The following is a 72,089-nucleotide window of genomic DNA, read 5'->3' as shown; positions in this document are numbered from 1 at the left end:
AACCTACTACAACTAATATTACTTAAGTATATTCTTACCTATTTATATCCACTCCTTTGACTTCATATTTAGGCTTGGGACTGGGGTTCATTTGCAATTACTTGAATAATTTCATGGTGAGGAATAATCTTGACAGCGGTAAATTATATAGAGTAGCTAAAAAAATACTCCTCGACATTTCGCGAAATTAAATTAATTTAATCTTCACACCATGGTTCAGGCTAAGGCCCAATTCATGTATTTCACTGGCCTATATGCACCGATATTTTAGCAAAAACTGATATAAAATTAACGATTGGCACAAAAACAAATCCATAGCGAAAGTTTCCTGGTGATTACGGTGGCGCTTGATGAGGGTCAACAGTCATTCTTAAAACTCCTATTTGGCTGCCGAGCTACTGTCGGCTGCCCTTCTTGGCCTCACTTGGCTGGGTGCACGTAGCTGGGGCAGTTGGCTGGGGGAGGCGGCTGACGATCGCTTGAAATATTTCTGCCCGCAGCTGCCTAGCCGGACTTCTCAGCGCCAATTCTGTTATGGGCCGAAAGACAGGTTCTAGGCCGCCCTAAAATAATTTCCGAGCCTCGTTAGGGTTGCGTTCGAATATGGTTAATTTTGCCAGAACTCACCCCTGCAGAGCGCCTCTTCTGAATATTTTCCTTCCTTTCCTTTCGTGACCGTCTCTAACCTCTTTGGCGTGTTTGGCCAAAGGTAATATAAAATCGCACAACTTCACTGTCTGCAAGCTCGAATTGAAAAGAATGCACGAGGCGAACAGCGTTTCCTATAAGGGTAAGTCGAACACCGTAAGCGTTAATCCCATCCCCATTAACGCCAATGCAGACCTACGTATTATCGGTATTCGTAATATGCAGACCTGCATATTATCGGTAAACTAAAATGCATTTCTATGTTTATTGTTGTTTCGCAACCGAGTCATAGATGGCGCTTCATGTATTCAACACTCGTCCGTTAGATATACGATTAGATGGCGCCAATGATCTATACACTGCCCGTTACAACCTAAAATTACGCCGGAAAACTTCTTGGCCAATGGAATACGAAACCACGCGCGATCTCAGATTGTATCTTTCTTGATTTTTGACGTCCTGCTGTTTGGAAAGTTTAACTGCCTTATCATGAGCCAGCTCGCGAGAGTCCTCTCTGCTGAACGCGACTCCTCTATCTTGTAGCACTTGCAGAGATCTTAATAAGGCATAGGTTCCCCCGGAGGTCACCATATGTTGACCAAACACCATATAAAATGGTGAGGTGCCAATAGCTGAATGGGTGGCTGACCTCAACGCACAGCAGATACTGCTAAGATTTTCATCCCAATCTCTCTGGTTGACGTCTATGTAGGAACAGATTGCGGTAATGATCGACCTGTTCACTCGCTCTGACGCATTTGCCTGGGGCGAATGAATGGCGGTAAGCTTGTGGATAATCCGATGTTCTCTCGAAACAGCTTTTGGCAAACGGCTCAGAATGCCGTCAATTTGGGGAAGTGGATACGCGTCCTTGGCGGTCACCGCGTTACTTTACGGCTGTCGAGACACAACCTGACCTTCCCAGGCTTTTACACTAATACAACTGGTGAAGACCAGGCGCTGTCTGACTCCTCTATGACGCCGTGCTGTAACATCCGGTCGACCTCACTGTATAACAGCTTCTCCACGGCTGGCGAAACTGGAAAGTGGCGCTGACATCAATATGATGCGATAGAAGACTAGTTTTGCCTAAGCCGAAGATTAAAAACGACGGGAATTGATCTATTACTTTCTTTAATGCGTCTGTTATTCAGTTAGATTGTGAGCACTAAGCTCTGAGACTTGGATGTCTGGAGGTAATAATTCAAACAGATTCCAGAAATCTATACCTAAGTAGAGGTTTTGTTTTAAACAAGGAACTATAAACAACTGAATTGACTTAATTACTCCATTATATATATATATACTCTATATTTGATCTAATGCTACCTACTATGCTTTGCTTGCTGCCATCGGCAGTAGAAATATTGTTAAAAACACGTTTAATTGGAACATCACTTGCAAGGATTTCCTGTGCAAACTGCCCTCCTACGCAGCTCATTGATGCGCCTGTATCCATAAGACCTTTAATTCTCCTGTTCAGAATTACCACCGTTGTATATGGTCGACGATCCTTACAACTGTTGCGAAGAGCATTTAGGTCTCTTGTAACTTTCCAGAACCTTTTCAGCCTAGTTGTATTTCGCGATTTATCGTTAGTTCTAGATTTAGAATAACTTGCCTTCTTACTGCTATTATTTATCAGACTAACTCTCTGGCGCCAACCCTCTTCAGGAGTAACCTCAGGAAGAACGGGAGCCTTGTGATGCCTGTGCGTAACAGAATCTATTGTATCTCGGTTTCGGTGGACGTGGACTGCGTCTTTTGAACACACGAGAACGAGGAACTTGGGTGTTCTGCTGGATGTTTTTTAAACATCTTTGGCATGAAGGTTTATACGTGTTGCGTGCCCCGCACCCATAACAAAATACCTTTCGGGGAGCCGTGCAGTCTTGGTACCTATGTCCTTCCTTTCTGCAATTCCAGCAGATTAGAAACACGGCTTCAACAGTACCTTCCTCATCGACGAAAAATTCAGATTCGCTGTTCTTATTATCACCGTCGAGAAGCTCGGAGACATGGCTTTTAAACGGAGACCCTTTTTTGTAAATTTGGTCTCGCTTCACTTCCTCCAAGAAGTACTCTCGACGCCTACAAATCTCGCGAAGTCGGGAAATCGAATCCGTCTGAATATTTAAGATTTCGTGTCTTATTTCCAGGCGTAAATTTCGACGTACAATTTCTACTAATGCCTTTTCACCCAACGGACAATCCAAACTATCAGTCAGCTGAACAACTGCATCATAAAACGAGTCAAAGTTTTCGTTTTCTTATAAGCTCGCGAATGTTCACATCACAGTTTATTTTATCTAAACTGGCGACGAAGTGCAAAACATAACTCGTCCCATCGAACAGCTTGCACCGACTTGTGATATCGCCAATAGAAGTCGTCTGCTTTGCCCTCAAATAAAGCACTTGCGTTGACACACAAGATACCAAAGTTTCCACCTAAGGTTTGGTGAGTTAACGCCTGCACCCTGTAGATAAAATTATCTATGCTGATTCCCCCAGCAGATCCACTATAACAGAGTTTCCAACCATTGATAATATGCGAAACTTTGCGGTCTCTGTGAAAGTTCTGATAAATTTGATCCCGGTGACAAATTCACATGCCCAGTATCTCGCATTGAAGTTGGCTGTCCTGTCTCTAAGCCGAGAAGCTGATCCATAGAGGGGCTGGCATTGGCAGCTCTACGAAATGGTTCTTGTGAAGGTCTGCTTGCCAAATTAGCTTCGATTAAAATGGTCATCTTTTCGGACAATTGTGTCAGCAACTCATTTTGCATTCCTCTTACAGCCTCAGTCACGATACTGTGAACGTCTTCACGCCCACTCAATCGAGCTTGACTTGAATCTTCTGCACCCACATTAACCTGACTGTTGTCTTCGTATTGCAAATTCACAAGCCTGTTTTGGTGTCTTGTATTCCGTGAGACACTACTATCAGTTCTAATTAAAGGTTCCCCAGGACAAACCGCTTTGCAGGTGGGACAGCTCTTCTTACTTGTCAAGTGATTTTTCATGCAATTTTTGTGGAAACTGTGATCGCATTTAGTTTTATACAAATCGCTTTCAGAAATATGTGTCTTGCACCTGGGATGACCCAGAAGCCTCTTCACCATCTGAATGATCTAACCCCATCTTAAAGAAACCAAAATGCTAAAAATAAAAACTATAAAATCGAATAAGATAAAATCACAAGCAAATAGCTTGTATTATAAAAGATAGATATACTTTTAAATCATACACTCCATTACTGATCGAGAGCTCATCCATCAAGCTCTTGTTGAAACTTATCGCTTAAAAGATTTTTTGAAAGACAAAAGAACCGAAAGGAAAATTGTGTTCGGGCAAGCCTACTGAGTGAACCGGAAGCCAAAAGGCTGTCAATCCGAAGTATGAAAACTTTACTTCCAGATTGCTTTCCAAAACCTATTGCACTTCAACAGATCCACTTTTGTTTATTTTTATCTATTTATTTATTTTTATTTTATTTTTTTAATCCGTGGCCAGACTTACTTTTTTTATTGTGTTTTCCCATAAAGTAATCTGGATTCCTAAGCGGACGACTGACCTACGCTAGTTTACTTCGAATCTGTGGCCAGAGCTACTTCTTGAAGTAACCATCTGCATTCCAATACAGAAAACTGGTGCTTTAACTAGGTAGCAATCATTAAACTGTTAGACTTGTTACACCGTTCGTTAACCGTGGTTCATTGACATTCATTTTAGAAATTATCAATTTTGAAATTCCTACCCGCTTAACTTTCAGTGAATGAACTTTTAATAGGTTTAGGAGTCAGCTTGCTCTCACTCTTCATCCGTGGTCAGACGCCTACTATTCTAAAATATATGCATTCCTATTCGTCTGAATGTACAGAGGGCTGACTAAAGAATATCAAAAGTTAGAATTGAAAATTTTGAGAAAATAGAAAAGGATATTTATGCTTATTAGCGTTAGGAAATTTTGGTGATTTTGTTTAGAATTATTCCATGACCTAACCCTTAAGTCGGTCTCACACCTTGGAAGAATCATTAAGAATTCCCTTTCGGTTCTTCGAATAGTTACGCTATACAGTTTGGCCCCACGTTGGACGCCATATTAAAAAAGATATTATTATAATTATTCCTGTAACGAATAACGTAGAGCTGGTGGTATTCCCGACTCTTAGCCTGCACGCAAATATATCCGGCTCTGTCTCGTCAGCAAGTGTCGTGGTGTTCATATGTGCTACAGTCATTGGGGCTCTTGGGTAATCTTTAATAACTAAAAATTGCGTGCTAAATCAAGAAAATTAACTAACCGGAAAGAGGAATAAGCATAGGCGACAGACAGACTGAAGCATAGAAAGAAGAATCCTTTCAGCGTATAGCTTTCGCACCTGCAGATGTTATTGAGGTGTTTCATGCCCACCCTGCCATGGTCAATATCAACACGTAAATATTTATAATTGACCCCTTGATTCCAAGAGCTTTCACGACGACCTCCCGATCAGCATGGAGTTAAAAGTATTGCTTACTCAATCATTATAATTTGTTTATTAACATACGAAACGAAATATATTAAATTCCCTACATTCATATTCCTTTTCCTCTAATTCAGCTGTGTTCTTCCGATAATTCTTGTTTTATATTATATAATAGCATCTGAAACCAAGCTTTAAAATTTTAATTACTAAATATGTACAGTATTACTAGTAATATCATATATTAGCTAAAAACAAAATATAATGATAATTCATAACAGCTTAGTTGACAGTTTTTTTTTTCTCAATTTCATTCATCACTATTTATGCTCAATTTAACTGTCGATTTAAAACGGAGGAGAGGCGGATAGTATATGTCTTAATTATTTAAAAGATTTTCGTTCAAATGATTTTTTTAAGTGCATGCATAATTATTTCTTTTCATTCAATATTCAATCATTAAATCAAGCTTTTTTGTATTTTTATTATTTCATGCTGCCAACGGGTATATCATTCGGGTGAACAGGGATTATAGTGTGTCTTTACCAGATAAATATTTGGGAACGCTCACCATACTTTTATTTATCCATCGATGAAAGCGCTTCCATTTGATGGCAGTGTAGCTGAAAGTAAAATATAAGCCCAAAAACAACAAACACAATATTTTCCTTATCTGAGCCCGAAGATATGCAACCTTTTTCTATGCGTGCATTTTCTCTACTTATGTTTTTGCTTTTTGTTTGTTTACAAACTCATCAACACACTGCTCCTCTATTTCACTTGGTCGACATTAAAAATCAAAAAATCAAAAATCAAAAACTTCGTACTGATTTTAACTTTATCTTTTACCGTTTAAATAATAGAAGTAAGAACTCTTAATTTTTAATTGGAAAACCTACTACAACTAATATTACTTAAGTATATTCTTACCTATTTATATCCACTCCTTTGACTTCATATTTAGGCTTGGGACTGGGGTTCATTTGCAATTACTTGAATAATTTCATGGTGAGGAATAATCTTGACAGCGGTAAATTATATAGAGTAGCTAAAAAAATACTCCTCGACATTTCGCGAAATTAAATTAATTTAATCTTCACACCATGGTTCAGGCTATGGCCCAATTCATGTATTTCACTGGCCTATATGCACCGATATTTTAGCAAAAACTGATATAAAATTAACGATTGGCACAAAAACAAATCCATAGCGAAAGTTTCCTGGTGATTACGGTGGCGCTCGATCAGGTCAACAGTCATTGCTTGAAAACTCCTATTTGGCTGCCGAGCTACTGTCGGCAGCCCTTCTTGGCCGCACTTGGCTGGGTGCACTTAGCTGGGGCAGTTGACTGGGGCAGGCGGCTGACGATCGCTTGAATTATTTCTACCCGCATCTGCTTAGCCAGACTTCTCAGCGCCAATTCTGTTATGGGCCGAGAGACAGGTTCTAGGCCACCCTAAAATAATTTCCGAGCCTCGTTAGGGTTGCGTTCGAATATGGTGAATTTTGCCAGAACTCACCCCTGCAGAGCGCCTCTTCTGAATATTTTCCTTCTGTTCCGCTGACCGCCATTGAGCTCAGAAAGCGGTCTTGAATTCACTTGGCACTTAATTGCCTTCAAAAATTTCGTGACCGTCTCTAACCTCTTTGGCATGTGTTTATGGGGAAGACAACGAATTTGCCACCCTTAAGCAATAATTACAACGCACGAATCGGTTAATTAAATGCTGTGTATGTTTTCGTTTCTCTCTGGTCGGAGTTGCAACTACCGATCGAATTATTGACTTCAACATATATACATAATCTTAAAATGTAGCTTAGCATAGATAAGGCGACAGAAGAAGAAGAGAGAGAGAAATAGATAAACAAAGAGAAATGCTAAGAGCGCAGCAGGTGCAGCCATACACCCATGCGCGCATGATTAGGCGCTAGCGGTCTGCTCCGAACATACTCCCCCCGTTGGAAGAGGTACTGTTTCAACTTCATCGGCATCGTGGGGCAAAACGGCTAGCTTGGCGATTTTGTGGATCCTTGACGACGGCAGCTGAGACAGACTGAGGAGTTACGCACTGGCAGCCCTCCAGACACGATCCAACCAAGTTTGGTGTTCTGAAGGGTTGGCAACGCGCTACCCAAATAAATTTGTCCCGTAGCCATTATTTTGAAGAAGAGTCCAGCACCAATTATAAGATCAATCCGCTCTGACCGATTAAAATGAGGATCAGCAAGCGAAATATTTTGCGGAATTTTCCACGATGTGGCATTTATGTTAAAATGAGGCTGATAATCAGCGATACTGTCAGTCACAACCGCGGAGAATGAGGCACGATAGCTTGCATCCTGGGATTGCGCTACAATGTCGACTGCCGTATCGGAATTCAGAGAGGATTCCCCAATCCCAGCGACTAGGGTATGCGACTTTCTACAATTCAAATTAAGTTGATTCACTAGACGAGACGTTATGAAGTTTAGTTGAGAAGCCGAGTCTAAGAATGCTCGGCAAGGCACAAATTCTCCAGCCTTGTTTCTCAAATATATGATCGCGGTTGGAAGCAACACGTAATCAACAGGCAAAATATCTGTGGGGCTTGGTGGAGGGTTCGATGAACGGTGATTAGGTTGGGATGATGAATGCGATGATGAATGCGATGATGAATGCGATGATGAATGCGATGATGAATGTGATGATGCTGGCTGAGAGTTGGGAAATGGATCGGATGATAGAGATGAGGTGGTGGATGGTACAGATGGGTCCTGATTAAAATGCAACAATGAGTGGTGCTTCATATGACAGTATCTGCAGTGCGTTGACTTGCATTGCTGCAACCTATGCCCCTTGCGCAAACAGTTGAGGCACAGGTGCAACTTCTTTGCTTCTCTAAATCGCAGATTCGGGCTCAAATTTAGAAATCGAGAGCACTTTGGCAAATAATGATCCCTCGCATCACAAAACGTACATAGGGGAAGATTTGAGCTACCAACTGAAGCAATGAAGCTATACCCATGCAGGGCTTTTCCCACCTGCCGGCTTGGTGTTTGCGTTACCAAGGCTTGATCCGAATTTTCCATAATCCTACACCTCCTTTGCAAGAACGACTCCATAGAATCCCACGTAGCTAGGTTGTTGATGGACAAATCCTCCTCCCATTTTTCCCGCGTCCTCTGATCGAGCTTCCGTGCGACGATGTGAATCAGCAATCCGTCCAAGATTTGTTGCGTAGTGGCCAGGGTACGGATTGCTCGCAGATGCGAATTCATGCAATCGCTTAACTCGCGAAGACCCTTGGCTGATCCCTTCTCGACACCTTTTAACCCAAATATTGCCTGTACGTGTGCCTGAAAATGTAGAACTTTATTATCGAATCGATTTGTAAGTAAATCCAAAGCCTTTTTATAATTGGCATTCGAGGGCTCAAGCGAACGTATGGTCTCTAGAGCCACACCGCCAAAACTTGACCTTAGATATTGCAATATTTCAATATCACTTAGCTCTTCGTCGTTTCCGATGACCGTGCTGAACGTTGCAATAAAATCCGGCCAATCAGAGTAGGATCCATAGAACCGAGCTATCTTCAAAATTGGCAACCGAGGCTTCCTAGATCGGAAAGAAAGATCCGGATGATTAATTATGTCGATGGATGTTGAATTTGCAGCGGTTGCAGCCGGCTATTGAGATTTGCGAAGCGCCGCTCAACCTCGATTTATCTTCGCCTTCACATCCATGAACACCGTGGAGAACTCAATCCGATGGTCGCTTGCTATCTCCGAAAAGTCCAATTTTTCCAGCGAAGTCTGAGCGGAATCAAAGGCCAAATTTAATGAATTAATCCACTCCAGTCGCGCCAGTAAATCAGCTTCATCAAACTGATCTACAGTCTCCGGATTTATGAAATAATTCATCGAGCTCAATTGCCGCAAAAGGGAATGGGCCTTGGCTCGGTAAAAGTCCACGTCACTTGGCGGCTCATTTTGATGCTGAACCGAATTTTCCGTGTTAGACATCTTTATTTTCTCACGTGAAAAGAATTAACAAGAAAGGAAGCAAACTTCGGCACGCCGAAGTTTATATACCCTTGCAGATAGAACTTCGATGACTTCCTGGATTCCTTCCATACAATATAAAATATTTATATTAATGTTAAAAAAAACAATAAAGTAATACCTGCTCTCATTTCATTCACCTATACGTATTTTTATATTTTCAGTTTTACATTCACCGATTTGCATTTTTGCTCCACATCTAACGATCGTTTGTATGGCACCTATGTGATATAGTCGATTTTCATAAAATTTGCAACAAAATTCAAGACTGATATAAAACGCTATATTTCAAATTTAATGAAAATCTGCTGAAAACTGCAAACGTTATAATTTTTAATTGTATTCATTTTTTGATCGTTCGTTATATAGTAGTCCGGTTTTTTTTATAACTTTACACAAAATTTTGATTAAAATAAAATGATATTTTATGAAAATCTGGTGAAAACTGAAGAAGTTATAATCTTTAATTTTATTAACTTCTTTTATTTCTTATAAAATGGCTATGTATCAAATTTGATAAAAATCTGTTGAAAACTGAAAATGTTATACTTTTTAATTGAATTAATTTCTCGATCGTTCCTATAGGAGCTATATGATATAGTCGTCCAATTTTCGTAAAATTTTACACAAAATTGTTGAATAATATGAAATGGCTATATCTCAAATTTGATTAAATTCTGTTGAAAACTAAAAATGTTATCGCCACCGCTATTGTCAGTCTTCCGACAACAGCCACCGCCATTCTCATTCCTCTCAAATTTCTCGATCGTTCCTATGGGAGCTATATGATATAGTCGTCCGATTTTCATAAAATTGTACACAAAATTGTAGAATAATATGAAATGGCTATATCTTAAATTTGATCAAATTCTGTTGAAAACTAAAAATGTTTTTGTAATCTTTTTCCGATCATTCCTATGGCAGCTATATGATATAGTCGTCCGATCCGGCCCGTTCCGACATATCTGCCGAGTGAGAGTATATAGAAGACTAACTGCAAAGTTTCATTCAGATAGCTTCAAAACTGAGAGACTAGTTTGCGTAGAAACGGACAGACGGACAGACGGACAGACGGACATGGCTAGATCGACTCGGCTGTTGGTCCTGATCAAGAATATATATACTTTATATAGTCGGAGGTGCCTCCTTCACTGCGTTGCAAACTTCTGACTGAAATTATAATACCCTGCAAGGGTATAACAATAGGAAAATGTCTGACTGCTTCGGTATATAGGAACCCGTTTAGTTTTCACCGCGCAAATTAGAGGTTAATCAGCGTCACCGAGATGCAACGGAACCTCGACAATGTTGTTATTGTAATTGTCTGCCTTTTTTTACAATATTTGGCACAACACAGCTTTTGTTAAACAGCGCGATTAAACCGAAAATCAGAGGCCGGCTATATGCACTCAGCTTGTTATGTACAAGGTATGTGTGTATGAGAGTTTACTTGTGTGCTTATGACCGAATGAGGGTAAGCGACAGCGAAGCAAAGCGATTTGTTTAAACGATATTAAACAACGAACACCGGGTTGCAGGCTTCGAACCAAAGAATCACGTCGGGGTCACCAAAATGTTTATGGGGAAGACAACGAATTTGCCACCCTTAAGCAATAATTACAATGCACGAATCGGTTAATTAAATGCTGTGTATATTTTCGTTTCTCTCTGGTCGGAGCTGCAACTACCGATCGAATTATTGACTTCAACATATATACATAATCTTAAAATGTAGCTTAGCATAGATAAGGCAACAGAAGAAGAAGAGAGAGAGAAATAGATAAACAAAGAGAAATGCTAAGAGCGCAGCAGGTGCAGCCATACACCCATGCGCGCATGATTAGGCGCTAGCGGTCTGCTCCGAACAGCGTGGTTTGGCCAAAGGTAATATAAAATCGCACAACTTCACTGTCTGCAAGCTCGAATTGAAAAGAATGCACGAGGCGAACAGCCCTATAGGGTTAAGCCGAACACCGTAAGCGTTAATCCCATCCCCATTAACGCCAATGCAGACCTACGTATTATCGGTATTCGTAATATGCAGACCTGCATATTATCGGTAAACAAAAATGCATTTCTATGTTTATTGTTGTTTCGCAACCGAGTCATAGATGGCGCTTCATGTATTCAACACTCGTCCATTAGATATACGATCTAGATGGCGCCAATGATCTATACACTGCCCGTTACACATAGGAACTGACGAAATTACATGTAAGTCGATAGACCCCGTTGTGGAGGCAGAGGGAGCAGTTAATTAGCCTACGGAATTTCTAAACTCACTTGATCTGCCTGGAATGCCACCAAACATATTGAAATTAAAAATAGGTGTGCCGATTATCATGCTCCGGAATATAAATCAGTCGAAACTCTGCAACGGTACGCGACTCGCAGTCAAGAAATTGATGAACAACGTAGTAGAAGCAACGATCATAACAGGTCCTTTCAAAGGTGAAGATGTCCTCATTCCTAGGATTCCTCTGATCCCGACTGATACACCGGTCCAGTTCAAGAGATTGCAGTTTCCCATTCGTTTGGCGTTCGCAGTGACCATTAATAAAGCTCAAGGTCAATCTCTGGAGTTGTGTGGTCTAGATTTGGATGCAGATTGTTTTTCAGACGAACAATTATATGTTGCGTGTTCCCGTGTCGGAAAAGCAGATAGTCTTTATATTTACGCAGAGAATGGAGAAACGAAGAATATTGTATACCCACAAGTATTACAGAATTAAATGAATTTGAAAATTATTCTTTTTTGTTTGACTTATTTCTTATGCGTGCAACCACCATATGCCACATAATAGTGATATATGTGAAAATGGATATATGTAGTTTGAAAATAGCATTTCCGATTTTGGAATACAATTGTTTTTGTTTGTAAAATTAAAATTGACAGAGTAATTTATAAAAACATCTCCACGCCATGCTTAATGTATTCAAACGTTTTACGTATCCTTTAAATTTAAATAAATCTAATTAATGACTTTGTTGATAAACTGTTTCAGTGCCGCTGTAACCAAATGCAGCAGGAACTGATATCGGTAAAATGTGATGCGCAAAATATTAGATGCCTACAACTGGAGATTGACGAACTTCACAATGAATTGCTTAAGCGGGACATCGCATTGAATGCGTATGATTGCCAATATGAACAGCTCATGGTAAGGTTTTTTTTTATAATTATTGTTTGAATTTTATGTTGGTTACATATTATTAAATTGCTCTCTCCATCTGTCCGTCACGTCTGTCTTTCCGTCCGGCTGTGCGGTCTACTGCTCTACCGTCTTTTCGATTCTACGCCAATTGCATTGCGGGTTGTACTCCGGTCGGTCAATGATTTGACATAGTTGATGGTTGATGATGATAGTTGATTTGACATATGTAGTTGATTGGTTAACGGAGTCAAAGTTTTACTGAATTCAGTATAAACCTTTTTATTTATTTTTATTTATGGACGTTGATGCACTGCGGTCAGTACATTCAAGTGGCCTGTATAACACCAGGGACGTGCTTGTTGCGGTTAGGTGTTAGAATGCGCGATGGAAAATATAGGAGAGAGTACGAGGAAATTGACTACCGGCGTGCTGCCAGGTTGTTTGTTTGCATGTTAACTAAGTGTGTTGCTTCTCACAATTTAATGATTATAATTTTCGATAATAAGAATTTAAATTAAATGTGTGTTTGTGTGGAATGTGTGGTGCTACAATGCATGGAGATGTGTGATAATGACCTCTGAATGGATGGGCGTGTGCAGCTAATGCTATCCTCAATTGTTTTCGCTTTAATTTCCATGTCGTTTGTCTGCCTTTTATGGATGCCCTTTATAATAATATATGTACATATCAACACAAGCAAAAGGACGTGTTTACATTTACTTCGCATTAAATCTCTTTACACATTGAAATCATTTTTTGTTTTTCCTGCTGTGTAAAATAGCAGCAGACCGATAAAATAAGACCGATGTATGTATGTGTATACACATACATATGTACATATGTAGATAGGGCGTTTTGTGCAGATGAGTTTTGTGAAGTAATTAAGCCACGAAAGCAACGTAAAATCTAAGTTAGCTCGTATGGTAAGTAGCGAATACATATTATTATAATTCGTAATCCTCCTTCGCATTCTCTGACCCGCTCGCGCTCTTTGAGCAAAGGAAAACGGCTCACCTGTAACTGTCTCATTTCTTTAACCGCTTGAATATTGTTTTTCCTGCGTCCTGATGGAAACCGGTTCCGAGTGACGGGGCCGGCTTTTCCTTTTCAATTAGCTTCCTTCCGATTCGGGGAAGACAGATTCACGGGTGACGGAATCGGCCTTTCTGTGACCTGGAGACCGGTTCACGGCCGAAGGGGCCGGCATATTTTGGGATTTGGCAACGATGAGGGCAAGGTCGTAAGGAGAAATATTAAGAAAATAAATTAGAAAGGCGTAGGACAATAAGGGATAGCTCCACAGAAATTTTCTTATGTATTCTCACTGGTATTTAAGATGAAACTGTATAAACTTTATATTCTTATAACACGTGTAATGTACCCGTGTTCTAGTCTAGTCGTGCTCACGTTGGGTTGCCAAGTTGGTAATGCCAAATAGTGAGTGTGCCATTATATGTAAGGGTTCTTACTAGTTAGTCTTTTAATAGAGGGTGTTGAGTACTACTAGAGGAGACCTTGTACTTCTTTCGCTAGGCAAATGCTCGGGTCTAGCTGGCTACTACATTAAATTAGTGCGTCGTACACGATTATAATCTGATTGAAGAGATTCGCTAAAGAAGAGGATGGATCAAATTGATAACAGGTATTCACGCTGACTCGTGTATAGATGAACTAGGGCTTCTGATAGATTTTGGGAATTAAAATGGTAACAATTCCCTAAGTCTTTGCCCGACGTCACGGTACTAAAAATTCGGCATTGTCCCTTGGCCATTCTTCCAATCTCTACTACATATTGTAGTAGGCCAGTAGAGAGCCCATCTATGTTAAGCCTATGTTAAGAGATGTTAAGATCATGTGAAACAGGAGAAGTAGAACATTCGGTTGCGTGGAGTGAAATAAAGAAGTACGAATTAAAACGCTCGGTTATACCTGCCACAAATTCAGAAGTGGGATAAATCTACGAAATGTACGAAATTAATTTAAACAGTTTTTCGGTCATCCAGCTGAAAAGGGCAAATACCACCTGAGCAACGAGGTCAAATGCCAGAGGAGGAAGCCTGCCAGATAATTTTGGACGATCGGACCAGCACCTCCAGCACCGGACCCCAACAGGTCAACACAGAGACGGGAAATGCAACCCAATCGTTGCAGGAAAGTGATGCCGAAAGTTTTCCAGACCACCGTGAACTTCTAGAAATCATCGCACAACTACGGGCCACACTCGTTTCGCAGGAAAATGCGTTGCAACAAGCAGAAGCTCGTGGCGCCGCTCAGCAACAACAATTCGAAGAACTCAGCACCATTCAACGAATTCAAATGGAACAACGAGAGACGCGCGTCGCAATACAGGCGCGACAACAAGGCGCCGAAAGCCAGCAACAACATCAACAGCCAAGCTGCGGTACTGACGGCGCCCAGGAAGACAGACGCCATGCCGGGGCTAGATCACTCTCTTTTGCCAAGGAAGCGGACATCGATTTCGAAGGCGACATTTGCGCTCGAAACTGGGTGGATCACCTCAGGAACCTCGGTCAGATTTACAATCTTGACGGCGACAGTCTGCGGATGTTGCTCGTCAACAAACTGAGAGGCAACGCACAACGCTGGCTGCATGCCAACCCTACACAAATGCTGGATTCGTTTGAACGGTTGTGCGAGCAACTGATCGTGGCTTTTGGTAAAACGGCGTCTAAAGCAGAGCGCCGTCGGAAATTTAAGCAACGCAAATGGAACAGGGATGAGCGTTTCACCATGTATTTTGAAGAGAAATTAATGATGTCCCAAACCATCAACATGGACACAGAGGAGCTACTCGAGCATCTGATCAACGGAATCCCATCGGCGAGCTTGCGTGATCAAGCCCGCATCCAGAGATTCGCTGATCCTGAGCAAATGCTGCTGGCATTTGCCAACGTGCGCCTTCCACAAGCCGGAAACTATGCTACGAAGAAGTCGACACCGGAGACGTCGGAGGCCAACAACTTGCGCTGTAAGAACTGCAACTCCAAGGGCCATTTTGCGAAGGACTGTCGCAAGCCATCAAGGCAACCAGGATCCTACTATGCTTGCGGTGAGATGGGCCATTTCGTAGGAGAATGCCGCCAACGGAAAAGTAACAACGGCAGCAACGTTAACAACAACGTAAGAAGATTAAGAATTTTTTTTATTGATTTTACTGAACCCATTATTGCAAAATGCCAAAGTCACATAGAAAACTAGCTGTAGATAATCAAAATCGAGCACAGGCGTATAACGAAACATATTATGATAAAACAAGGAAAAAGCCAAAGGATTATGCTATAGGAGATTATGTAATGGTTAAAAATTTTGACAGTACTACGGGAGTTGCTAGGAAGTTAATCCCAAAGAATAAGGGCCCGTATGTAATAGGTAAAGTGCTTCGTAATGACAGGTTTTTGTTAAAGGATGTTGAAGGTTTTCAAGTTTCTCGGAATCCATACAGGGGTGTTTGGAGTGCTGAAAACATAAAACCTTGGATTGGAAAACGAACGAAGTCATATAGAAACCATTATTCGATAAACTTACTTTAAGAAAGGGAAGAATTAGTTACAAAAAATGTTTATCTCAAAAGAAACCTGAATCAGGGGATCCAGATGGTCAGGATGGCCGAATTGTAGTAGGCCAGCAGAGAGCCCATCTATGTTAAGCCTATGTTAAGAGATGTTAAGATCATGTGAAACAGGAGAAGTAGAACATTCGGTTGCGTGGAGTGAAATAAAGAAGTACGAATTAAAACGCTCGGTTATACCTGCCACAATATTAAAGCGAGTGTTCGACATAAGAACTCGACAAACCATTATGACTATTTATTCAAAATTCATATTCCTCAATTTAAGATTCATTTAGAAGTTCATTTATCTAAATTTAGTTCCTTCTGTTGTACGTTAACTTCCATTACTAAGCAAGAAACACATAGAGGTGTCAAACAGTACCAAAAAGTACTATCACAAAAACGGCTGAGCCTGGAACCCCAGAGCACCCGAACGATATGTCTAGAACCCCAGAGTGCCTTCGGCTTTTTCGAGTTCGAAGCAGTCGTTCGAAACCGAGCACAACAAGAATTCACTTTTCAGTGGCAGATCGACCGTGGAAGGATGAGCAGGGGTGCGTTTTTTTGCGCTGTGCTCTCGTTTCTGTGTATATGTGTATATGTGTACAAGCGCTCACACGTTTGTATGCGTGTGCAAATTTCTGTTGGCAGAGTCTTTTTCAAAGATTTGGACGACCACAGCCAGTGGGCCGAAGCGGCGGCTCACTTGCTTATGACGTCACAGCAATACTTAGCGGCTAGCGCTTGCATTGGGGGACAAATTATTTAAGTTATCTAACTATAATTACCACTTATTTTAATTTAATTTTTTTTGTCTGACAATATATTTCCCAAAAGGCATTTTTGACCGACCAGAAATTATTATTGCATTCCATATTGTATTAAAGCATTTTTATTTGTTTCAGTACATTTGCATATTTATAAAATTATAATTAGAAACTAATTGTATAGTTAATTAATTAATTGTAAACTAGAAAATAATAGATTTATGGTAAAGTTATGACATTATTTTTCAACTATAAACAGAACGTACTCACATACATACTTATGTATGTGTGCAACAATACACCCGAAATCGTCTTCTGTTGAGGTAGGCTCTCAAAGTTGACCAAATGCGTGTTAGGTGCCTGCATGTATGATATGTATGTACATATGTGTTCATATGTTGTTAATTTCGAATATATTGAATTCTTTTGATTTTGTAATGATAATTTACATACATATTTATATTTTAAACTCTTTCGCCGCTCGAATTTGCTGCCGATTATAAAATACATTGCGTACATACATATAATCGGTACCCAGGGAACACCACGAGGAGGCCATTGTAATAACAATGGGGCCATCAAAAGATGACCTCCGAGTCGACTTGAGATAATTAAACGTAGTTTAAAAACCTCCTTGTTCCCAAAAAAAATAAATAAATAAATAAGCATGGATGTACCGACCCTGATTTTGAAGTTGATGGTGAGTTATTCGTTCTTAGGACTTTAATATGTCTATTTTTCTTATGCTTTTCAGCCTCTCAGATCTCCCACATAATTCCAGAAAATTGTAATAAAAACTCAAACCCTAATCAGAATTCTAAACCACACAAATTCAATACAAATACACAAACCCAATATCGACCAAGTTACCCACAATATTCTCAACCATTCCAACCTAATTTTAATCAATACACGCAATCATTTAGACCCACCTATACACAACAGATACCTAACAACCAAACTATGTGGCCAAATCATTTCGGACCCAACCAATACATGAACACACAACCATTTACTCACAAAAATCCTTTTCCACAATATTCAAATAAAATTCAAAATCCTCAAACAGCACATTTTAAAGGAAATACATACCCTCAACAACAACAACCCTCTACATCTAAAAATACTAACTTCCCGGTTACCAAACGACTAAGACCATCGGACAGTGAACAAACCAAAATGTCTATTGACGAATTAAGATTTCAAGACGCACACGAACACGAATACGAAGAAATACAACCTAATTATAATGAACAACAGTATTATGACCACAATCAATACCATAGGTTGACTAATGAACAACAACAGGTCCAATACACCCAAAATAAAGATGAACAAAATCTAAATAGCTCAGAACCAAACGAACATTTTCGGTTAACAGCCCCGGACAACACCAATACATAGAAATAGCATACAAAGGTTGCACATACAATTGCCTTATAGACACAGGATCCACAATAAATATGATCAATAAAAATATATTTTGTCTTCCTATTCAAAATACTATATGCGAAGTTTTGACATCAAATGGCCCTATTACATTGAACAATTTAATTATTTTACCCAGCAATAGTATTTTTAAAACAACTGAACCATTTTATGTACACAATTTTTCTAATAATTATGATATACTAATTGGCAGAAAATTGTTGAAAAATGCACAATCAATTATAAATTACAAAAATAGCACAGTTACCTTTTTTGATAAAACATATAAATTAATAACTTCAAAATCAGAAAAGAACCACAATTTTTATATCCAAAACCCAATAGAACCAATTAAAAAATCACCTCAGGAATCAACAAAAAAAAATTGATTTTGGATTATTTCGATTAGATCACCTGAATCTTCAAAGTTGAAAGGTTTATTAAATAAATTCTAAACCTGATGCATCTGGAAAAATTAAGTATAGAGTAGTAATTGATTATAGAAAGCTAAATGAAATAACTATTCCCGACAGATACCCAATACCAAACATGGACGAAATCCTTGGTAAACTAGGTAAATGCCAATATTTTACAACTATCGATTTGGCAAAGGGATTTCATCAAATAGAAATGGACTCAGAATCAATACCTAAAACTGCATTCTCCACCAAAAGCGGTCATTACGAATACCTTCGAATGCCATTTGGCCTTAGAAATGCACCTGCTACTTTTCAAAGGTGTATGAATAATATCCTTCGACCGTTGCTCAATAAACACTGTTTAGTGTATTTAGATGACATCATAATTTTTTCCACATCCCTTACCGAACATTTAAATTCATTACAGCTAGTTTTTTCCAAACTTGCAGAAGCAAATTTAAAGTTACAGTTAGACAAATGTGAATTCTTAAAAAAGGAAGCTAGTTTTCTTGGTCACATCGTAACCCCCAATGGTATAAAACCAAACCCCCTTAAAGTTAAAGCCATAGTTTCATATCCAATTCCAACAAAAGTAAAAGAGATTAGAGCTTTCCTTGGATTAACCGGTTATTATCGTAAATTTATCCCAAACTACGCAGACATAGCAAAACCAATGACCAAATGTTTAAAAAAGCAGCAAAAATAGATACACAAAATATCGATTACATAGAAGCATTCAAAAAACTTAAAACATTAATAATTAGAGAACCAATTCTCCAATTACCCGCTTTCGAAAAAAAAATTCACTTTAACCACAGATGCCAGTAATCTAGCCCTTGGAGCCGTACTTTCTCAAAATGGTCAACCTATATCCTTTATTAGCAGAACACTTAATGAACATGAATTAAATTACAGTGCTATCGAAAAGGAATTACTTGCCATTGTTTGGGCCACTAAAACTTTTCGACATTATTTACTAGGACGACATTTTCTCATTGCTAGTGACCATCAACCTCTTAGATGGCTGCATACTTTAAAAGAACCAAATGCCAAGTTACAAAGATGGAAAGCCAAGTTAAACGAATACCAATTTAAAATCGACTATATTAAAGGGAAAGAAAATTCAGTTGCCGATGCATTATCAAGAATTAAAATTGAAGAAAATCACCATAGTGAAGTTACTCAACATAGTGCAGAAGAAGATAATAGTAACCTAATTCATTTAACAGAAAAACCAATAAACTATTTCAAAAAACAAATAATTTTCATTAAATCCGATAACAATATAGTAGAGCATTCAACAATATTCGGTAACTCCATTACAACAATTCAATATAATGTAATGACACTCGACAAAGCCAAACAAATTTTACTTGATCATTTTATTCATAGAAACATTACCATTCATATTGAAAGTGATGTAGATTTTGAAATCATTCAAAGAGCACACAGAGAAATTATTAATACCACTTACACTAAAGTAATTCGCAGCCTCCACTTATTAAAGAATGTTTGTTCATACGCCGAATTCAAAGAAATTATACTTCAATCACATGAAAAACTTTTACATCCAGGTATACAGAAAATGACTAAATTATTCAAAGAAAATCACTTTTTTCCAAATAGCCAACTATTAATTCAGAATATAATAAATGAATGCAACATATGCAATTTGGCTAAAACAGAACACAGAAATACCAAAATGCCTCTTAAAATCACACCCAACCCTGAACATTGTCGAGACAAATTTGTGGTAGATATTTATTCATCTGAGGGAAAACATTACATCAGTTGCATTGACATTTATTCAAAATTCGCTACACTTGAACATATTAAATAAAAGGATTGGATAGAATGCAGGAACGCACTAATGCGCATTATTAATCGAAATAGGGAAACCCAATACTACAAAACACAATTTAAGAAACAAAAGAAAACTAATGCCGTTAAACTTCCACAGGAATCTTCTGTACGATGATTTTATTTCTATTATTCACCACGGGCCACACTCAACAAATTCAAATAACCAACACAGATTCCGACCTTGGCTATTTACTCTTCTCAAGCGTTCCAATTCAAATACCGGAAGTATATGAACATCACTGTTTAAGATTAATCTAACATAAATCAATATTATCACTGAATCTTTTGGTAACAAAATTAAAGACTCGCCCAGAATGAAATATTTATACAATAAACTACTAAAAGAATTAAATGGTATAACTATTCATCAGCAAAATAGGCAGAAACGTGGACTATTTGACATAATAGGTTCATCTTTTAAATTTCTTTTTGGCACACTTGATGAAAATGATAGGGTAAACATTAACAAAAAAATTGACATAATTGCAGAAAATTCAATTCAACTTCATAAATTAAATGATGTCGTAAAGTTTGTGAATGAAGGACTGGAGAAACTTACTAACTACCAAAATAACCGCAATAGTATTGACACACTTGTTTATGAACTCATGCAATTTATTGAGTACATTGAAGACATCGAAATGGGCATGCAACTTTCACGTCTTGGACTTTTTAACCCAAAGTTACTCAATTACGACAAACTAGAACGCATTAACAGCCAAAATATACTTTTAATCAAAACATCTACGTGGATTGACTACAAAAATAACGAATTGTTACTTATTTCACATATCCCTATTAACCACAAAACCATTAACACCATTAAAATAATTCCTTATCCCGACCATAATGGATATCAGTTAGACTATTCAGATCAACAATCATATTTTGAAGATAAGAATAAAATTTATAATCAAGACAATAAAGAAGTTAATAATGAATGCATTAAAAATATAATTAAGCGTAAACATCCAATTTGTAACTTTATACCAACTCCTACAAAAGAAATGATTCAATATGTAGAACCAAATATTATACTTACATGGAATCTAACTGAAACTACAATCGAACAAAATTGTCAAGTATTAAATGGCGATATTAAAATAAATGGAAGCAAAATTATTAGAATAAAACAATGTAGAGTTAAAATTGGAAATGTTATTTTAAGCGAAAATTCGTTAAGTCCAGAATTTGATTTAACAGCATTGTATTCACCGATTAATGTTACTTAGATAAAAATAGTAGAACATAATGACGTTTTAAAACAAATTTCAGAAAATAATACCACACTTTACGTAATTATAATATTAGTAGTTATCGTTCTTATTATTTTTGTTGTCCTATCAAAATTGTATACACAAAATCCACTTACCTTTTTATATACAAAATTTAGAAAACAAGCAAAAAAATAATCAAGAACCACAACAAGAATTAGAACCGGCACAAAATCAGTTGCCTGCATTGTACCCTGAAATGCCAGCCCAATCATAGGCAACCCTTTTAAGGGGAGGGAAGTGACATATTCACAAATTCTGTTATGTTCCAAAAAATATGAATCTGCAGCGTAGGCGATCCCACGCTGAACCAATGTAAACAATCCACATCCGGAGCAAGCAATGCTCCTTCTCAATAACATAAATAATTCTTCAATCAATATCCCAAACGGGCGATCTCGCTCCCCAACTTTTGTAAACAAAGGGCAGTAGAAGTAAGATTTTTTGTCACAATAATTTAGTCTTAAGCTGAGATCATTTGAATAAAGACGTGAAGCGGAATATTCGTTTTATTAATTCAACTTAGCGTTGTCCTTAGTCAACTGACGGGACATTAGTTCGACTCACAAAACAGAAACACTTCACTATATATGTATGTAATAGCTGGGAGATCGATGCTCAGCGCAGAAAAGTGCGAAGCTTGCCCAATATATATGTATGTTCGCCCAATATATATTGGTATGTAAATATGTAGGGTTTGTATTGGCACAGTGGAGCGTCAAGAAGTGGACTGTATTGAGATGTGCGAACAGAAAAATGTGTATGGATACAGCACAAAAAATTTGCGAAAAAATATAGTGACAGCGGCAGACTGTTCGGCGATCAGGGTGAATTTCCGCAACAAGCGTACACCGACTGGCCGATATTAATTATGCCTTTCTTTTTGTAACACAATTTCACTGTTCACGGAGAATTTTTTTTGTACGGAAATATTAGAACAAGTTTAGAATGCGTGTGTGTACATATATGTGGCTGCACATAGGCCTCGACCGCAAGTGGATGAACAACGGGGAATCGAAGAGACGGCGAGGAGGATGGCGGCGCACACAAAACGGAAACGGATGGAAAATTTCGAAGTTCGGAGGCGAATAGAAAATGGAATTTTTCACTGCCGTGGTGTCAGGGAAACTCGGACGGGGAGTTGACACGAACAAAACAATAAATTTTGCAGCGATACGACCGAAATTAAATGTTCGGCCCACTGTTGAAGACCGGCAGCAAGAACAAGACGGTAGAAAGCATATACTTATCTCTAACGGAAAAATCACCGCTCGAAGGACCACTGTTTGTAGGGGGGCGATCCTGCCGCTAAAGATCCTGGAAAATGTAGCCCAAGTGAAAATTCCCACGTCGCAAGCGAAGATGAAGAGTAAGGCGGGGGCGTCGTGGGCAATTCAAAAATCGTCAGCTTTATTGCGCTGCATACATGGTACTAATTAGCTTAAACGTAAGGGCTGCGCTCCCGACCGATAAGCTAAGCTTAACAGTGCGAGAGCGGGCCCGAGAAGTGGAGCGCTAACAAGCCGTCCCTCAGCTCGCCTAGCAGCGAGCGAAGCTCGGGAACTCGGGAGCGGGCGTTCGCGAACATCGAAGAGTGGGCGCGGGAGCGCTAAGAACTAGCCCGATAAGCCGTGCGAATTTTGTTTAAGGAGTTGCGAAGTTTTAAAAAAAATAAATTATTTGTGAGTAAAACACGTCAAGCGGGTTTGGTGGACAAAAATCAACTGAATATTCTTTATTGATAATGTTTTAAAGAAAACTTATTTTAGGTTTACAGAAGTGCTTATTAGTTTTTCTTATGAATTATTCTGATTGACATGTGTAAGATCGTTGGCCTTTAGTTAGCCTGAATCTAATAACGATCGATGAACTATGCATTTCCTGTTTACTGTGTTATATTGCTTATTTGGATTTTATATTTTCTTAGAACTCATTTTGGTTGGCATGTGCCAGATCGTTAACCTGTGCATTTCCTGTTTGCTATATTACTTTAATATATTGTTTATTTAGCATTTAATGAGTTAAGCAATTCTTGTACTTTATTATTAAGAGGTGGTAAAGAAGAAATTGGGTTTTGGACATATGCGGGAAGTGAAGTGGGGTTATACTTAACTTCTCCCTCTTTTAGATAAGAATTCTCCTGAATTCTATTGTTATTGAGCTGAATTTTAATTTTCTTGTGTTTTAAAACAATGTACGCAATTAATACAATTATTGACAAAAGTATGGTTGCATTATAAAAATAATTTTTGTCTTTATGTGTTTTTAATTTTCTTATGTTCGACCAGTTAATCTTATTATTTTCCAATATTTTCTCAAAAGTGATTTGTTTAGTAAAATTTTGAGTTTGGTTTGATTTCTCATATAAAATTCTTTTCTTATCTAATTCGTATGAATTTGTAAAATAATTATTTTCTATACCTATTGTACAATTTGTAAAGTGTATTAGAATATTTTTTTTTTCATTTTAATTTCATTGCTGTTGCAATTTTGATATAATGTTTCGTTTTTTGCATTCTTAATTACTACGGTTTCTTCGTCTAGTTCTAATATTTGCATTTCCTTTCTGTGTATCAGTTTGCAATTTTTCTTAAATACACAATGTTTACTTTTCCGCATATCTTTTAATTTTTTATTTGTTTTATAGGTGTATGTTGAATTTTTATAATTAAATATCAATTCTGATTCCTGATCTATTTCAAAGTTTTCTTCATTAAGCATCGGTATTATCTGTTGTATTTTTACTGTTATAAAGTTTTTTGGTATTTCTATTGCGAATACTAAAAGATTATTTCTGAACATAGCCGTAGCTAACTTTATATGGTTTAGTTTGTTGAAATCGATATTGTATTTTTTTATTTCGTGATCTGTTAATATGCTGGGATGTAATATATTGTATCTAGCAGAAGCAACGTTATCCTGCAAATGTTCATTCTTATTTTTTATTAACTGAATTTTTATCTGTTGGTCGTAATATAAGTTCTCCTGGTATCTGTTATTTTCGAATTTGCTAATTGCATTCAATTGTCTCTCTATTGCCTCTCTATCTGATTTAACTATTTGTTCAATGTATTTTATTGTATCGTTGAAATACGTATTTATGTAAATTTGCTTGTTTAATGCTTCCTCTGTTTCCTGCATGTTTTCTTTAAGGGGGTAGACCACCCAGACATTTTTTAAAAATCTAATTTTTTTTTTTTAATCAATCTTGATGCCGATAATCTTACGGTCATTTTAAAACATTGAGCTTAAAAATATCTCATTACTTGTGGATTCTACAGCTATTAGAAGTGCTACGGTATACCGTAGAGTACTTTCTTTATCTTCTTTTGCGTTTTTCTCAAAACAACGTTTTTTTAAAACGGTGTACATGATTTCTCAAAAACCGCCGGACCGATTCTCTTCAAATTTTTTACACAGCTTCTTTATAATGCCCTCTATGGCATGACGTAGGATTTTTTCGATATGTTTTTTTGTTTTAAAGTTATCAATTTTTAAATCAAAAATTTTGTTTAAAAAAAAAAATTTTTTTTCAAAGTGCTCCCATTTGCTCAAAAAAAATTATTTCCAAAAACGGCTACGTCATGCTATAGCCATACTTATATAGCTTATAAAAAATTTTTGTTTTTGAATTTCGGATAACAAATGTGGTGTGCAGCATGTACACCATCCGACCATTCCCTAAAAAAAATTCGTTTTTCGACTGGCTATATCTCCGAGGTTCGTAAATATTTTTTTTTTCTTTCAATAAGTATTTTTTAGTTTAACATATGTACTTTGATGTACTAATAAATAAAAAGTTGTATTCCCAATAACTTAGTCAAAATGAATTTTTGAAAAACCCTCCAATTTTCATGCGTTCAGGGTGGTCTACCCCCTTAAATGTAGAGATATGATTCTCAACTTCTTTCCAGTCTTCATCGTCCACTGTTCCAAACAACCATTTTGCTGAACTACCTACTACATTAATTAATCCTCTTCTTTTGCGATTGTGGTTTCCATATAGGGTATACAATTTGTTTTTTGTTTCAGTTAGTTCCGATTGTAATATGTGTTTGTTGTCATTGTTTGTCATTTCTATGTTTTTTCCTATTTCGTTCAAAATATTGTCAATATCTTTTAAGTTTATTATATGTACTACTATATCTGTTGTGATAATTATATCTTGATTTTTCATCTCTATTTGCGCATACCCGTCCTGATCAGGTATTTCTTGAATCGTTAGTGTTCCCGCTGTTGTTGTTATTGCCATTGTCATTAGTATTGTCGTCAGCAACCTAGTCGTCGTCAGTATTTTCTGTAACGTTTCTACGCAAACTAGTCGCTCAGTTTTGAAGCTATCTGAATGAAACTTTGTAGTTAGCCTTCTATATACTCTCACTCGTATATATGTCGGAACGGGCCGGATCGGACGACTATATCATATAGCTGCCATAGGAATGATCGGAAAATTTTTACAAAAAAATTTTTAACTTTTTCAGTTTTCAATAGAATTGGATCAAATTTGAGATATAGCCATTTTACTATACTCTACAATTTTGCATAAAATTTTATGAAAATCGGACTACTATATCATATAGCTCCCATAGGAACGATCGAGAAATTAATACAATTAAATTTAAACCCTTTTCAGTTTTCAACTGATTTTCATCAAATTTTAGGTATAGGCATTTTATATTAGTCTTAAATTTTGTGTCAAATTTCATGAAAATCGGACTATTATATCATATAGGTGCCATACAAACGATCGTTTGATGTAGAGGAAAAATGCAAATCTTTGAATGTAAAACTGAAAATATAATATGTATAGGTGAATACAATGAAAGCAGGTATTACTTCATTGTTTTTTAACACAAATATATATCATTTATATTGTATGGTTTTTTATTCATAGAAGTTCTATCTGCAAGGGTATATAAACGGCGGCGTGCCGAAGTTTGCTTCCTTTCTTGTTTTTACTGACATATTCGACGCTTCCGTTTTATATGTTATTCTAAACTTTTCTGCTAATGAATTGTGTAGTCTTTCTACATCTGAATTGCCAGTGTGACTATTCGGTTTTGTTAAGTGTAGTTCTATCCCTTCTTGTCTTAGTAGTTCTTTAATCCTGAATGAATCAAATTCGTTATCAGCTATTATTTTACCTGGTTTGCCTATTTTCGTAAAATGTTCCTCCAATTGTTCTACCATAGTGATTTGATTTCTATCATTTAATGGGTATACTGCTGCGAACTTTGAAAACTTATCTATGGTCGTTAAAAAATGTGTATTTTTTATTACATATGTATCCACGTGTATTATCTGATTTTTATCTGATGGGGTTTCCGTTTTACTGAATTTATTTTTAATAGGATTTCTATCATATTTTATTTCTTTGCAAAAATCGCATTGGTTTGTAACCATTTGCACCAACTCTAACAATTTTGGAAAGTAAATCTTGTTTTTCAATTGGTTATATGTTTCCTGAATTCCTGAAATTTGTCTTACTGCTTCTGTTTCATGTTCAATATCTTGAGCTCTGAGTGTGCATTTTATGAATTCTAATTGTTTGTTGTCTGAAAACATTTCTATTAGTTTTTCTTGTACTATGTTATACTCTTGATACGATAATTCTGAATAGATTCCGACTTTTCCTTTGGGTATATATTTCCTGAAAATATCTCCCATTGTTGGAAAGTCATGTTTTGCTATAAATATTATTGCTTTTCCATGTATTGTTTTATACCCGTCTGTTTTACTGTCTGTAATAATTATTTGTGTTTTATATTTGTTAACTATTTCCTCTTTTATATTAAAATGATTGTGTAAATTTTCTTCAGCTGAGTGTACCGTTGATGTTGAGAGATTATCTTCAATGTTTGCTATAATGTTTATGTCTGAAATATTATCTTTGTATTCATTGTCTCTTTCATTTTCGGTTTTGTTCGTAAGGTCGCTGTCTTCCAGTCTGCTAAGAAAATCTGCCACTCTGTTCTCTTTTCCTTTCAAGTAATCTATCTCAAATTGATATTCTCCTAGTTTTAATAACCATCTCTGGTGTCTAGGTGAAATATCTTTACCTTTATGTTTTGAGTGTAAGAATTTTATTGGCTGGTGGTCAGTTAATATTTTGAATTTATTCCCGTAAAGGTATGGTCTGAAATAATTGACGCTCCATAGTATTGCTAGGAATTCTTTGTCTGTTGCTGAGTAATTTTTTTCATGATTGTTTAGCGTTCTTGATGCAAAGCAGATTGGATGACCGTCTTGAGATAGGACAGATCCAATTGCATAATTTGATGCATCTGTAGTTAATGTAAATTTTTTTTTCAAAGTTGGGATATCTTAAAATTGGGTGAGAACTGATTAAATGTTTTAATTTTTCAAATGCTTCGACATATGTGGGGTCTTTTAGATTTATTTTAACATTTTTTTTCAATTACTTGGTTATTGGCTCTGCTACTTTAGCATAATCTTTTATAAATTTTCTGTAATAACCTGTTATACCTAAGAAGCTTTTTATTTGCTTCTCTGTTCGTGGTAACCCTAATTTTTCTATGATTGAGATCTTATTTGGATTTGGCTTAATGCCATCTTTTGTAATGATATGTCCTAGAAATTCAGTTTCCTTTTTCATGAAGTTACACTTGTCAATATGTATTTTTAATTTTTTCTTTTCTAATATTTGGAATATTTCGTTAATAGCTTGAATATGTTCTTTTAATGAGGTGCTGAAAATAAGTATATCGTCTAGATACACGACGCATTTTTATTAATGTGATTCATTCTTAAGTCTTTGGAATGTGGCAGGGGCATTTTTCAACCCAAATGGCATTCTTATAAACTCGTATAGTCCATGTGGCGTTACGAATGCCGTTTTTTCTCTGTCTGATTCTCGGACTAAAATCTGGTGGTAGTGTAGTATGCACATATATTGAATACCCACTGTACCAAGAGTACTTATCGGGTACACACTGTAACACTTTGTTGCAGTGTTTACATAACTCATGAACCTCAAGTGGACGAAATATGAACTGCCCACTTATACATTGGCCCGCACACAAATAGTGCAAGTGTCAGCATAAATGCAACACGAGCGGACCACATGTATGTATGTGCATATATCTCCGCGCTCAGCTTTAAGCGAGCATAGCTTTGTGTTTATGTATTTAAGAATATATAACCGTCTCTCTGCCGCCGCCTGCGAGCAGCGCAGCTACGAGACTTAGCCTTACTTAGACTTAAGAAATATTGTAAAAGAACAGAGACATTTTGATCGTTGGAGCGGCACCTCAGCTGCCAAACCCAACGTTAAATAAAACCTCTGGAGTATTCTATTATGATGTGGAGGTTATTTTATATCTTGGCAATTATATCTTAACATGGCGACCGTGACAGTCGCAATCATTTTAGATTGCAAGACTAAGTGAAAATATTTCTTAAAAATGAAAAAAATATACCACCACCATACATGGACCAAGGATATCAATGATAACAAATCATCGAAGAAAAGCTAAACGACTGGATCCGAAGATTGCAGACACAGGATCGGGAACACTACCGCGACCGTGACTAAAATATTATCATATAATCTGGCGATGATCCTATAACATTTATTGGAGAAACGACTGTTCACTGCGTCCTAGCAGACACCCATCGAGAAGAAATCAAAAAAAAAAAAAGGAAATCCGAGAGAGTGGAGTGTAATGGGCTGGAGTTAAAAAAAAAAATACAAGAAATAACGCACTTGAAATGAGAGTCTGAGTGAGTAGAGTGAAAGTAATGGGTAATCGCGGAGGAGTTGCGAAGAAAATAAAAAAAAAGAATAGCACACCTGAAGTGGCTACTCTATGCGAATAATCCACCTCCAGCGTGGACTACGTCCCAAAAACTTCAGAAAGAATTGGATTTTCTGAATGAACAAATAGTGAGCAACAAGAATAAACACCCAAAAATTGCTGCCACTCACTCAAGAAAAATTAATGAAAAAATAATAGAAAAACCTACAACACCCAAGCCATTACCAAAACTCGAAAAGACATGCCTGAAGGATTGCCCTGGACCACTATACAGCCCCCACTGTAACTACACCTGTGCGAGGACCGGCACCGGTAACGCCTGAGCCCAAAAAGCCGCGGACAGCAGCAGCAGCAATTAGAGTGCGGGAAAACCCCACCTGCTGCGCCACCGAGGGAACGTCAGCGTAGCCAAACCGGCGACGACCAGCTGACGTAGAGGGAAGAAACAACCAAACGAGCGGAAAATTTCTTTTTTTACCAATGCACTGCGTTGCATAATTTTTTTGATTGCACTGCGATGCATATTTTTTTATATATAATATAAAATAATTTGTAAAATTGAGCGGAACCTTTTCTGCCCAATTAGAAGTATGGCCCGTATAGCTGTACAAATAATAGGTAGGAGAAAATGTTAGAGAGAAACTAAGATTCTTTTTTTTTAATTTCCTTTTAATGAGAAGTAATAGAATAAGTAAAACAGATCAAATAAATGATTCTGACTATTACTTCTCAGAAAAATTATATAAAATTACAAAACATGACCCAAATGAGAATAAAAGAGAAATTGGAAAAATACCAATAGATACAACATTCGAAATGGGTCTTGTGGATTTAAAAACTGTGGTTTCCACTGCAAATGTAATTAATAAGGTGGAGACACAAAATATTGATTCACAGTTAACAAACATTTTATTGTCAATTATTGTTTTTATTCTGTGCGCAGTTTTATTTTGTATAAATGTTCCACAATAGGTGCATATCAAAAAGAGCCATAAATAAAAGCCAGGCTAATGACCTGGACAAGATATAATAAGCGCTGACAATATTTGAAATAAAATGTTTTTGAATTAATATCCAAAAAAAAAAATATATATATAAAATAAAACCAAACAAAAAACAAAAAATATGTATGACTATGTAAAATATATTAAGAACTAAAAATAAGAAAAAAAATATAAGAAATACATTACTTGAAATAAAATAATAATGATTTAAAATAATAAATAATTACAAAAAAATTAGCACAATGTCTAGTAATAAAGCTGACATTAGGAGTACCGACATGAGTGAGGAGATGCAGAAAATTGCCATTGATTGCGCAAGACAGGCTCTTAACGAGAATAGCATCGAATATAAGATTGCCGAACACATTAAAAATCAGTTCGATATACAATTCAAACCTAAATGGCATTGCATTGTCGGCAGTGAATTCGGATCTTATGTATCTCATGAGCCAAACCATTTTATATATTTCTATTTGGACAAGCTAGCCATTCTATTGTTTAAGAGAGGTTAGAAATAGAAAGTCAGTTATGATTCGAGCTTCGTTCACAAAATAATTCCATTAAATAATGGAATGGGACGAATTATACAAGGAATTAAATTATATAAAAATTGATTTTGACAAATCCTATAAGTCATTATCAAGAACTCGGCAAGCACAGCAAAATACTGTGAACAAACATGCTGAAATATTAGTAAACCGCTTTAACACTGCGCGTATACTGATACATGACCAGAGAGACAGGCTAGACAAAGCCCATTGGTCTCGAGTATCAAAGTTCTTGAACAGATTGCGAGAGAACTTAATATTCGTTAAACAAAGGTATAACTTGGGCATTTCAGTGCCAACTATACTAAACACCCCTTTGACAATAGAGACAGAGTCAGAACTATCAGATTCGCCAGCCCTCGAGCCGGCTGAGATAGATAACCCCGTCTCTACAGACCCCGAAATAGAGGAAAAAGATATAAATAACCTCACTATTCCTGCAGTCCTCATTCATTCTGAATTATCAGATCAGGACCTCACGGACACGGATAATAACGACAGCATTGTAGAAGTAAAACCAACCACAATGGCTGACGAAACCATTGCCCAAAGGGCATATATTAAGGAGATTTCGAATGCCATCCCAGAATTCAACGGGCAAAGGATACAGCTTCAGAGATTTGTAACAGCTTTGAAGTTGGTTAACCTTACGAAAGGCACTTTCGAAAATTTAGCCGTAGAGGTGATTAAATCCAAAATTGTAGGATCAACGCTGTACAGAGTACAGAATGAGACAACAATAAATGCAATAATAAAGAAACTGCAAGACACTATAGTCGGTGAAACATCCGACGTGGTGAAAGCAAAAATGTCAAAAACAGTCCAGAAAGGCAAAACAGAAGAAAAATGTACATCAGAAATAGACAACCTACGAAAGCTCCTCGAAGCTTCATATATTGACGAAGGCCTTTCGGCCGAACACGCTGACAAATTCAGCACGAAGGAAGCCATCACCACAATGGTTAAAAATTGTGAGCATGGCAGACTTAAAACAATATTAGAAGCAGGAAATTTCACAAACATGAATGAGGCCGTCACTAAGTACATACAATGTAGTACTGAAATGACAGGTAATGCCAATTCAATATTGTACGCCCACCGAGGAAACAACTATCGCGGCAACAATTACAGATACAATTATCGCGGTAGGGGTAATAGCCGAGGTAACTACCGAAACAATGGCTATAACCAAAATAACGGTTACAACCGGATTTATAATAATCAAAACAATAATTATTATAGAGGAAATAACCGCGGTGGAAATAACCGTGGCGGAAACAACCGCGGGGCAAGCAATAATCAGAATAATGTCCGAGTAACCCAAGGTAACTCGGGAAACCAGCAGAACCCTTCAGCTATTTAGAGCCCAAAAATGGCTCAGTAAAAACCATCAACCTTAATCTCAGCATCTTTGTAAAAATTAACAATGAAAGAACAGGTAAACCTTATACACTGTTGCTTGACACTGGTGCAGATATATCTATATTAAAAGAAAATGTAGATATATTTGAAAATGTAAATGATAAAATTCATACCCAAATATCGGGAATTGGTGAAGGCACAATCTCTTCAAAAGGCCAAGCCTGTATAGAACTCACTACAGGTAAATATATAATTCCGCACGACTTCTATTTAGTCGAGCAAAATTTCCCAATACCTAGTGATGGCATACTAGGAATAGATTTCATAAAACAATATAATTGCCAATTAGATTTCACACAGAGTGGCGACTCACTAATTCTTCGCCCAAACAACTTAAATTATCCCATTAAATTACAAATACTTCATACCTGTGAAAATAATGCCACAGTACTCCCAGCTCGTTCCGAAGTTGTCCGTGAAATACAAATTCCCTCAATAAAAAATCAAATACTGATATTAAATCAAGAAATTGATGAAGGAATTTATATCGCAAATACGATATCCAATCACAAAAATACTTATGCCCGTATTAAAAATACAACAAATTCCAATAAGATTGTAAATTTAAATAAAATTAAATATGAAACTCTAAATAATTATGATATCATAACAGAAAATAACGAAGGAAGAGATGACTTCGTTATGAAAAAGCTAATTAAAAACTTTCCGCCCTTGTTCAAAAATGAATTAAAAGAGTTATGCACAAGATATACAGACATATTCGGACTGGAAACCGAATCGATAACAACAAATAATTTTTACAAGCAAAAGCTTAGAGTGAAGGATGATGAGCCTGTATACATTAAGAACTATAGAAGTCCTCACAGCCAAGTACAAGAAATTCAATCCCAAGTGCAAAAATTGATAGATGACAAAATAGTCGAACCATCAACTTCAGCTTATAATAGCCCCCTTTTATTAGTTCCGAAGAAGTCCCACCCGGACTCTGACAAGAAAAAATGGCGATTAGTAATCGACTATCGTCAAATTGATAAAAAGCTATTGTCCGATAAATTCCCACTACCTAGAATTGATGATATTCTAGATCAACTAGGTAGAGCAAAATATATTTCATGCCTAGACTTAATGTCTGGCTTTCACCAAATTGAACTTGAAAAAAGTTCCAGGGATATAACGTCTTTTTCAACGAGCAATGGCTCGTATCGCTTTACGCGATTACCATTTGGCTTGAAAATAGCCCCAAATTCATTTCAGAGAATGATGACTATAGCTTTCTCTGGATTAGAGCCTTCGCATGCATTTCTTTATATGGATGACTTAATAGTCATAGGATGTTCCGAAAAACATATGCTCAAGAACTTAACTGATGTCTTTGGGAAATGTAGGCAACATAACCTAAAGTTACATCCTGAAAAATGTTCATTTTTCATGCGTGAAGTCACATTTTTGGGACATAAATGCACAGATAAAGGAATCTTGCCAGACGATAAAAAATACGACGTTATAAAGAACTACCCAGTCCCACATGATGCGGACAGCGCTAGACGATTCGTTGCTTTTTGCAATTACTATAGGCGCTTTATAAAAAATGTTGCCGACAACCAGGTTATGTAAAAAAAGATGTAAAATTCGAATGGACATCTGAATGCCAGAATGCCTTCGATCATCTTAAAACGGCACTTATAAATCCAACACTGTTACAATATCCAGATTTTTCTAAAGAATTCTGCATAATAACCGATGCAAGTAAGCAAGCGTGTGGAGCGGTTTTAACTCAAAACCATAATGATATCCAACTTCCAATTGCATATGCATCACGATCCTTTACTAAAGGAGAAAGTAACAAAAGTACTACTGAGCAAGAATTAGCTGCTAGTCATTGGGCTATAACACATTTTCGACCATATATTTATGGTAACCATTTTACGGTTAAAACAGACCATAGACCACTAACATACTTGTTCTCAATGGTAAATCCTAGCTCTAAATTAACACGTATGAGGCTTGAATTAGAGGAATTCGATTTTACGGTAGAATACCTGAAGGGTAAAGATAACTACGTAGCTGATGCATTATCAAGAATAACCATCAAGGAGTTACAAAACATTACTGGAAATATAAAAAAAGTCACTACAAGAAATCAAAGTAGACAAAAATCCTGCGCAGGAGACAAAGAAACAGAATTGCCTAGGCAATCTGAAGAAAAAGCTTCAAAGCCCAACGTATATGAAGTCATTAATAATGATGAAGTACGTAAAGTAGTGACCTTGCATGTAAATAATAAAATGTGTTTATTCAAACACGGAAAGAAAATTACAGCAAGTTATGATGTTAGCGATTTGTATACTAATGGAACCTTTGACTTAGGTCAATTCTTCCAAAGGCTTGAAAAGCAGGCCGGTATTAACAAAATCAGCCAACTCAAAGTGGCACCGTGGGAAAATATCTTTGAACTAGTTTCAATTGATAATTTTAAAATAATGGGCAATAAAATATTGAAATTATTAAGAGTAGCGCTACTCAACCCGGTGACCGTAATAAAAAATAATAAAGAAAAAGAAGCAATACTGTCTACATTCCATGATGATCCAACACAAGGTGGTCACACAGGCATTACAAAAACCTTGGCCAAGGTCCAGAGACACTATTACTGGAAAAATATGTCCAAAGACATAAAAGAGTACATAAGAAAATGTCCAAAATGCCAAAAGTCTAAAACGACTAAACATACAAAGACCCCATTAACTATAACCGAAACTCCACAACGAGCTTTCGACAGGGTAATTGTGGATACAATTGGTCCACTACCAAAATCAAATAATGGAAACGAATACGCAGTAACACTCATCTGCGATTTAACTAAATATTTAGTAGCTATACCCATACCAAACAAAAGTGCAAATACAGTAGCAAAAGCTATATTTGAAGATTTTATTCTAAAGTACGGTCCAATGAAGACGTTCATTACGGACATGGGAACGGAATATAAAAATTCAATTATTGAAGATCTATGTAAATACTTACATATTAAAAACATTACTTCAACTGCACACCATCACCAGACCATGATACAATTATACAAGGTAGTCTCGTCGGCTGCCTAACCGTTCGGCTTATTTTCAGTGCGTTCGTGTTTGTCAAGCAGAAAGGTTGTGTGCGGACGATTTTTTTCTTACTATTAACCCTTGTGTGCGATGTCGTTCTGCTAAGAACATAAACATTAATTTAGATAAAAAAATTTTACTTTAAGATTCCGATATATTTTAAAATTAAGAATTTAAACAAAAAAATAGCTTTACAAAAACAAAAACAAAGATTAATGTCAAATTCCAAACTATTAAAAATTAAGTTATAAAACACTTCAACTCTTTTTACTATGTATGAACAATTTAACCCCCATGGACCATCTAAGGGCTAAACTAAAAGCTCTTTTGTCGTTTCACTCGCACTTACTACGCAGACTCCTCTCACTCGCACTTGTTGTGAGTAATGAATAGCGGAGTGCTTTTGCCGACGAGACTACCTTGTATAATTCTACCATGCACCAGACAGTAGGAACCGTGGAGCGAAGCCACAGAACACTTAATGAGTTCATTCGTTCATACATCTCAGTCGACAAAACAGATTGGGATGTATGGCTACAATACTTCGTTTATTGTTTTAATACGACCCCATCTATGGCACATGACTATTGTCCATATGAGCTAGTTTTTGGAAAAACATCAAATTTACCAAAACATTTTAATAGTATAGATAACATAAAACCCCTTTATAATATAGCAGACTATGCTAAGGAATCAAAATTTAGATTAGAACAGGCATATAAGAGAGCTAGAATAATGCTAGATGTTAATAAACAAAAACAAAAAGATAGATACGATAAAAATAGCTTAGACTTTGAATTAAAAATAGGTGATCAGGTTTTATTAAAAAATGAAACTGGCCATAAGCTGGACTTTAAATATACAGGTCCTTATAAGGTAGAACAAATAGGAGATAGAGACAACATAACTATAACAAACATTAAAAATAAAAAACAAGTAGTACACAAGGATAGATTAAAACCTTTTATTTCATAATTAATTTAGTTCTTTCTATATTTCACGTATGGTCATACATGAATAAATAAAATAAATAACAATTAATTCTACAATTATAAGTAACATACATAGCATAAATAGAATACCATAAATACTATATATAGCATAAATAATACAAATACTATACACTAGCGGCCCTTCCCGGCTTCGCACGGGTATTAAACATTACATTTAGATTTGTCAATTTTAACACATTCATAATAATAATAATAATATGACACATATACATCCTTTTTTTCAATTATTGAGGTCATAACCCTAAAAGAAAATACATTTATTTTGTTAGTGCTTCTCTGTAAACAATATTTGATGTTGTTTTATTTTGTGGCAGCAAAATAAATTGATTTTCAGGGGCTCCGACTCGCGATAGACCAACATACAGTTGACCATGAGTAAAACATTTATTTCGCAGATTGATCCCTACTAATTCGAAGGTTTGGCCTTGGGACTTGTTAATTGTTAATGCGAAAGATGTTTTTACCGGAAATTGAAGCTGTTTAAATGGGATTGGCAGATCAGTTGGGATCATCGGAATCCTCGGTATATGACCTAGTTGACCACTTGCTGGGCCAGTGATAATATTTACTACTATTAAATTGTCCTTTAACTCCTTAATAAGCAGCCTCGTCCCATTTCACATGCTCGGAGGGTTTAAATTTCTTAAAAGCATGATTTGGATTCCGATTTTTAACGTCAATTCATGGGGTGGCAGTCCAGAAGGGTTCAACGAATTTAAAAATTCCTGTGTATAATTGACTGCATCTTCAATATTCGTTACAGTGTCGATCGATTTGTATGTTTTTGTTTGGCCGGGGACTTTTTGAACAATCAGATTATTTATTTCATTGACAGTATCATTCTTAGGTGATACTATAGCCCGAGAACACAGCCAATGGAAGTCTCTTTCGTGCAAATTCTCGATATCAGGGTATACAGAATCTATAAAATTTTCCAAATTATGGAGTATTTGGCCTAGAGACTCATCCAGAAGAATGTCACAATGACCGCTTAAATTTGGAGTTTGAAAAATTCCTTCCCCAAGTTTTAGCAGTTGCTGTGGGAAATCGCTATCAGTGATTCCATGAAGATGAGCTCTTATATTTGTCCTTAATTTTAATGTTTCAATCTTAGTCCATATGGGAGACGATTTCAAGCAAGCCTTGATGATATCTGCTCGCGTTCCTCTGTTAATAACTGGTAGAGTCTGTCGAAAATCTCCATCAAATACAAAAGTAATCTCGCCCATGACTGCAGAGGAGTTCCTTAGATCCTGTAAGGTTCTGTTCACGGCCTCTATATGTGCTCTATGGCTCATCGTGCATTCGTCCCACATAATCAATGATGCCCCTTGTAGTAATTTACCAATAGGTCCATTTTTGCGTATTGAACATGTAGATTGTTGTTCAAGATTGACGGATAGTGGAAGTTTAAAAGTAGAATGAGCAGTTTTGCCATCCTTCAAAAGAGTTTCAGCATTCATCACAGCATCCCGCAAATGGATATATTCCTTGGACCGAAGTTTCGTCTGATTCAATCTAAGAGGCCTGACAGTATATGCAGACCTGATGCATCCGGGCAATAACGACATTCGATTCGAGCTGTAATCAATAGTTGGATTATATCTGATCTTCTGTAAGCTGTAAACGCGCTTCAGCTACCCTTGCCCTGTCGCGTTCATTATTTTGAGAGTGAATCAAATTGATTGCTGCAGAACGCGACTGTCTAACTCTTAATCGTTTTCTCTCAAGCCTATCTGCTCGTCTTTCTGCTGATTCTTCCTTGTGCATCTGCATTGCTCTCAGCCGCTCAGTCTCTCGGATGGAGGCCCGTTCTTCGTCAGTTATATTCGTAATCTTACGTCTTTTTGCTTCTGTATTACGCCTACGACGACCCAAACTCTACTTCTTGGGTGGCATGACTTCGTTTCTTACTGAACCTGAACAAAAAAATAAAATGTTTATCTCCAATTCCTTATTTCAATATGTTTTGAATGTTTGACAGGAAATGCTTTGGCTGCCTGTAGAGGGCGGTAGATGTAAGGTAGTTTTTTGATATTTTTTTAACACCTTGGGTTACGTTATCGTAATTTTAGTAAGGATGCCTATTTTTTTTTTAAATGAAATATAGCCTATGTCACTCAGGAATGATGTAGCTTTCCAACAGTGAAAGAATTTTTCAAATCTGCCAAGTACTTTCGGAGCCTATTCAATTCATTAAAACAAACAAACAAACTCACCTTTCCTCTTTATATAATAGTATAGATATAGATAACATAAGAACACAAAAAAAAAAAAAAAATAATCAATATAATATTATAAAATAACTTCATTATATTACGTTATTTTTCAAAAGGAGGGAGATGTAGTATGCACATATATTGAATACCCACTGTACCAAGAGTACTTATCGGGTACACACTGTAACACTTTGTTGCAGTGTTTACATAACTCATGAACCTCAAGTGGACGAAATAATAACTGCCCACTTATACATTGGCCCGCACACAAATAGTGCAAGTGTCAGCATAAATGCAACACGAGCGGACCACATGTATGTATGTGCATATATCTCCGCGCTCAGCTTTAAGCGAGCATAGCTTTGTGTTTATGTATTTAAGAATATATAACCGTCTCTCTGCCGCCGCCTGCGAGCAGCGCAGCTACGAGACTTAGCCTTACTTAGACTTAAGAAATATTGTAAAAGAACAGAGACATTTTGATCGTTGGAGCGGCACCTCAGCTGCCAAACCCAACGTTAAATAAAACCTCTGGAGTATTCTATTATGATGTGGAGGTTATTTTATATCTTGGCAATTATATCTTAACAGTAGCCTTTGGCTAAATCTATTGTAGTGAAGTATTGAGCTCTTCCTAGTTTATCCAAAATAGAATTAATGTTCGGAATAGGAAATTTGTCGTCTATGGTTATTTCATTTAACTTCCTGTAGTCTATTACTATCCTAAACTTTTTCTTTCCTGAGTTGTCGATCTTCTTCGGGATTACTATAAGTGGGCTAGAGTATCTTGAATTACTTATACTTATACCCTGTTCTTCCATTTCTTTTATTTGTTTCCTAACTTCTGCCTCGTGTTGTGGTGGGTATCTATAAAGTTTTGAGTTTAACTGTTCCTCTGTACTGGTCCGTATTTCGTGTTCAATTTCTGTCGTACTAGTTAGTTGGTCTCCCTCCTTAAAAAAAAGTTTGCTAAATCTTTGTACAATGACTTTAATTTCTCTGACTTCTTCTTCATTTAAGTGGTCGAGTTTTAAATTCTCTAAGTTTTTACTGCTACTTTCTAATACAGAAACTTCTTCGTATTGATATGGATTGTTTATAATTACGTTTTCTTTTTGATTTAAAATTAAAGCCTTCCTCTCAATGTTTATAAATGCATTCAAATAATTTAGGAGGTCTATCCCTATGATAAAATTGTATTTCCTTCCCTTAAGCGGGGCTAATTTCCATCGTACTCTTGCGTTATTTGGTAAGTTAAATTCTTTTGGGGCTGTGGTATGAATTTCGTACGCTATTGCGTCTTTGCTGTTAATTGTAGTGTATGGTATGCGCGTATTTAGTCTCATTTTTCTGTAACCGTTAATCTGGTCGCTAACTAAACTCAAGGTGGCTCCTGTGTCTATTAAGGCCACGTATTCCTGTTTGTCTATGTTAAGTTTTATTAATGGTAACCCATCCGAGGCGGCTTCGTAAAAAAAACGTATTATTGACTTCTGCCTGTGGGTAGTTTTCCATTTGATTATTATCGTGTTTATTGTTCAAGTTATGGTCACTGTTGTAGTTGTCATTTTCGTATTTGCTTTGGTCGGTATTGTTTTGGTGTTGGTTGGCTTCTATGTTATCTACCTCAATAGGTACCAGATTCACTGGCCTATTTTGCCTAGACTGATGTGATCCTGCTTGTTGATTCCACTGATTATTTTGATATCGTCTACTTTGTCCGGAGTTATTGCCTCTAAAATTCTGAGGGGTATTGTTCTGTCTAACTTGTCTTGAATTGTTGCTCTGATCCTTTTGATGTACATTTTGCATTGTATTGTTTTGCAGATTATATTAATGATTGGTATTCTTATTTTGATGTGCATTTTGCATTGTATTGTTTTGCTGATTATATTGTTGATTGATATTTTGGTTGTTGTTCCTGTAATTGTTTTGATTAGTTCTACCTTTCCTATACTGATACCTAATGCAACTATTCTCATATCTGCGTTGCACCATTATCTTTAATATAGTGCTTAAATCTCTGACTTCGTAGATCTTGTCTAGTAAAGTGCCTTGTGTCATTTCTTTGGCTGTGTTAACTAATAAACTTTTGACATTACTTAAATCTATAAAATTATCATTCATATGATACACAATTAATTCATCATTTTTATATTTTATATTTTGAATTTCTACTGCAAGCTCACTCACCGAATTCACTCTCAGGTCACATATCCTCTTGTAGATTTGGTGCGGCTCCGTGTCTGGTCTGTACCTTAACTTCAAGGTGGCTTTTATCAGGTTCCAGTTGTCCGGCTCCGGGATATTTATTACTGCATCCTTTGCTTGACCCTGAATTGTCCTGTAGAATATTGTCCTTGTGGCTTCTCTCTTGAGTTGTGGGTCCTCTACCGTCTGTAACAGGTACTCCACGCTACTGAAGAAGGAGTTGATGGAGATTTCCCCGGTTCCCGTAAAGGTTGCCAAACAACCGCTCTTGTTGGGCTGGGTTGTTTCCATTTCCTTGGAGCTGTACATACGCTTGTTGCAGTTGCTCCAGCTGTCTTTCCCTTATGGCCAATTGTTCCAAAAGATCCGCTTGAGGCATCTGGCCGTTATCGTGAGCCATCCTGTTATTGTCGTATGAAGCGATCCTTCGCTGCCAAGTTGAGTTGATTTACTTCTTGGCGCTGTCTAAGTCGATTTTAGTTCGATCACTACAGGCGTTAATCCACTGATTTTTAGTTGGATTTAATGCTGTTGCGCTGCTTTTTGTATTTTTTTTTTATCACAAAAAATGTTTGTTATATATATATAACATATATATAATAAAAAAAAAAAAAAAAAAAAAAAAAAAAATATATATATATATATATATATATATATATATATATATATATTTTTTTTTTTTTTTTTCTTCACGTTAAGTTCGATTTGAATAATCACTGGACCCTCTTTAATTAAAAAGGATCCTACCGGCTGCGCCAATTTTGTTTAAGGAGTTGCGAAGTTTTAAAAAATTATTTGTGAGTAAAACACGTCAAGCGGGTTTGGTGGGCAAAAATCAACTGAATATTCTTTATTGATAATGTTTTAAAGAAAACTTATTTTAGGTTTACAGAAGTGCTTATTAGTTTTTCTTATGAATTATTCTGATTGACATGTGTAAGATCGTTGGCCTTTAGTTAGCCTGAATCTAATAACAATCGATGAACTATGCATTTCCTGTTTACTGTGTTATATTGCTTATTTGGATTTTATATTTTCTTAGAACTCATTTTGGTTGGCATGTGCCAGATAGTTAACCTGTGCATTTCCTGTTTGCTATATTACTTTAATATATTGTTTATTTAGCATTTAATGAGTTAAGCAATTCTTGTACTTTATTATTAAGAGGTGGTAAAGAAGAAATTGGGTTTTGGACATATGCGGGAAGTGAAGTGGGGTTATACGTAACTTGCGCGAAGAGCCGACTTGCGAGAGTGCAAGAGCGGCCAAGCTTTGGAAACTCGGTGGACAGAGGCGGCGCCGCGAAGGGCCTCCTGACGTGAACACATACAATATAAATTATATATATTTGTGCTAAAAAACAATGAAGTAATACCTGCTTTCATTTCATTCACATATTCATATTATATTTTCAGTTTTACATTCACAGATTTTGCATTTTTCCTCTACATCAAACGATGGTTTGTATGGCACCTATATGATATAGTCGTCCGATTTTCATGAAATTTGACACAAAATTTAAGACTAATATAAAATGGCTAGACCTCAAATTTGATGAAAATCTGTTGAAAACTGAAAAAGTTATAATTTTTAATTGTATTCATTTCTCGATCGTTCCTATGGGAGTTATATGATATTGTAGTCTGATTTTCATAAGATTTTAAACAAAATTGTAAAGTAATATAAAATGACTATATCTCAAATATGATGGAAATCTGTTTAAAACTGGAAAAGTTATAATTTTTAATTGTATTAATTTCTCGATCGTTCCTATGGGAGCTATATGATATAGAAGTCCGATTTTCATAAAATTTTACACAAAATTTAAGACTAATATAAAATGGCTATATCTCAAAGTTGATAAAAATCTGTTGAAAACTGGAAAATGTATAATTTTTAATTGTATTAATTTCTCTAACGTTCCTATGGGAGCTCAATAATTTCATCTTTCCAAGTGAACGGACGTGTTTTTTTCTTGCGCTCTCGTTTTGTATTAAAGATTGAATCTAACCACCGGGGTTAACTTAAATTTTCTAATTTGTGTTTATAACTTCCCGTTCACTTCGCGTGTGCATGCAGCTATTCTAATTTGTGTATATATGTAATTGGTTTTATTTCCCAATTTAGTTGTGCTGCTAGTGTTAGCTTTTGCATATTTTGCATTCCTTTTTGTGCCTTCTTCGTCTAGCTTTGCGCCATCGCAACAGCTAAACGTTTTATTTACTTACACTGCGTTTCACTTGAATAGCACACTTTACATACTGAATTTCAAATCTCGAAATCTTTTAAACAAAAAGAAAACTCGTTGATGTTTTTGTTTCTATTTATAGAGTAATCAATTTTAATTATAAGAAAAGTAACAAAACTTAAATTAAATTAACAATTAATAAAGGATAACAAAAAAGACTGAAAAACTTAAAAAATACCACAAAAATTTTGTTTCACATGAATAGCACATTTTTTTTTAAAGTATATTTAATGAACTTTAGTATTAGGAAATGTGTTTTTATTCAATAGTAAGTATTAATGTAAATATATATGTTAATTTAATAATGGGTCGAGCCCCCCTTATTCAATATAACCTCGTAGATCCTGTTGGGCAGCGAATCATATAGACTTTTAATGTAGTCTAGGGATATTGTAGCCCAGGCCCTCCGAATGGCGTCAATTAGTTCGTCTTTTGTTGAAAATTGTTTACCAGACTCATAAACCTTTCTGACCAGCCATCCCCAAACATTTTCAATTATATTCAGATCCTGCGAGTATGGTGGCCAGTTCAGAGTTTCAACATTTTTATCTTTTAAAAAAGATTTTACAACACGTGCAGTATGTATTGGGGCATTGTCGTGCTGGAATGTCCACGGCATATGATTGAAAAAATTTTCCAATGGTGGAAAACCTTTTTCGAGGACGTTTAGATACGCTTTTGCGTTCATGTTTGAGGATAAGAATTGGAGTTCACATGTCCCATAGCAAGATATGGCTCCCCAAACCATAACTCCGCCTAATCGACTGTGTAAACGCTCCAATTGATGCGTCTCTTTCCTCAGATCATGAAAATAATAATTATAGCCATCTGGCCCCTCCAAATTGAACTTTTTTTCATCAGAAAAAACTACGCGCCTCCACTCGTTACACCATGACATATTGACGCGGCAAAAGGTCAACTGTGCTTCCTTTCGTTTGGGGTTAATCGGTGGTTTTTTTTTTAGTTTCAAGCATTTAAGATGTTTAGCTTTGGAAATAACTCGCCAAATAGTAGTTTTTCTCGCGTCAACACCTGTTTTTTCCCTGATCTTGCTCACAGAGTCATGAAAATTTGAGGCTTCCCGCAGGATTGAACGTTTATCTGTGTCGCTAAGGAGACTACTTTGGCGACCTTTCATATTTTTTCCATAGTTTTGCTTGTTATTTATAAAATTGTGTACGACTTTTCTGCTTCTTCCAATTTTTTTCGCTATATTAGCCACAGAAAGGTCACAATCAATATAGCTTTGTATTTGGATCTGTTCCTTGTGACTTAGTGACGTTCCACGACCCATAATTGCACAAAATGATTAAACTTTGTTTGAAATTCACAAATTAATCAAAAAACTTTTATGAATCAATCTTCTTGGCTGCTGAAATGACACTAAATCTAAAATGTGCTATTCATGTGAAACAAAATTTTTGTGGTATTTTTTAAGTTTTTCAGTCTTTTTTGTTATCCTTTATTAATTGTTAATTTAATTTAAGTTTTGTTACTTTTCTTATTATATTAATGATTGGTATTCTTATTTTGATGTGCATTTTGCATTGTATTGTTTTGCTGATTATATTGTTGATTGATATTTTGGTTGTTGTTCCTGTAATTGTTTTGATTAGTTCTACCTTTCCTATACTGATACCTAATGCAACTATTCTCATATCTGCGTTGCACCATTATCTTTAATATAGTGCTTAAATCTCTGACTTCGTAGATCTTGTCTAGTAAAGTGCCTTGTGTCATTTCTTTGGCTGTGTTAACTAATAAACTTTTGACATTACTTAAATCTATAAAATTATCATTCATATGATACACAATTAATTCATCATTTTTATATTTTATATTTTGAATTTCTACTGCAAGCTCACTCACCGAATTCACTCTCAGGTCACATATCCTCTTGTAGATTTGGTGCGGCTCCGTGTCTGGTCTGTACCTTAACTTCAAGGTGGCTTTTATCAGGTTCCAGTTGTCCGGCTCCGGGATATTTATTACTGCATCCTTTGCTTGACCCTGAATTGTCCTGTAGAATATTGTCCTTGTGGCTTCTCTCTTGAGTTGTGGGTCCTCTACCGTCTGTAACAGGTACTCCACGCTACTGAAGAAGGAGTTGATGGAGATTTCCCTGGTTCCCGTAAAGGTTGCCAAACAACCGCTCTTGTTGGGCTGGGTTGTTTCCATTTCCTTGGAGCTGTACATACGCTTGTTGCAGTTGCTCCAGCTGTCTTTCCCTTATGGCCAATTGTTCCAAAAGATCCGCTTGAGGCATCTGGCCGTTATCGTGAGCCATCCTGTTATTGTCGTATGAAGCGATCCTTCGCTGCCAAGTTGAGTTGATTTACTTCTTGGCGCTGTCTAAGTCGATTTTAGTTCGATCACTACAGGCGTTAATCCACTGATTTTTAGTTGGATTTAATGCTGTTGCGCTGCTTTTTGTATTTTTTTTTTTTATCACAAAAAATGTTTGTTATATATATATAACATATATATAATAAAAAAAAAAATATATATATATATATATATATATATTTTTTTTTTTTTTTTCTTCACGTTAAGTTCGATTTGAATAATCACTGGACCCTCTTTAATTAAAAAGGATCCTACCGGCTGCGCCAATTTTGTTTAAGGAGTTGCGAAGTTTTAAAAAATTATTTGTGAGTAAAACACGTCAAGCGGGTTTGGTGGGCAAAAATCAACTGAATATTCTTTATTGATAATGTTTTAAAGAAAACTTATTTTAGGTTTACAGAAGACTACTTTGGCGACCTTTCATATTTGCTTGTTATTTATAAAATTGTGTACGACTTTTCTGCTTCTTCCAATTTTTTTCGCTATATTAGCCACAGAAAGGTCACAATCAATATAGCTTTGTATTTGGATCTGTTCCTTGTGACTTAGTGACGTTCCACGACCCATAATTGCACAAAATGATTAAACTTTGTTTGAAATTCACAAATTAATCAAAAAACCTTTATGAATCAATCTTCTTGGCTGCTGAAATGACACTAAATCTAAAATGTGCTATTCATGTGAAACAAAATTTTTGTGGTATTTTTTAAGTTTTTCAGTCTTTTTTGTTATCCTTTATTAATTGTTAATTTAATTTAAGTTTTGTTACTTTTCTTATAATTAAAATTGATTACTCTATAAATAGAAACAAAAACATCAACGAGTTTTCTTTTTGTTTAAAAGATTTCGAGATTTGAAATTCAGTATGTAAAGTGTGCTATTCAAGTGAAACGCAGTGTATATCCCACGCTCTCCCACTCTCTCACTTTAGCTGTGCCGCTGCACTTCTTATCTTATTCGATCTCATTCGCTCTCCCGCTCTCTCTCTCTCTTTATGTGACTCTTCACTTCTTTCTTCATAGCTCTGTTGTTATTTTTTCCAAGTACAAGTACAGTGGTAAGTCCTTATAATGTCCGGAAATATTGTCTGTTTCGTCAAGTCCTGCAAAAAGGCAATTGCTGCAGGTGACCTTACAATCGGCTGCTGGCTGTGGGACAACGTCATGCACGCCAAGTGCATTGGAGTTGCAGCTCGGACGGTGGACGATGTAAAAAAAAAACATCGGCCTGCGTTTCTGTTGTGAGGCCAGTCGCGATGTAGAAAGGGAGATGATGTCTTTCATGCGGCAAACCAAAAACGGTTTCAAGGGCATTTTAACGAGTTATCGTAAAATTCTTGATATGTTCTTGGCGCTGGACACCCAATTTAATAGCCTTACGCTATTAAATGAGTCTCCTAGGCGCAAAAAAACTGCTATTGGTGGGCAGAATGTAGACGGACCTCAACTACCTGCAACGGGCTCTCAGCAGCAGCCTCCCTCGGCACAGCCCTCGACCTCAGCATTAATTCCAAGAGTGCTGAGATCGAGCGCTAGAAAAGATTCGGTACCCGAATGTGCAGTGGGAGTGGCCGTACCGCCGGTGATTTCTGTTTTGTCCCCTGGTAGATCGCAAATATTGACCCCTCAAAGTCCCGTGCACACAAATATATCTGCCCAGGGTGTTAGGCCCGGAATACCGGCCGACAATGGCACGGCAGATAACCAATCTGCCTTGCCAAAAGCCCTTATAGCGGTTCCACCGACGAGACATATTTTTGTCTCGCGGCTCTCCCCTGACCAAACATCTGTAGATGTTCTCGCCTTTATACAAGGCAAAACCAGAGCCGAAAAAATTAAGATATAGGTGGAAAAGTTCAAACTTTCTTACGCAAGGGACATTTCATCTTTCAAAATAAATGTCCCTAACGAGCTCTTTAACACTATTTGCTCTCCCAACTTCTGGCCAGAGTACATAGTTGTTAAGGAGTTCGAGGCGAAGAAAAAGAAAAGGCGGCCTGTAGGAATAACTCTTCCCAGGCCTGATCATACCACTGCGCCTTCTACGTCTTCCAATCCCGACCCACTCCCTAGGTATTTCCTATCAGAATGCAAGAGGCTTACGTTCTAAACTTCCTAACTTGTATTCTGATAGCCTTTCGTTTGTATCTCAGGTTATTGTGTTCACAGAAACCTGGTTAAAGCCGGAGATTCTGAGCTCCGAAGTTTTTCCAGCTGTGTTCACGGTATATCTGCTAGATCGCCCTATCAGACGCGGGGGTGGAGTTCTCATAGCGGTGGACTCCTCACTCACGTCAGAATTATTAACCTTCGAGGAATGCAACGATGTTGAATTCCTCTGTGTGAAGCTATCTATCAAAGGTAGCTCCATTTTTATTACCTGTTTCTACATACCTCTGTCGGAACTTCCTATTTATTGGAATCGCCTTTTCGCTATTCAGATGGTTTCCAGTAGACTTTTGGATAGAGACCAGTTGGTAGTTCTAGGAGATTTTAATATCCCTGGTGCTATTTGGTGCTCAAATAATTCCACCAATACTCTCCATACACCTACACAACATGACTTTATCGCCGGCTTGTTTGACATTTCGCTGTCTTAAGTCAACCATGTTCGGAATTCCTTACAGCGCTTGCTCGATCTTTGCTTCGTCTCTGATCCTGCGAAAGTCAGTTTAGCAAGGGTGGCGCTTCTGACGCAGCCCGAAGATCCTTATCATCCAACTTTCGATGTGACTGTTGATATTGGGTGTGACGTACAGAATATTTTTGACCGTCCAGCCAATAAAGTCCTTTGTTTTCGCAAGACGGATTTTGAACGGCTGAATAATTTTATAAACGAGTTCAATTGGTCCGATCTATACATGTGCACTGACATGGCAGTTGCCATGGATATTTTTTACAGTGCCATGAATTCATTTTTTACTGAATGTGTTCCGTTATATTATCCGCCAAGCTCGAATAAACCGCCGTGGTTTACTAAAGAGTTGAGCCGACTTAAAAATAAAAAATCTAGACTGTATGCTAAATTTAAAATCACCGGTTCTCAATCTGCCCTTTCATCTTATTTATCAGCTCGGTCAAACTTTACCGTGCTGAACGCGCAGTTTTATAAAAACTATTTAACTCGTTGTAGGGCCCAGTTCTCACAGGACCCAAAACAGTTTTATAATTTTGTTAACACTAAATGTAAGCCTAAAACAAATTCTTGCTCGCTTTCATTTGAAAATACTACGGCAAATTATGATCAGGTAAAAGCCGATCTATTTTCACAGTTTTTTCAAAAAACTTCTTAAAACTCTTCGAATTTACACCAGACTTATTCCAACAAAATACCTAAATCAAACTTAATTTTCTGTCCTAGCCTAAACGAAAGCTCTCTCCTTTTCGATCATCATAGTGTCAAGCCAGTTTATTTGCCAGGTCCCGACGGAATTCCTGGCTGTGTGCTCAGGTATTGTGCCGACGCCCTGTGCTATCCCCTTCTGAAGTTGTTTACCTTATCCTTGGAAACCTCCCACTTTCCCATTATTTGGAAGGAATCGTTTATTATTCCTCTCCACAAAAAAGGTAGCAAATTGGATGCCAGCAATTATAGAGGAATATCTAAGTTGTAGGCCATCCCTAAATTATTTGAAAACATTATCACCCCTCACTTACAGCATCTTTGTAGATCGGTTATTTCTCCATGTCAACATGGTTTTATGAAGCGAAGATCAACAACAACAAATCTCTTCCTATATTATAAAGGGCTTCCATAATAATTTTCAGACTGATGTAATCTATACTGACTTCAGTAAAGCATTTGACTCTGTTAATCATTCTCTCCTCGTTAGAAAACTCGATTTAATGGGTTTTCCAAGTGATCTTCTTAATTGGATCTCAAGTTATCTGAATGGCAGGACGCAAAAGGTCTATTCTATTCTGGCGTCCCGCAAGGAAACTTTTTGGGACCCTTATTGTTTACATTATTATAAATGACCTGCCCAAAGTCTTGACTCAAGGTTTGCGTGCAATACAATGACGTTGCCTGCCAGTCGGACTTACAAACAGATCTTAATAATTTTCAAACTTGGTGCCGTGTAAACTTATTAAACTTTAATGGCTCGAAATGCAAACTAATGACATTCTCTCGTGTCGTTCCTAAGCTTGCTACTTACACGCTGAACTGCTGCTCTTTGGAAAGAATTAATACTGTTGACGATTTGGGTGTCCGCTTGGACCCAAAACTATACTTTATTGATCATATTTCGTCTATGGTGAATAGAGCCAGGGGTGTGCTTGGATTTATTAAACGGTGGTCGAAGGAATTCAATGACCCCTATGTTACTAAGTCCTTATATACTTCCTTAGTTCGTCCTATCCTAGAATATGGATGCTGCGTTTGGAGCCCCCAGTAGGGCGTCCATAGTAAACGCATCGAGTCGGTTCAAAAGAACTTTTTACTTTTCGCGGTTCAAATTGGGATGCAAACCAAAGATTAGCTTCCTACTCTAGTAGACTCCTATTAATAAACTTGCCGTCCTTAGCCAATCGTAGAACGATGCTAGGGATAACCTTTATTTTTAACCTTATCCATGGTGATGTGGAAAGTGCTGACTTGTTGAGTCAGCTTAATTTCCATGTACCATGTAGAACCACTAGATCCTATATCCCATTAGTGTTGCGCCACTGTAGGACCTCCTTTGAATTGCATGAACCTTTTAGAGTGTTATGTGCAAATTATAATGATTTGTACACACTAATCTCTAACGTAGATACCCTTCCCAAATTAAAATCTTTTATACTAACACACTTAGTAAGCATGCAAGCTAACAATCTGGCAGCACGCCGGTAGTCAATTTCCTCGTATTCTGTCCTTTATTTTCCATCGCGCCTACTAACACCTAACCCAAACAGGCACGTGCCTGGTCTCATACGGGCCATTTGAATGTACTGACCTTAGTGCATCAACGTCCATGAGCTATATAGTAGTCCGATTTCCATAAAATTTGACACAAAACTTAAGACTAATATAAAATGACTACATCTCAAAGTTGATGAAAATCTGTTGAAAACTGAAAAAGTTATAATTATTAATTGTATTAATTTCTCGATCGTTCCTATGGGAGTTATATGATATTGTAGTCTGATTTTCATAAGATTTTAAACAAAATTGTAAAGTAATATAAAATGACTATATCTCAAATATGATGGATATCTGTTTAAAACTGGAAAAGTTATAATTTTTAATTGTATTAATTTCTCGATCGTTCCTATAAGAGCTATATAATATAGAAGTACGATTTTCATAAAATTTTACACAAAATTTAAGACTAAAATAAAATGGCTATATCTCAAAGTTGATAAAAATCTGTTTAAAACTGAAAAAGTTATAATTTTTGATTGTATTAATTCTCGGTCGTTATTATGGGAGTTATATGATATTGAAGTCTGATTTTCATAAAATTTTACACAAAACTAAACAAGTTATAACTTTTAAGTTTATTAATTAATTTGGGAGTTATATGATATAGTAGTCTGATTTTCATAAGATTTTAAACGGAATTGTAAAGTAATATGAAATGGCTATTTCTCAAATTTGATGAAAATCTGTTGAAAACTGGAAAATGTATAATTTTTAATTGTATTAATTTCTCTAATGTTCCTATGGGAACTTTATGATATAGAAGTCTGATTTTCAGAAAATTTTGGAAAAAATTTAAGACATATATAAAATGGCTACATCTCAAAGTTGATGAAAATCTATTGAAAACTGAAAAAGTTATAATTGTTAATTGTAATAATTTCTCGGTCCTTCTTATGGGAGTTATATGATAAAGTAGTCTGATATTCATAAGATTTTAAACAAAATTGTAATGTAATATAAAGTGACTATATCTCAAATATGATGGAAATCTGTTGAAAACTGGAACAGTTAGTTATATATTTTAATTGCATTACTTTCTCGATCATTCCCAAGTGACCTATATGAAAAAAAAGTCTGATTTCCATAAATCTTGACAAAAAATTTAAGACTCATATAAAATGGCTATATCTCAAAGTTGATGAAAATCTGTTGGAAACTGAAAAAGTTATAATTGTTAATTTTATTAATTTGTCGAACGTTCCTATAGGAGCTATATGATATAGAAGTCCGATTTTCATCAAATTGGATTCAAAATTTAAGACTAATATAAAATGGCTATAGCTCAAAGTTGATAAAAATCTGTTGAAAACTGAAAAAGTTATAATTGTTAATTATATTAATTTCTCGAACGTTCCTATGGGAGCTATATGATATAGAAGTCCGATTTTCATCAAATTGGACTCAAAATTTAAGACTAATATAAAATGGCTATAGCTCAAAGTTGATAAAAATCTGTTGAAAACTGAAAAAGTTATAATTTTTAATTGTATTAATATCTCGATTGTTCCTATGGGAGTTTTATGATATAGTAGTCTGATATTCATAAGATTTTAAACAAAATTGTAAAGTAATATAAAATGACTATATCTCAAATATGATGGAAATCTGTTTAAAACTGAAAAAGTTATATATTTTAATTGCATTCATTTCTCGATCGTTCCCAAGTGACCTATATGAAAAAAAAAGTCTGATTTCCATAAATCTTGACAAAAAATTTAAGACTCATATAAAATGGCTTTATCTCAAAGTTGATGAAAATCTGTTGAAAATTGAAAAAGTTATAATTGTTAATTGTATTAATTTCTCGGTCCTTCTTATGGGAGTTATATGATAAAGTAGTCTGAATTTCATAAGATTTAAAACAAAATTGTAAAGTGATATGAAATGGCTATATCTTAAATATGATGGAAATCTGCTGAAAACTGAAAAAGTTATAATTGTTTATTTTTAATAATTTCTCGGTCCTTCTTATGGGAGTTATATGATATAGTATTCTGATATTCATAAGATTTTAATCAAAATTGTAAAGCAACATAAAATGACTATATCTCAAATATGATGGAAATCTGTTTAAAACTGGAAAAGTTATAATTTTTAATTGTATTAATTTCTCGGTCCTTCTTATGGGAGTTATATGATATAGTAGTCTGATTTTCATAAGACTTAAAACAAAATTGTTAAGTGATATGAAATGGCTATATCTTAAATTTGATGACAAATCTGTTGAAAACTGGAGATATTTTAATTTTTAATTGTATTAATTTCTCGGTCGTTCCAATGGGAGTTTTATTATATAGTAGTCTGATATTCATAAGATTTTAAACAAAATTGTAAAGTAATATAAAATGACTATATCTCAAATATGATGGAAATCTGTTGAAAACTGGAAAAGTCATATATTTTAATTGCATTAATTTCTCGATCGTTCCCAAGTGACCTATATGAAAAAAAAAGTCTGATTTCCATAAATCTTGACAAAAAATTTAAGACTCATATAAAATGGCTTTATCTCAAAGTTGATGAAAATCTGTTGAAAACTGAAAAAGTTATAATTGTTAATTGTATTAATTTCTTGGTCCTTCTTATGGGAGTTATATGATATAGTAGTCTGATTTTCATAAGACTTAAAACAAAATTGTTAAGTGATATGAAATGGCTATATCTTAAATTTGATGACAAATCTGTTGAAAACTGGAGAAATTTTAATTTTTAATTGTATTAATTTCTCGGTCGTTCCAATGGGAGTTTTATTATATAGTAGTCTGATATTCATAAGACTTAAAACAAAATTGTTAAGTGATATGAAATGGCTATATCTTAAATTTGATGACAAATCTGTTGAAAACTGGAGATATTTTAATTTTTAATTGTATTAATTTCTCGGTCGTTCCAATGGGAGTTTTATTATATAGTAGTCTGATATTCATAAGATTTTAAACAAAATTGTAAAGTAATATAAAATGACTATATCTCAAATATGATGGAAATCTGTTGAAAACTGGAAAAGTCATATATTTTAATTGCATTAATTTCTCGATCGTTCCCAAGTGACCTATATGAAAAAAAAAGTCTGATTTCCATAAATCTTGACAAAAAATTTAAGACTCATATAAAATGGCTTTATCTCAAAGTTGATGAAAATCTGTTGAAAACTGAAAAAGTTATAATTGTTAATTGTATTAATTTCTTGGTCCTTCTTATGGGAGTTATATGATATAGTAGTCTGATTTTCATAAGACTTAAAACAAAATTGTTAAGTGATATGAAATGGCTATATCTTAAATTTGATGACAAATCTGTTGAAAACTGGAGAAATTTTAATTTTTAATTGTATTAATTTCTCGGTCGTTCCAATGGGAGTTTTATTATATAGTAGTCTGATATTCATAAGACTTAAAACAAAATTGTTAAGTGATATGAAATGGCTATATCTTAAATTTGATGACAAATCTGTTGAAAACTGGAGATATTTTAATTTTTAATTGTATTAATTTCTCGGTCGTTCCAATGGGAGTTTTATTATATAGTAGTCTGATATTCATAAGATTTTAAACAAAATTGTAAAGTAATATAAAATGACTATATCTCAAATATGATGGAAATCTGTTGAAAACTGGAAAAGTCATATATTTTAATTGCATTACTTTCTCGATCGTTCCCAAGTGACCTATATGAAAAAAAAAGTCTGATTTCCATAAATCTTGACAAAAAATTTAAGACTCATATAAAATGGCTTTATCTCAAAGTTGATAAAAATCTGTTGAAAACTGAAAAAGTTATAATTTTTAATTGTATTAATTTCTCGATTGTTCCTATGGGAGTTATATGATATAGTAGTCTGATATTCATAAGATTTTAAACAAAATTGTAAAGTAATATAAAATGACTATATCTCAAATATGATGGAAATCTGTTGAAAACTGAAAAAGCTATAATTGTTAATTGTATTAATTTATCGGTCCTTCCTATGGGAGTTATATGATATAGTAGTCTGATTTTCATAAGATTTAAAACAAAATAGTAAAGTGATATAAAATGGCTATGTCTTAAATTTGATAAAAATCTGTTGAAAACTGGAAAAGTTTTCATTTTTTATTGTACTAATTTCTCGATTGTTCCTAAGTGAGCTATATGATAAAATAGTCCTATTTCCATACAACTTGACACAAAATATAAGACTAATATAAAATGGCTATATCTCAAAGTTGATGAAAATCTGTTGAAAACTGAACAAGTTATAATTGTTAATTATATTAATTTCTCGAACGTTCCTATGGGAGCTATATGATATAGAAATCCGATTTTCATAAAATTTTACACAAAATTTAAGACTAATATAAAATGGCTATATCTCAAAGTTGATAAAAATCTGTTGGAAACTAAAAAAGTTATAATTGTTAATTATATTAATTTGTCGAACGTTCCTATGGGAGCTATATGATATAGAAGTCCGATTCTCATCAAATTGGACTCAAAATTTAAGACTCATATAAAATGGCTTTATCTCAAAGTTGATGAAAATCTGTTGAAAACTGAAAAAGTTATAACTTTTAATTGTATTAATTTCTCGATTGTTCCTATGGGAGTTTTATGATATAGTAGTCTGATATTCATAAGATTTTAAACAAAATTGTAAAGTAATATAAAATGACTATATCTCAAATATGATGGAAATCTGTTTAAAACTGGAAAAGTTATAATTTTTAATTGTATTAATTTCTCGATCGTTCCTATGGGAGCTATATGATATAGAAGTCCGGTTTTCATAAAATTTTACACAAAATTTAAGACTAATAAAAAATGGCTATATCTCAAAGTTGATAAAAATCTGTTGAAAACTGAACAAGTTATAATTGTTAATTATATTAATTTCTCGAACGTTCCTATGGGAGCTATATGATATAGAAGTCCGATTTTAATCAAATTGGACTCAAAATTTAAGACTCATATAAAATGGCTTTATCTCAAAGTTGATGAAAATCTGTTGAAAACTGAAAAAGTTATAATTGTTAATTGTATTAATTTCTCGATTGTTCCTATGGGAGTTTTATGATATAGTAGTCTGATATTCATAAGATTTTAAACAAAATTGTAAAGTAATATAAAATGACTATATCTCAAATATGATGGAAATCTGCTAAAAACTGAAAAAGTTATAATTGTTAATTGTATTAATTTCTCGGTCCTTCTTATGGGAGTTATATGATATAATAGTCTGATATTCATAAGATTTTAATCAAAATTGTAAAGTAATATAAAATGACTATATCTCAAATATGATGGAAATCTGCTGAAAACTGAAAAAGTTATAATTGTTAATTGTATTAATTTCTCGGTCCTTCTTATGGGAGTTATATGATATAGTAGTCTGATTTTCATAAGACTTAAAACAAAATTGTAAAGTGATGTGAAATGGCTATATCTTAAATTTGATGACAAATCTGTTGAAAACTGGAGAAATTTTAATTTTTAATTGTATTAATTTCTCGGTCGTTCCAATGGCAGTTTTATTATATAGTAGTCTGATATTCATAAGATTTTAAACAAAATTGTAAAGTAATATAAAATGACTATATCTCAAATATGATGGAAATCTGTTGAAAACTGGAAAAGTCATATATTTTAATTGCATTACTTTCTCGATCATTCCCAAGTGACCTATATGAAAAAAAAGTCTGATTTCCATAAATCTTGACAAAAAATTTAAGACTCATATAAAATGGCTTTATCTCAAAGTTGATAAAAATCTGTTGAAAACTGAAAAAGTTATAATTTTTAATTGTATTAATTTCTCGAACGTTCCTATGGGAGCTATATGATATAGAAGTCCGATTTTCATCAAATTGGACTCCAAATTTAAGACTCATATAAAATGGCTTTATCTCAAAGTTGATGAAAATCTGTTGAAAACTGAAAAAGTTATAATTGTTAATTGTATTAATTTCTCGATTGTTCCTATGGGAGTTTTATGATATAGTAGTCTGATATTCATAAGATTTTAAACAAAATTGTAAAGTAATATAAAATGACTATATCTCAAATATGATGGAAATCTGCTAAAAACTGAAAAAGTTATAATTGTTAATTGTATTAATTTCTCGGTCCTTCTTATGGGAGTTATATGATATAATAGTCTGATATTCATAAGATTTTAATCAAAATTGTAAAGTAATATACAATGACTATATCTCAAATATGATGGAAATCTGCTGAAAACTGAAAAAGTTATAATTGTTAATTGTATTAATTTCTCGGTCCTTCTTATGGGAGTTATATGATATAGTAGTCTGATTTTCATAAGACTTAAAACAAAATTGTAAAGTGATGTGAAATGGCTATATCTTAAATTTGATGACAAATCTGTTGAAAACTGGAGAAATTTTAATTTTTAATTGTATTAATTTCTCGGTCGTTCCAATGGCAGTTTTATTATATAGTAGTCTGATATTCATAAGATTTTAAACAAAATTGTAAAGTAATATAAAATGACTATATCTCAAATATGATGGTAATCTGTTGAAAACTGGAAAAGTTATATATTTTAATTGCATTAATTTCTCGATCGTTCCCAAGTGACCTATATGAAAAAAAAAGTCTGATTTCCATAAATCTTGACAAAAAATTTAAGACTCATATAAAATGGCTTTATCTCAAAGTTGATGAAAATCTGTTGAAAACTGAAAAAGTTATAATTGTTAATTGTATTAATTTCTCGGTCCTTCTTATGGGAGTTATATGATAAAATAGTCTGAATTTCATAAGATTTAAAACAAAATTGTAAAGTGATATGAAATGGCTATATCTTAAATATGATGGAAATCTGCTGAAAACTGAAAAAGTTATAATTGTTAATTTTAATAATTTCTCGGTCCTTCTTATGGGAGTTATATGATATAGTAGTCTGATATTCATAAGATTTTAAACAAAATTTTAAAGCAATATAAAATGACTATATCTCAAATATGATGGAAATCTGCTGAAAACTGAAAAAGTTATAATTGTTAATTGTATTAATTTCTCGGTCCTTCTTATGGGAGTTATATGATATAGTAGTCTGATTTTCATAAGACTTAAAACAAAATTGTTAAGTGATATGAAATGGCTATATCTTAAATTTGATGACAAATCTGTTGAAAACTGGAGAAATTTTAATTTTTAATTGTATTAATTTCTCGGTCGTTCCAATGGCAGTTTTATTATATAGTAGTCTGATATTCATAAGATTTTAAACAAAATTGTAAAGTAATATAAAATGACTATATCTCAAATATGATGGAAATCTGTTGAAAACTGGAAAAGTCATATATTTTAATTGCATTACTTTCTCGATCATTCCCAAGTGACCTATATGAAAAAAAAGTCTGATTTCCATAAATCTTGACAAAAAATTTAAGACTCATATAAAATGGCTTTATCTCAAAGGTGATGAAAATCTGTTGAAAACTGAAAAAGTTATAATTGTTAATTGTATTAGTAGTATAAAAACGGGATTTTCGGGACCTTTGATGTCGGCAAAAGGGGTAATAAAAATGCAATTAATGGTTTAGCTGTCAAAACATTTAATTGCTTTGAGTAATAAAAATGCAATTAATGAGGGTTAGCTGTCAACCTGTCAATGGATGGGGGTAATAAAGATGCAATTAATTAGGGTCAGTGTATGTAAAAGGACACTTGTGAACAAGTGTTCAAGCGCCCCAACAAGGATGTGGATACGAGTGCGAAAGGGAGGGGAGCGATCGCGAGCGATCCCGGAGCGCACGTGTACGTTCCCATGACCCTCACTTAAAGAAAGGGACGGGGGAGGCAATTGAAAAGGTCGCACCGCAGCGATCCTGGGCCGCATCGATCCCGTTCACGCACGTGGACGTTGACCCACAATCCTCACTTAAAAAAGGAACGGGGGTGGAATGGAAGAAGGGTGCTAACGGAAAATTCCACGCTCTGCTCGATCCTCGAGCACACTTGGACGATCACCCACGATCCTGACTTAAAAAAGGGGCGGGGGTGGAATGGAAGAAGGGTGCTAACGGAAAAATCCACGCTCTGCTCGATCCTCGAGCGCACTTGGACGTTGACCCTTAATCCTCACTTAAAAAAGGGACTGGGGTGCTAACGGAAAATTCCACACTCTGCTCGATCTTCGAGCGCACTTGGACGTTGACCCTCAATCCTCACTTAAAAAAAGGGACGGGGGTGAAATGGAAAATTCCACGCCCACGCTCTGCTCGATCATGTTCACGCACGTGGACGTTCACCCACGATCCTCACTTAAAAAAGGGATGGATGTGATTTTCCTTGAGAGAAACACACAATTCCCTCCTTGAAAAAGGATGGTAGGAAGGGGTTTTCCCACACTCATTGCATCTGGAGTTGTTCGAATGTGTGTGATGACATATACAATTAGCTTATCCTAATAGGGGTGGTGGGTGAAAGGGATACACTTGTAACGGTTTCTCAGTGAAGGCGGAGCTGACTTTAAAAAGGATGGAAAGGGTAAGAAAATGTCAAGTGTTTGGAATACATTTTCTGATTTTCGTGGGTCCGCGTATGAACTAGTTGAGTACTAAGAATCACTTCTAGTTGGCGGTTTGATCAATCCAGAGTGGAAAAATTAAATAAATTTTAAAAAGTTTATCCAAAATTTATAAAGTTTATTAAAAAATTTATAAAGTGCAAACGTGCAAAAGTGCAAAGTGCAAAAGTGCAAAACTACAAAAGTGTAAAAGCACAGAACAGAAAAAAAAAATATTAAATTAAATTAAATAAAAATCAAAAACAAAAAACAATCAACCATCAACAAAAAAACAATCAACAAAAAACAGTCATCAAAAAACAGTCATCAAAAAACAAAATCATCATCATCATCATCATCATCATCATCATCATCATCATCATCATCATCATCATCATCATCATCATCATCATCATCATCTTCATCTTCATCTTCATCTTCATCTTCATCATCTTCATCATCTTCATCTTCATCTTCATCTTCATCTTCATCTTCATCTTCATCTTCATCTTCATCTTCATCTTCATCTTCATCTTCATCTTCATCTTCATCTTCATCTTCATCTTCATCTTCATCACCATCATCGTCATCAAAATGTATACCAACAACAACAACTTCAACAACATGCAAGGAATTTTCTGTAACTCCTGTCAGCAGAACCTTCCACTTAATGTGCAATGGTATCACCATGTTCGCACAGAACAACATAAATATTTTGCTACCCGACCCCTAGATGGGCAAGTAAAGCAAATTATTGATGGATGCAAGGGACGTATCCTTCAATATATGTTTACGAATGAGGGAGCAGCTCTAAGGATTCCTGGTGAATTTTTGCATGAAGCGGGCCAGGCGCTGCTCCCTCATATTGAAAGAGTCCTCAGTTTCCATACAGCTTCAAAAATAAATTTTGAGCTGTTTGCGGAGTACATGTTAGTAAAAGAACATGAAACGCAAGTGGAAATTAAATCGTTCCAAAGTAAGATGAGTTTGGTTACGATATCATCCAACCTATTTGATTTATACGATTCCCATACGGATAGTATAAAATCGAAAATGGATGAGTTCCAAGAGAAGGACAGTGGATGGACCCTAACACGCATACTTAGGGTGGAGTTGAACATGCTTCAATGTGTTCCTCTCAAAGGATCGGAATATTTCGATCTACCTGCACGCCTTAAAGCCTTAAAGTACAGAACAAGGATGTTTTCTGTTTTAAGTGGCAATCGTATCCGGATTAAACCCAAAGGAAAAGGGAGAGCGGTGTTGTGTGTATGATGTTGATATCAAATCAAGCATCATACACACAAACAACATCAGAATCGATTTCACTGGGTTGACATTCCCAATGAAAACGGATAAAATAAATGTATTCATCCAAAAAAACCCTCACATAAGTCTTAATGTGTTTGGGTATGACGAGGATAAGGACACTATTTTTGGACCCCTCTATACAAATGGAAGTGAGAAGCAGCATCATCTCAATTTGCTGTATCTGGATGGACCTACCACCGATATTAATGGACATTATGTGTAGATCAAAAATATTTCCGGGTAAGCACACTCAAAAAAAAATAAATAAATAAATAAAAAAAATAATAAAACAAAAAATAAAAAAAATATATAAATATATGGTATGATGATAATTGACTAACTCAATTTTTAATTGTTAAATTCCAGCCTTCTATCTTCACAGTTAGGAAAAAAAGGAAATAGGCGATGGTTCTGCAACAAGTGCCTTTCCTTTTCAACGAGTCAGGAAAGGGCTCACAGGCACTCTGAAAGATGCAGCAACATTGTGTCTCAACAGCCTAAGGAAGGGGAAAATGACGTCAAATTTAAGAATGTCCATCGCCAGCTGGAGGTGCCCTTCGCTGTGTATGCAGACTTCGAATGCATACTTGAGCCCACAACAATAGATGTAAGTGAAAAAACCCAATTAGTAAATAAGCATGTCCCGATAGCCTTTGCATATTATATAAAATGTTCATTCGACCCCTCGTTAGAAAAATTTGTATCTAAGACCGGATTAAATGTCGGGCGCACTTTTGTAGATAGTTTAACATCCGATTTGTCCGCTATTTACCAAAACTACATGAATTATGTAGTACCACTTCAAATGAGTGCACAGGATTCGTATGATTTTGACGAGGCCCTCAATTGCCACATATGTAAGGGAATTTTAGGTAGCGATAGAGTCAGGGATCACTGCCATTTTACTGGGCAATTTCGAGGTGCAGCACATAGTGAGTGCAACCTTAAATATAAGACAGGAGATTTTATACCTGTTTTCTTCCACAATCTATCCAAATACGATTCACACTTGTTTGTGAAAGAACTTGGGGAGATTGATGGAGAAATTAAAATAATTCCTTTGAATAAGGAATTATATATTTCCATTTCTAAATATATTCCATTAGGGAAAAATAAGATGGAAATTAGATTTTTAGATACCATTCGCTTCATGCCCTCTAGCCTAGACAAACTTGCAGGAAATTTAAATGAAGGGGATTTCAAAGTTCTTCGAAATCAATTTCCAGACATAAAAGATTTCTCTCTATTTCGTAGGAAAGGTGTATTCCCATATGAATACTTGGATTCTGATAAAAAATTATTAGAAACCTCTCTCCCACCTCGAGAAAATTTTTATAGTAAATTGACAGACTCCGAATGCTCTGAAGCTGATTATCTTCATGCCGTTCAGGTTTGGAGTCACTTCAAGTGTCAAACACTTAGAGATTATTTGGAACTCTATTTAAAGACAGATGTTTTGTTGCTCACAGACGTTTTTCAGAACTTTAGGGCTATTTGTTCAAATATCTACCAACTCGATCCTGCCCATTATTATACAACTCCAGGCTTGTCATGGGATGCGATGTTGAAAACTACAGGAATATCCCTCGAATTACTGACTGATATTGATATGATAACATATATTCAATCTGGAATTCGAGGGGGACTTGTTCAAAGTAGTCATAGATATACCAAAGCAAACCACAAATATCTTCAAGATTTGACCCGAGTAAGGAGTCAGAATATTTAATGTATGTGGATGCTAATAATTTATATGGATGGGCAATGTCAGAAGCACTCCCTTATGGCCATTTTAAATGGTTGAATCAACCAAAAATAGAAATGTTCAATATTAATTCTATTTGTGATGAAAGCGAGTATGGATATATTTTAGAGGTAGACTTGAAATATCCATACTCGCTTCACGATGAGCACAATGACCTGCCTTTCTGTTCTGGGAACAGACTCCCTTCAAAAACCTCAAAGACTCCAAAATTAATAGCCGATCTTTGTAATAAAACCAAATATATCATACACTATAAAACTTTAAAGCAGTGTATAGATAATGGCTTAGAGCTCGAAAAGGTACATAGTATCCTCGAATTCAAGCAAAAACCTTGGCTTAAAAAATATATTGATATTAACACAGAGCATAGGACTAGGGCTAAAAGTAATTTTGAGAAAGACTTTTTTAAGCTTTTAAACAACTCTGTCTATGGCAAGACGATGGAGAATAGCTTAAAGCGCAAGGACATTCGCCTAGTAACAGAATGGGAAGCTCCACCTGTGGGTCCCAAAGGTGGGCGTCCTAGGTTATGTGCGAGGGACTTAATAGCCAGGTCCAATTTTCATAGTGCAACAAAGTTTAGTGAAAAGATGTATGCAATTCAAATGAATAGACTTCATAACGTTTGTGATAAGCCAACATACCTGGGTTTTGTAGTGTTGGAGTTATCCAAATGGAAGATGTATGATTTTCACTACTCATATATGAAACCCAAATTTCAGAATGCACTTAAATTAAATTATATGGATACAGATTCATTTATCTACTCTATTAAAACAGAGGATTTATATAGTGACATTCGTGAAGATGTTGCTTTAAAATTTGATAGATCTGAATATCCAGATCAATTGGCTAGGCTATATAATTTCCAGCAGTGTAATAAGAAGCGCTTAGGGTTCTTCAAAGACGAACTGCAGGGTAGGTCAATGACTGAGTTTGTGGGTCTTCGCTCAAAAATGTATGCCTACACAGCAGCGGGTGTAGGTAGCGAGCCCGAAACATGTGTTAAGAAAAATAAGGGAGTGAAACGAAGTTGTTTGGAGAAGATAACTTTCAACAATTATAAAAATTGTTTGTTCACAGGACAACAAGAAAGTGATAGCATGTACATGTTTAGGTCGAGAGGGCATGAAATAAGTACATTAAAAATTACAAAAATAACTTTAGATAATAAGGATGATAAAAGACTTATATGTGATGATGGAATATCCACTCTAGCAATAGGTCATTACAAAACAGTTCGTAGGGAAATTGAAGGTTGTATGACAGCTCTAGAAGCAGATTCAAGGGTTTGGCTTAGCCGAATGTCTGCTCTAGGAAACACCCCAAATAATGAGGGTGAGAGAGGAACTCTTAAAAGAAAATTAGAAGATACCGAAAGTGCGCTCGACGAATTCGAAGAAAATTTAATTTGGCATTATATTTCGATGGATAAAATGAGAGATCCAAAAATTGTATTTAAATAAAAACATCATATATTTTGTATTACTAGTATAATAATTTATTTAAAAATACTTACTTTAAGACTAAAAATAAATTAAATCTATGTGTATATAATATTAAGATTAGAATAAAATTGTATCAATGAAAAAATAAAAAAAAATATATATATATAAATATAAATAAATATCCAAAGGAAAACATAAAACTGCTTGTGTCTTTATTTTATTATAAAATTTCAGAGTTATTTATCCAGCTGTCGTCGGTTTTCGGGAAACCCAACCAACGTACAAGACATCTTTTTCCCTCTCTTTTAAGTACCTTCTCAACTAGGTAGGTATTGGGAAATCTAGTTTTTTTTAGCTCTTCCTTATAGAATCCACCCTTAATAGGATTTCCATTCAAGTCTTCTAATAGATATGTGGTTGGATATGTATTTTGAACTTTGTATATCCTAAAAATTTCAACATTCCAATTAGGTGTGTATGATTTCTCAAATACTCCCTTATATTTTGAAATTTGAACATTGTCACCAATTTTCAGTTTGCTACCTGGAAACATTTTTATATTATTGTATACAGTTCCCAAGATGTGTTTCTCATTCTCAACATTTACATCGATAGGAGCCATTTTTATAGTCCTGTGTATTTTGTTGTTGTAAAAGTTAATTAATTTCTTGTAGATTTCAACCCACTTATAGCTCCCGTTGTAAGAAAACTCTTTCCACATAAGTTCTTTTAATGTTCTGTTGAATCTCTCAACAATTGAAGCCTTTAAAGTACTAAATGTTGAATAATGATTTATTTGATGTCGTTTCATCAAAGACTTAAATTGTTCGTTAAAAAACTCTTTTCCGTCATCCGTTTGTAGATGTTTTGGTACTCCACGCCCAGATTTAAATATTTTCTCCATTGCTTCAACAACATCTTTTGCAGACTTAGACTTAAGTGCTTCACCCCACGCACATTTCGAGAATGTGTCAATTACTGTTAGTAGGAAGCGGTATCCATTATTCGAGGCAGAGTACTTTCCCATTTCCACCAGATCAGCCTGCCATAACGAATTTATTCCCTTTGTAATAACCCTCCGACGTAGAAAATGTTTGCGTGCAGGAGCGTGTAATTCATTAATAATTCCTCGCCTACTCATTATCAGGTAAAAGACTATTCAATTATTTCGAAAATCCTATTTTTTCAATAATAGATGAGACAACAACCTCAAGTCTCTCTATTCGATCTTCAATATCTGCAGTTTTCACATCAGGAATACTAACAATTAATTCTTGTTGATGTGAAATAATAGAATCCCTCAGCCTCTTTACAGACTTGTCGACATATTCCTTGTTGGCTATATCTTTAGCTTCTTTGGGAATCCCAACATTTTTTTCACGTTGAATATTAAAATTACCCTCTGTATCAGTATCGATTCCCGTAACACCATCAAAACTTTGACCAATTGCTTCTTGAAATTTTGTAATCAATGATGTTAAGGATACTCTCAACTCATGAATAGCTTTATCAACATATTCTTTGATGACGATGTCTGCGTTTTCTTTTGGGAACCCACCATTTTTTATACGCCTTTTTTGTATATTAAAGTTTCCATCAGTATCTAGGTAGAGTCCCGTCTCAGTTTTCTCATATCGTTTTAAATTATTAGAATACTAAATATATACTAAATTAGAATATTATTTTGGCCTCTCGGAGCTCTTCAATTATCGATGTAATTTCGTTTGTGTGATTTGTATTTCCAGCTGTTTCCGAAGCTATTAAAAGTTGAAGTCGTTCCACTAACTCATTTGGATCGTCCCAGTATACATAATTAGGTTTATTCCTTTCAAGTGACATGAAACCAGACCCGGTTACGTTTTCTTTATTGCGTTTGGGTGTAGACTTGGTGACGGGTAAATTAGCTAAAAGTGGTTTGATAATTTGAGAATATTTTAATGCTCTCGTTCCTTTCACTTGTCCGTTTGGTAGAAAATTTCTTCGGTAGGCATTAGTTTTTTGTAAAATTTCTCTATATAGCTCCAGATCATCTGTATTATAATTTTTTGGAAGATGATGGAATATTAAAGAATATAATCCGCTAGTGAGTTTCCAGTTTTGCCCATCCTCTAACTCAATCGTATTATTTGATACATTTATTTGATTATTCCCCAACATTAATTGACCAGAGTCATTTTTGTATGGTCCATATGTTTTATCCAAACTTGCCAGCTACCCTCCTCGCTGAAAAAATGTCAAACTCCATGTTGACAGGGAGTTTGCTAAAGCTGAGCTTACCCTTAACCCTACATTCGTTAAGGGCAAGCATCAGCGGATCCTGCTCAATGTCCCTCATCAGGGCATTGAGGTCCTCCTGTGATACCCCTTCGGGTAAATTGGTGATGGTGGTGGAGGTGGTGGAGTTGGTGTTGGTGCCGGTGGAGCTGGTGGAGGCGGTGGAGCTGGCAAACATCTTCATTTTTAAGGGGATTTTGATGGAGTTGAGCTGGTGGCTGGTGGTTGGTGGCTGGTCTTGGCGCTGGTTCTTCGCTGAATGATATTTTTCCTAGACGAGGTCCCTGATTTTATACCCGACGAGGAGAACATTTCTCCTCCTCCGACTACACAGCATGTGTGGAATGGGAGGGGATTCTAAGAAACGTCTATCGACTCATATTGTCCACTTCATGTAAAGTGAAGGTTAGGCAGGACATGGTTTGAATTGCACTCTAGTAAAAATTTGATACATAAATGCCCACAGTTAAAAGTACCAAATTTTTGGAAACGATTGTAACTATATTTTATATTTTTCCCCAAATATCTTATTACTTCTAATGGAGGTTGTAAATTCCCAAAACTATCAAAGTAAAACGAGTGTGTCCCCTTCTTAAAATAGGCTACCCAATGCGTTCCTTCTGATGTCGAGTCTGCTAAATTTATTATTCCACATTCAGAATGATGAGGAAATTTCGGTATTTCATCTTTCATATAAACTCCTCGAAAATGAGGAATATTTTTAAGGGCAAACTTCAATATATCAAAATTCGATAACGCTCTATTAGGTAGCTCATTTAGTAGTTTTTTTGATTGCGTTTTTGTTTGTTGGTATTATTATTTTTTGTAAATGATATACCGTAACCTTTCTTGTATGGATGTAAATACAATCCCTTGCCTAACGCTACCGATTCCATTTTTCTATTATGCCTCTGGTTTTCCTCAAGTTGTGCCTTTGCCATCTTTGCATTGTTAATAGACTTTACAATTGCAGCGCTACCTGATGCTAAACTTCCCACAGCGCTAAGGGCTGTTAAAATAGGTACCAATGGTAAAAAACCACCAATTTTAGGGACTGCTATAACCCGTGGAATTACAACATTTTTCCTACACCCCATAGAGTTAGATACTGCAGAGCGAGCCACTTTTACTGCATTCAATAAGTCAAGAGGTTTATTCTTTCGCAATTCGATTGTTGCCTTTCTGATGATTGAGGCAAGAGTTTTTTTTTACAACTTTCTTTTTCTGCTGCTTTGTTCCCATCCCAAATTTTTTCTTTAGCTTCATCACGTTGCTCACAAAATATGCTGCAGCTCTTTCACTAATGCTGCTATTCAATGCTTTTACACGATCCCGAGCCCTATCAATTAAGATGGAATCTGCTTTATGTCGTTCACTCAAGTCCTTGCTATTTGAATATGCTATGTCGTGTTCCCGACAAGCCTCATCTAAACCATTGATCCCTCGGTCACCACGAAGTAATCGTTTCTCAAGGTTTGTGCCAGGTCCACAGTAATTGTACCCATGTATCTGAGCCTCAAAGGGTAAAGTGTTTATTAAATTATTTATGATACCAGTTCCCTGTTTCACATTTGATTTATGACTGATTATATTATAAAAATGTTTCCCCATTTTATATCAACCTCAATTAACGAATGATTGTCCTCGAATGAAGTACTTATCTTCAAATCATGCGTTTATTAAGACAAAATAAAAGTATCACAGTAAGAAACATTGAAGGTGGTGTGCATGGTGAAATTACTCATCCACGACACAGTTCATTGTTACCAAACACAATTAGAGCTTTAATTTTTGGACCATCCAATTGTGGAAAAACCAATGTGATGATAAGTCTTATCGAAAGTCCAAATGGCTTAAAATTTGAAAATATTTATATATTTTCAAAGAGTTTATATCAACCAAAATATGAGTATTTGGAAAATCTTGTGAAACCAATACGAGGAATGGGATATTACAGATTTTCGTCAAATGATAGTGTCTTGTCACCAGAAGAAGCAAAAAACAATTCCATTATGATATTTGATGATGTCGCATCCGAAAAACAAGATAATATTCGAGATTATTTTTGTATGGGACGACATAGGAAGATTGATTCATTCTATTTATCTCAAACGTATACACATATTCCGAAACATTTAATTCGAGACAACGCGAATTTTATTATAATGTTTAAACAGGATGACTTAAACATGCGTCGTATATATCGAGATCATGTTAACAGCGATATGGATTATAATTCATTCATGAATATATCAAGAAGGTGTTGGGAAGATAAATTTGGATTTCTTCTACTCTCTAAGGATGATGATATGAAAACTGGACGATACAGAAAAGGATTCGATCAGTTTATTATTCTCGAATAAATAATAATATAAGTATAATGAAATTGATATAAAAATAAACAGTTCATGATTAAGCTTCATAATGAGTACTTCGCTAACAATTGCTTTAAATGGAAACACATCTGTACTAAGCGAACATTTTTTTCCTCAAATTGAGTTAAATCGTAATTATGAATGTGCTCTAATCGACTTTTATACATTCAATTCTATACCGAATGTAGATAAGGGGAATAATCTATTTCATATTGGAAACAAAGTCATAGAAATACCTATAGGCTCATATGAGTTTGAGGATATAATAAAATATATTTTTAATAAGCTCAAGGAATATGAACTTCACAATAGTGTAACAATTGAATGTAACACCAATACTTTACAAGTTCAAGTTGTTAGTAAAAAAGAGACAGTATATTTTAATCATCAACGATCAATTGGACGATTATTTGGATTTAATAAGCGTAAATTAAGACCAAATGAAAATGAAATTTACGTCTCGGATAACCCTGTAAATATTTTAAAAATAAATTCTGTTAGATTGGAGTGTAACATTGTTAGTGGATCATATGTGGGGAATAAACCAAATCATGTGCTTCATGAATTTGGAATCAATGTTCCGCCTGGATATAAAATGAACATTACACCACACAACTTGATTTATTTACCTGTCAACACCAGAGAAATAAGCACACTCGAAGTACGGATAACTGATCAAAACGGAGAATTAATTAATTTGCGTGGAGAAACTGTATCAATTCGTCTTCACTTACGATCAACAAAATGATTATTTATAATAAAAAGACATTACATAGCTCCTTTGATAACATTATTAAACCTACAGTTGAAGTGAAAGCATCATCATCTTCAAAATCATCATCATCAACCCGAAGTCCTTCAAATCAACGGCCGACTCTCACATTAAAAAATAAATTGATTTTAAAATCATTGGGATTTAATATTAAATAAATAATTCAAATGAATGAGATTTTTTATGTTCAAGAAAAACCTGTCAATGATGAAAGCATTGTTAAAAAAGAACTACATACTTATTATCCATATCAACAAAACTTCAAGCCAAATGATGAAGTTCGTATCACAATACAGAACCAAGATTTGTATGTCCTTCCATGTGAAAGTTTTCTCCACTTTGAGGGAACACTTAGCAAAATTATTGACACAAATACAGGAACGACTTCGACAAATGGAGTTACTGGGATGCTCAAAAATAATTACATGGCCTATTTTCTAGGTGAAATAAGATATGAGTTAAACGGGTGTGAATTGGATAGGACACGGTTTACTGGAATTACAACAACTATTAAGAACTTTCTCTCAGTCGGCCAACAGGAAGGAGTTCTTTGCCGTGATGCCGGGTGGAGTGGTGGAGACAATATTCCTTCGGGAGGACATTTCAGCTTTTCTGTACCTTTAAAAATGTTGATGGGACTCGCTGAAGACTACAAGAAAGTAGTGTTAAATTGTAAACATGAGCTCGTTCTCTTGCTTACAAAAAAACACTGATGATATGTATATTAAAACAGTTGATGGAAAAACACACAATATTGCTATACATAACATATGTTGGAAGATTCCCCACATCGTTCCAAGTGACAGTGCTAAAATTAAAGTGTTTAATGTAGTGAAAAGTGGAGCTACTCTCCCACTCGCATTCCGGAGTTATTATTATTATTATTATTATTAATGGCCATCACAACCCTATCGGGTCACAGCCTGTTGCACAATCTGCCTCCACGCTTCCCTGTCCTGGGCCCGCGCTCGCCAGTTGGTAACACCAGATGTAGACAGGGCTTCCATCACCTGGTCCTGCCAACGTATCCGGGGTCGTCCTCTCCTCCGTTTTCCGACGATTACCGCATCAAATACCTTACGAGCCGGAGCGTCTTCTTCCATGCGGGCGATGTGACCCAGCCAGCGGAGTCTTTGAATTTTGACTCGGCTTACTATATCAACATCCCCGTACAGCTCATACAGCTCGTGGTTCCATCTGATGCGATAAGCATCGCCAACGCAGATTGGACCAAAGATTTTGCGGAGAATCTTTCTCTCGAACACTCCAAGAGCAGCTGCATCGGATTGCACCACTGTCCAGCACTCCGCACCATATAAGAGTACTGGAAGAATGAGCGTCCTGTAGAGTGTTATTTTTGTCGGTCGAGAGAGAGCTCTACTGTTAAAGTGCCTACTGAGCCCAAAGTAGCACCTGTTGGCAAGTGTGATTCTCCGCTTAATCTCCAGGCTGACATCATTTGTGCCACTTATTGCAGATCCAAGGTAAATGAATTCCTTCACGAACTCAAAGCTATGGCTTCCTGCAGATAGCTGGGAATCAAGACGCCGCGATTCCCTGCTAGAGCACACCATAAACTTTGTCTTATCCATGTTAACTGCCAGTCCTACTTTAGCTGACTCTTTTTCAATAGCCCCGAAGGCTGCTGTAACATCACGCTTGGTTCGGCCAATGATATCAATATCATCAGCGTAGCCAAGGAGTTGGACACATCTGTTTGTTAGAATAGTGCCCGTCCGATGCACTCCAGCCTTCTTTATAATACTCTCCATTAGAATGTTGAAGAGCATACAAGACAGCGAGTCGCCTTGTCTGAGACCACACTTGGTATAAAAGGTTTCGGATTGGTCATTTCCTACCCTGACAGAGCTGATGGTGTTGCTCAATGTCATCATGCAAAGCCGTATTAGCTTTGCTGGTATACCAAGCTCAGACATGGCGGCATACAGGCGATCTCGCCGGGGACTATCGAATGCAGCCTTGTAATCGACGAAGAGGTGATATGTGTCGATCTGAATTTCGTAGGACTTCTCCAGGATTTGGCGCAAGGTGAAAATCTGGTCCATAGTGGATTTGCCAGGCCTGAACCCGCACTGATAAGGTCCAATCAGTGCTTCAGCATGGGGTTTCAGGTTTTCACATAGTACGCTCGTAAGGACCTTGTATGCGACTGGAAGAAGACTAATGCCACGGTAATTGGTGCGCAATGTGGCATCACCCTTCTTCAGGATAGGACAGATCATGCTGTGGTTCCAATCGTCGGGCATGCTCTCCGTTAGCCATATCTTGCTGATTAGTTGGTGCATGCTCCCTACCAACATATCACCAGCAGCCTTAAACAATTCAGCCGGCAGGCCGTCAGCACCTGCGGATTTATTGTTTTTAAGTCGTTGGATTGCAACCTTGACTTCGGCATGGCTTGGGGTCGGTACGTCCACATCAGTACCATAGATTGGGGTTTGTGGATCATACTCTCCATAGTCATCATAGCCAGAGCCAGCTAATAGACTTGAGAAGTGCTCCCTCCATAACCTCAGCACAATCTCTGCATCAGTGACTAGGTTTCCGTCATCGTCCTTGCACGCAACTCCTCCAGTCTTAAAACCTTGGGTCAGACGCTTAACCCTCTGGTAGAAGTTACGAGCTTCATTCCGGCATCTGCTGCTCTCAATGCTCTCACACTCACGCCTCTCCTGTTCTCTCTTCTTGCGTCTGAAGAGGCGTTTCTCATCTCTCCTCCTTGACCTGTAGACCTCGACAACAGCCCTTGTGGCCCCAGCTTGCAGTGTTCTTCTGTAGGCGGCGTCTTTTGCAGCTGTTGCGTCGCGACACTCCTGGTCGTACCATGGATTCCTCGTTGGGGCACGTTGGAATCCGATGACCTCTTCTGCAGAAGTTCGCAGGGAGTGGGATATGAGTGCCCACATATTGCTGATGTCTTCAGGTGTTGGAGTTGCTCGGCTCAGCAGGCCTGAGACTTGAGTGGAGAATGCATCCCTTGTCCGTTGTGATTGCAGCTTCCCGATGTCCAGCTTTCTCAACAGTCCTCGACGTGCAACCTTCGCAACACATAGCCGTGTGCGAATCTTAGCTGCAACAAGATAATGGTCGGAGTCGATGTTGGGACCCCGACAGGATCGCACGTCGAGTACGTTAGATGCATGCCTTGCATCGATCACAACATGATCGATCTGATTTCTGGTCAGTCGATCAGGAGAGAGCCATGATGCCTTGTGTATGT

The 72,089-nt window shown here is 35.9% G+C and overlaps 2 protein-coding genes and 3 pseudogenes across 2 annotated transcripts in view; 2 read left to right on the top strand and 3 right to left on the bottom strand.

Moving 5' to 3' along the window:
• The first annotated feature begins 15,103 nt into the window (after positions 1-15,103).
• LOC147644188 (uncharacterized) lies at positions 15,104-15,662 on the top strand. The gene is made up of 2 exons (XM_086829853.1): positions 15,104-15,451; positions 15,645-15,662. Exons 1-2 carry the CDS (start codon positions 15,104-15,106, stop codon positions 15,660-15,662), a joined length of 366 nt encoding a protein of 121 aa, XP_086685979.1.
• A 14,994-nt stretch (positions 15,663-30,656) lies between these two features.
• On the top strand, positions 30,657-30,926 carry LOC147644187 (dynein light chain 1, cytoplasmic pseudogene; annotated as a pseudogene).
• Positions 30,927-40,783: 9,857 nt separating this feature from the next.
• On the bottom strand, positions 40,784-41,292 carry LOC147644186 (uncharacterized; annotated as a pseudogene).
• A 3,626-nt stretch (positions 41,293-44,918) lies between these two features.
• On the bottom strand, positions 44,919-45,427 carry LOC147644185 (uncharacterized; annotated as a pseudogene).
• A 24,329-nt stretch (positions 45,428-69,756) lies between these two features.
• LOC147644184 (uncharacterized) overlaps positions 69,757-72,089 on the bottom strand; it is a 2,859-nt gene continuing 526 nt past the window's right edge. Inside the window, exons 1-2 of the mRNA XM_086829852.1 lie at positions 70,245-72,089; positions 69,757-70,172 (exon numbers count right to left, since the gene is read on the bottom strand). The exon at positions 70,245-72,089 is cut by the window's right edge and continues 526 nt beyond it. Of these exons, the coding sequence (XP_086685978.1) occupies positions 69,757-70,172; positions 70,245-72,089 (2,261 nt within the window). The remainder of the gene's footprint in view (positions 70,173-70,244) is intronic.

This window comes from Drosophila serrata, unplaced genomic scaffold, assembly GCF_035046125.1.
Source record: "Drosophila serrata isolate PLE 108 unplaced genomic scaffold, ASM3504612v1 contig_224, whole genome shotgun sequence".
NCBI classification, from domain to species: Eukaryota; Metazoa; Arthropoda; class Insecta; order Diptera; family Drosophilidae; genus Drosophila; species Drosophila serrata.
Note: the sequence above shows the minus strand (reverse complement) of the source record. Positions and strands in the feature narration are given on the sequence as shown.

What these genes read in the sequence shown, in the direction of transcription:
- LOC147644188 (XM_086829853.1), top strand. Translation starts at nt 15,104, where the DNA reads ATGGACACAGAGGAGCTACTCGAGCATCTGATCAACGGAATCCCATCG.